Consider the following 72,089-nt stretch of genomic DNA (forward strand, 5'->3'; position numbering starts at 1 on the left):
AAAGGGAAGATAGCGGCGCACTTGTACCTATTAGTGTGTACGCGACGTTGTTCAGTTCAACGAAATTAAAAAGTGTTTTACGGTTCGAAATGCTGCCTGGTTCGTGGCGAGGTTTGCCAGGGGATAATGTTGCAAATGTAGACATGCCTTAAGACGGGGTTCATACTGAGGCGATATACCTACGATAAGCGATATATCGGTGATACGTGATAACGATACGCATTAACAGATTCTTGAAACTGAAAGGGAGGCGATAAATAAGGTTCGCAGTCGCGCGACATCGCCCGCTCCGTAGGAATATGTCGGTGCAACACATCGGCTCAGGCAGCGGCGTTCACACTGAGGTCACAGACGATAAGCGATACATGCGGTAGGCGGTAATACGATACGCGAAACGCATTAACAGATTCTTAAAATTCAAATGGAACCGATAAAACAATAACCATATTGTATTCTGTGAACATTTTTTATCGCTCACGTCGCGCCGATTTTATCTCCCGCTGTATAAACGATAAACCTACGTCGCAACATATCTCCTACTAACAATATATCGCTTATCGTCTAGCGCTCCAGTATGAACGCCGGCTTACGCCGGTCCAGACTTGTTGCGTATTCTCGTATCGTATCCCCGTGTCGTATTCTTGATACGATATGGTGCAACAGCTACATAACTCCAGATAGCACAAAGTATCCGTATCACGCCGTGTATATTTACATTCATTAATGCATTAACGAACAAGAAGAATAGAAAGCCATAGAGTTCGTTGGCAGACTTAAATTTTCAGTTTATAATATACAGGGTGTCCCTAAAAGGTCTGCACAACGCGCTACCAGGGGTTCTTGGTATCAAAATAGGACGATTTAACCCAACTTACCTCTATCCAAAAGTGCTTCGGTAAGGCGCTATCTACCGCCAAAGATTAAAAAAAATCGTTATTTTTATTTTATCGGAAAATGGTTTTGCCGATTAAAATGAAATTCGGGATGTGAATGTCTAATGTAAAAAGGGTCTTTGTGATATCATGTTTTGATTGTAGTTGCTATGTAGGTGGTAAAATACTGACCATCCACATCTGAAGAGGTCTAAAACTTTTTAACTACTATTTTGACAGTTCTGAATTTTTAGACACTGATAGACAGTTTACTTGCAAGCATTTTTTGTCTCTTGATGAATATCGCTATCTGTGATGGTTTACGAAAAAAAAAAAATTTACGCATGATGAATGGCATGCACCATACATCAAAAGATCGATGGCTGTGAAACTTCCTCAAAACCATTACATAGCAACTACAATCAAAACGGTGATATCACAAAGACCCATTTTTACATCATAGACATTCACATCCCGAATTTCATTTTAATCGGCAAAACCACATTTTCCGATAAAATAAAAATAACGATTTTTTTTTAAATCTTTGGCGGTAGATAGCGCCTTACCGAGGCACTTTTGGATAGAGGTAAGTTGGGTTAAATCGTCCTATTTTGATACCAAGAACCCCTGGTAGCGCGTTGTACAGACCTTTTAGGGACACCCTGTATAAAAACTTTACTAGGGAGATCCAACAGACTTTGAATATTTGATTAACATTTGGGCCAACAATTTCAAAAAAGGATACAACATTCAGTTAAAAACAACGTTGTTGCAACATGTAAATTTATATCTGTCCAAACTAGTGCCGTGTCATCCCTTTGATGTCTCGGCGAAAAACCGCCAACTAGGCGATCACGTCCGTTGCGTTTCATGTGTCACAGTTTTGATACGGTTCTGTGCAACGTCTCCCTGTCTACACTGGTACTGGTACGATACGGAGATACGATACGAGGATACGCAACAAGTCTGGACCGGCCTTTAGAGGCGCAAAATCGTTAGTTATTCATTGTTTTTACGTCAAAAATGTTTCCCAATGCGTTACGTTAGTCAGGTATTATAAGTTAACCAAATCGGCAAGGGTAGGGTAGCTTTAAACTACCCAGTATCCATCCCATTTATTTAATTGTTGATTAACATTATTTCCGTTGATTCAATTGAGGTAATATTTGCTTTGCCACCATCAACGTTAGTTGTGTAAAATGTATTACATATGGTTTGGAATTGCTTTTTTGACAATACAGAATGGTTTGTTGTTGATTACTTTGAAACAGAAAGTTTCCTTCGTAACGCAATAGGATTAGTAATAAAAAAAGTTAGATCAATGGCGCGCGCTCTACTAAACGGACACTTTCCCTATTGGCGAATATACGCCAATAATAATACCGCAAAAACCTAAACAGCACTACTGGCTCACAACATACTGTAATATCTCCACCAGGCAATAACCCAAGCACCCACACAAATACAACTTCTTGAACAAACAAACACAATAAATACAAGTAAAGCAACATGCAGTACAAAGACAGGTCCATGAGAGTTTCGACAAAAATATAGGGCAGTTACTCGGTATAGTATTGCCATTTTACGGAATATAGACAAATTTTTGATAGACCGGAAATAGACGTTTTCTTACAGGACCAATCCTTTACCAAAACAGCTAATATTTTCAAGTCTTGACCACTACATCAAAAATGTTCTCTTTTGCCTCAGTTTCAATCTTTTTGTTACTCGTATAACCTCTGTAACAGTTTTTGTGCCACCAAATTTGATTTAATTGACCAGAGTTTAAATGGTGTGTGCTAGATTCAGTTCTACTATAAAACTAAATCGACTCCTTGGCCTTGCACATTCAATTCATTTTTTCATTGATAACTCATGACTCGTTATTGCCCGATTTTTGACCAACAATCCATATTAGAAAGTTCCATGAGTCATTTTTTTTTATTTTGCTTAAACTAAATAATGTAGGTATCCATATTGCGAAGCCCACTTTAACAGTTCAGTTATCAGAACAAAGAAGATCAAATTACCATTTTTTGATATCAAATATTTTAAATTTAATCTCGCTTCTTTGATTTCAAGGCATTTGACACTGATTACGTTCTTGGTGTGAAAACCGCGAATTGCTCACTGTTAAACTTATGCATTATTAAGATAAGTTTTTAAGATAAATCTTTGATGTTAACAAACAACTAACAATATTTTTACCTGAGAAAAAGCAAAAGTTAGCGCTAATATACAAGTTGAAAATAAATGGCAATCGGAATTCTTGTTGACACCAAAGGTACCTAACGTGTCTTATGGCCGTTTGCGCCGACAAATTTAAGCGGCGCTTAGCGTAAGCGTATCTTAAAATCCATGGCAACCATTGTCTCAATAATCGTTGCCATAGATTTTAAGCTACGCTTAAGCTAAGCTCTACCTAAATTTGTCGATGCAAACGGCCATTAATAATGTAAGTACAAGTTCAAAAGAGGAAATAACAATTTTACGAAATAGAAAAAGACGAAATGTTATTTGAAATCAGCTAATAATTCTGCAAAACTTTAACCCCACTCCTATCCCTTTAATAACTCAGGAACTAGTAATACATACTCTCATTCACATAAAAATTTGGTTGTGTCTTTAAATTAGGTTTTATTGAGTAAAATTGTCTAAGCAATAAAAACGAAATTGAAAAGGACATTACCTATATTTATGTTAATAATGAAATTTGTCGAGAGCATTTTTAATTTAAAAAAAAAGTGTCTCTATTTTGCATAATTCCCACAATATTATAATGACATGACAGTAAAGATTTACTGAAAAATATATAGCTACCTCAAATTCAATACCTATTTATAAAGTTTTGCAAACGATTCCATTATATAGAAGTAGTCGTAATGTGTGTCAAAATTTTTAAATATTGTAGAAAAATAAGTGAGAATAACCATATTTGTATTCCCGCCGGCAATGCCACTCGGGTATCTTAGACCTTGGGTAATAAAAGTAAAATATCATAATACCCCTCGTTATCCTGCAATTAGATGTGATTAATTTTATTGTAACACAAAAAAAGATGTGGATGGGTAATTAATATGTTTGTTAACGTTTTTGGGTAGATAACCTGCACGTTAAGTTTGATGTTTCTGATACATCGGAGGGCTGAATGTGTGAAATATGTAAACTTGTTTCTATTTTGAAGAGATCTTCATTGAAATCAGAGCTGGATCCAGCTATTACAAAAAGTAATCTGTTACCAATTAGTTCTCCCGCTTTAAAAAAAACTGGGTTTTGAGAGCGCTTTTACTTTTTCGTTAAAAAGTAAGATCGATTACAAAAATGCTCGCGATTACAAAAAAAACGCGATTTTAAAAAAACCTAGCGAGCACTATAAATTTCAAGCTTTTAAAAGTAATCGTACTACGATTGCCTAACACTACTTTCGACAAGTGATCGGAATATAGTCATCGATTACTTTTGTAATTTAAAGCTGATAAGCGTATCTTTGCACTTCTGCAGGTTGAGCCTATATCTTATGCCACTCCGTCATTAAATACTTGTATAGTAACAAAAGGATCCACGCGCCACCCCCGAATGAGTTATTTTCAGGGGGGAAATTATGTCCTTAATAGTGTTGGTTAGCGTCAGTATTTCAAGACTAAACTAAAGATTGACGTTTTATTGTATTGAGTTATTGATTAGGTGGTGTTATTGATGTCCCAACATCTTTATCATGATTAAAAGTAGGAATTAAAAGTGATTGGCGTCTAAAACCGGTGGTTGAAGTTGAAGGAGGAAAGTCGCCAGGGAATTGGATATACAAGGATGCAAAGGAAATGCAGCGTACAAAACATGTTGATGTGAAATTTAATTTTGTTCATAATCTTATGCTACGAGATACTACATTCTTATGGGCGCCATATTTTTACGGAATGGAATATATCTCATCTCATAATAGAGGAACGAGGGACAAAAACGAAATGTGATATTTTCAGTTTATCGGTGATATCTCAGTTATTTTTAAAGATTTTTCAAAAATTTCAAATGTGTTTTGTTAATGACAAAAAGGGACAACTTCCGCATCTCGAATGTGAACAAAAACTGATGGATCACAAAGCATGATTAACTTCAGATTTGTTTCCTTCGCTTCTTTCGCCGGTTCAACTTCGTAGGAATTTATATGCCCTGCACACTGAGATGATGTAAATTGGAGCTACCTCGACCAGTATTTAATTCACTATGTGCTTAAACAGATATTCGTGCTCCAAATATGCTTATACAGCAAATTTCCAATTGTCAAAGTTTTATCGACCTTTCAATTTGAAAAATTTGGATTGACGGCGCTGACATTTTGAGAGAGATTATCGTTAAGTATGTGAAAGGAAATTTTTCGCCGATGGCGGAGACCCAAGATGTAAAGCAAAATACCTTGCTCACGATTAAATGGACATTGCAATTCCTGAAGTAAGTTTGTTTTTCTCTGTTCCTTCTATTGTTTTATATCCATCCGTGTAGATGAATATATCTGGGTTAGGATGTCACCTTGGCATCAAAAAAGATGCGATAGTTTTTCCCTAATTTGAATTGCCCTTCTAGGATAGGCAATAGAACAGAACTCTTTAACATTATTTTTGGGGGATAACTTGGAAACAATTTGAAAGTGACTCAAACAAATCAGAACATCTATTTTTACTCATATATTACTATTTTTCAATAAAAATAGCACGGAAAAATGCGGGGATGAGTACTACTAAACTATAGATACAACAATCCAGAAAAATTTAAATTCCTACATTTTATATGAATTGTATTTGTATCATGTATGATCTGAAGATTGTAACGGTCATAGGTACCTACGGGCTATTGTGATCCAGAGGTCAGGTACGAATTTTATTGTTTATTTGAATAATGTCTATATACCCTTTAGACACGTGCTACAACGATTGATAAGTAATTAGGTATGAATTGATGGAACCATGGACTAAGGGTTTTTTTAGTCTATGATGGAACTAATTATACCTATACTCTTACTACGTTTGAAACATTAGATGTTTTCAAGGCAAAAATTTCCGAATAAAACTTTAGCCCAAAATGTTGATATCTCATAGCAGAGTAAAAATACGCAATAAGATGTTTTTTTATGAAACGCAATTTAAGTTCCTGACTTGCCCCCTGGACATCACCCAACGTAGTTATGGCAGATAGAAAATTACACTGTACAGATTTCCTTATAATGAATGGTATTAAAACAGAACAAAAATACATCAAAAAATCTGTACATTCTGTCTTTTACTGCCGAGGTAAGGTATACCGTATAACTTTTAATCACGCTATTACTCAAAAGATAGCGCCATTTGCCGTGTTTACTTTACCCGTAATATAATTATTGTAATTAAGGATATTTGATATTTGTATTTAAAGAACTTTGCGTTGGCTTCTTTGTGAATATTTACGGCACTATACCGCTGTATGCTAATAATTCATAGATCACATCCAGCAATAAAAACAATACAAAGGCGATGTGAACTTACGTGTGAATATATTGAAAATGGTGTGTCGGAGGAAGGTACCTCCCAAGAAGCTAAACATCAATAAATCTTGCATGCTATTACCTTGTAACCCAATAATTTACTAAGATATTTCGATTTTAAAAAATGCGCTTGCACAGTTTATGTTACATTATGAAGCATTTTCATCATACGATACAGTGAACCGCGGTTTTAATGAACGTGTCAGTGAGATATTATAAAAAATTGAAAAGCTTAGAATATTTTCGAGGTTGCCAATTGCTTTGGTTCTTTATAGTGTCGTACTCTAACAATAATGTCTATGAAATGGTCGTTAACAACACCAAAAGCTTTATTTTTAGCCTTATTAAAATAGATCCTATTCTTAAATAGAAATTGCAGGGGCAAGAATTCTCAAAGAGTATTCATCTATACGGTCTCATTAAAAGCTATGTGTTACTGTATAATTTCTAGAATGGGTTCCGTCTAATTTAAATCGAGCTGAATTTAAAAACTGTAACATTTATACCTGCCTGCTGGTTAAATTCCCCGCAGATTGTTCACTTTATTAAACAAATTCATTTAACATGCCGAATCCTCAAAACGATAAAAATCGATCAATCATATATTTTGTAATATCTCGTTAACCCACATAATTCAAATAAAAATTGCATCATTCAAAACAGACAGAGGTCATGGTTTTTGGCATCTGCAAAAGTGCAACATATAGGCTTTCAACTCCTACTTACAATAACTTATAATCAGCTATCGTTCTAATTACTTAGGGACTCTTGAAAAGCGCTCTACACGTTTGTACCGCCATTGATGGAAAGTAAGGTCCTATTGTACTGTTCAAACTTTACCGATGACGTAGTCAGTGTCAGCACCAAGTGACAATTTTTTATACCAAAATGTGCGCAGGAAAGTAAGGAAAAGGGAACGGGTGTAGGAAAGCAAATGTTTTAACTCATAATTATTTCGTGTTTTAAAACCACGAAACGAAGTTTCGGGTAGATCAGGTGCCATTTTAGAATGGACATTTTTGGACGTTGTTTGAAAAATCTAATCTACAGTCCTGCACTCAAAAAACTAGTTTGACGAAACTGTCATTTGCGAAAGTATTGAAAAATGAAGTGTGTTAATTTTAACTTTTTTAGTAGTTTTATATGTACCATGGATTCAAATCTATGAAATAAGTAAAGAACGTACGAATATACTCATAATCTAATGCCCTTTATCCAACAAATTCAAGAATTTCAGCGTATGGTTTGAAACTACACTGCTAGGGTATACTTATTAGTACTATACGGAAGCGTGTAGGACCATGCACATTATTTTTTATTGATTTACAGATCTAAGTGTATAATTAATATTTGCACATTTATCTGGGATTTCAAATAGCTGCAGATCTTATTGAGAATTTACAGAGCATGCTGGGATGTTATCGAGAGCCTTTTGGACACTTTCCACAGATAGGCGCGTTTAAAAAGCACTAAAGAGAGTATAGAAAGGGAAAACGTTGAAAAAGTCTAGAAAGCTCTGACATGAGATGCGTTGATAAGGGCAGTTGTAAATCGGCACCCTGAGTACACTAGCGCATAAAAAAGAATCCATTCGTAACAAATATTTCCTCAGGTCACAAGGTTACTAGGGAATGATGAATATTCATTATACTCAATTTTCAAAAATACTCTCCCGTGCATAAGAACTGAAGAAAAAATTACGGGTCGAATGGCTCAAGAGAATAATACATTACTTTCCTCAATACAGCAATCGTAGCGAAATTTATCGATTAATCATAAGGAATTGTATCACAATTTCAAAGAATACTCGTTTATCATATTAAAATTAAAACTTTTCAGGTGCATGTTAATTAATCAGTTTTTTTGCATCTAGTAATTTGGTTATTCCCTAATTCTATAATTTCTTTCACTTCTCCATCAATTCATTTTGTCATAGTTATAATTTGAATTGTTTCATAAAAATAACTTTTAGGGCCTAGTTGATTTTTCGGTAGTCCATTTGCCTAAAATACAACATGTTTAAAAATTTTTCGACTTTAAATTCTGTTTTATTTTTTACTGGTGCTTCTAGTTTAAGAGCCTTTTCTTTTTAGTATTGATTACCCTATTTTTAGAAGCAATTGTTGTTGAGATTTTTTAAAAGTGTTATAAACAAAGATAGGTATAAAGTTGATAATCGTACGTGGCGTTGAAACCACCCTTTAGATTCCCAATTGATGAGCGAAATGTTAAGCGCATAGACATGTATAAGATGAATATTCCACTGTACAATGCATTAAACGAAGTTGTGTAGATCCAGTAGCGTGCGGTATTTACTATTTTAGAGTAGGTACCTACTCACACTACTTACTGGTCATGTCTAATTACCCTGTTAATTTTTTGATTTACCTTGCCCAGTTTCATTAGATTTCAGTTTGCCAAATGTAGGAGGTATTTATTTATTCAGTTAAATTACAACATAATGCTGTTTACCCAAAATCGTTCTGAAAGCTTCATTTTCATGCCTACTTTCTGTCAGGACATTTTAGTTATCGTAGGTAAGAAGGTTAAATTGATGCAATATTGATACTGGTGCAATCGTTGCAGCAGGTAAATTGGGGTAGTTGTTACAATACAGGTAAATACAAATCCTACTGAAGATGGAATCAAAATTCACGGGTATATAAAGGCGGTTAGAATTATCAACAAGGTGGCTAATTAATTTTTAAGTATTAACGGCTAGCATCAATTTTACAATCAACTTTTAGAATACTGAATAGTTACAACAAGGCGCTGATTGATTATTAAATCATGCAGATTAATTAAACTGTAAGCTGCACGTTACACTCGAATACAGGTAACTTTAATTAAAATATGTCATTGAATACTGCAGAAGTTTCTCACTAAAACTCAATTAAATCGTCATCCTGCACAATTCAGTGTGAAATGAAGTGGTTAACGCAAAACGATTTATAACAAAATTACCTCAAATGTGTTCTGGGCGTCGCGTCGGTCAGACTATAACATTTCCAAGGCAAAATCAACAAAGGTTGTTTTTCTTAGTTTTTGTATTAGACCCATTTTGCCCACTAACTGTTACTGTTACTGTTACATCTATTGCTATTCAACAATGACGGCAAGCAGACGAATCCTTTCTCTAGATTTGTTTACTTAAACGGTAACAACATAGAAAAGCTCTAATAGAACTTACCTGAACAATCTTTAGCAAATAGCTTTGTTTATATGACAATAACATTTCCTAAAAATATCTTACATTGTTTTGTTGATATTGCTATTAGTACCAAGTACTAATAAAGCACACATTGCAGATTTCCTAATTCCTGAACTATTTCATTGCTATTTGAAGGGAGACATCAGAGTATATTGTGACTGATTTTATTTTATTTTTATTTATATGTAACTCAAATTAATGGACAATGTTGATAAATGATACTGCACCAAATTAGACTACGTTATAATAAGAAGATGTTACATAAAAGTTTGCCTACAAACATTGATTACTTACTTACTTCGTATTATTTCCTGTACAACAATTTCGTAACAATTATAATTTAGGCATGTGCTAACATACGCATTTAAATCGACTTTTTGTCCTTTGTCACTGTCTTTGTCCACATGACATTTTTCGATGGGAGTACCAACTTTTTCTTTTAATTTATGTGATTAATAAGTTAGCACGTGCTCGACCGACCTCATTGTTAAGGTTTGATTTTGTCTGGTGTCCTCACTTAAAAGTTATAATCAGGTAACATGGCTGACCTTCGACTACAACGAGAGCCAAATTTTAATATGTCACACGTTTCATAGACAACCTCACAACCTCAATTGTAAGCAACATTAAAATAAGAAAGTATCCCAATTTTCAGTTGCATGTAGGTACTTATTTTATACAATGCAAATGAATGTTCAATTTAAGGTGTAATACTGCGAAACTGCTTTATATAGACGCTTCAGACTAATTTGCTAAAATTTGTTGCAATGGTAACAGATAACACAAGTTTATTTGATAAAGTTTGCCACACAAGAAAAATATTTTTTTAAAAATTGTTGAAAAACATACCTTATATAACTTACTCCGATTGTAAGAGCGCATTTGGTATGGGAATTAGATACCTATACCAAATCGAAGCGGAAACTATTTCCAAATAGGTAAATAACTTCCACCGAGGTCTGTATTTGTATACTATACTCATAATTTATTATCGATGATAAAGTAATAGGAGGCACATAGAGCAGATGCTTTAGTTTCTTTAGATTCTTCTATTCCGTCTTGAGAAGGATGATTCCAGTTTTTTCTGATCTAGCCCTTCCTATTCTTCAGATTGTTTTGTTTCTTTTTATATTCTTTCGATTCTTAATTTCTTGAAAACATTCATTTCTTTGTGACTCTTCCCATTTTCTTTAGGTGCCAGATCCTTCAATATTTCTAATTGTTTATAGACTCCTCATGTGCTCCGGACGCATTTACTTTTTTCCTGTGTTTAGAAACCATACTTTTGTATAATTTGGCAGATTCGCTATATTCTTCAGAGATCCTTTAGCGTATTTAGATTTTTCGGACAGTTCGATGCCTGGAATTCATCAGCTGTTCCATTTTTTTACTAGGATCCTGACACTTCTGATACTTAATATTCTTTCGTTTTGATTTTTTTCAATTTCTTTAGATTCCTCAGGTTCTTCGGATTCTTAAGTGTCTTCGGGCGATTTGGAGTTTTCCGATTTATTCAGATTCTTTGGTTTCAAATTTTCAGTACCTACTTCCAGATTATATGATTCTTCAAATTAAAAGCATTTTTAAGGCTATTCGACTTTTTGATTTTCTCAAAAAAATCGTTTGGTTCATAAAATCTTGTGTTTTCTTTATTATTCGTAAGGTCCACCAGATCTTAATAGTCTTCGAATCACATATGATCGTATGTTGCTGTTTTTGTTTCTCCGAACTCCTCAAATTCCTGGGTCCTCAGATACACAAAATTTTTCAGGTTCTGCATATTCTTCGAATTCTTCCCATTTTTCATAGTATTCGAATTCTTCATACTCTTTTGTGTTTTCGTATTGATCTAAATTTTAAGTTCCACAGACTTCATCGTGTGCTGTGGGTTCCTCCGATTTTATTATTATGACATATCTCCGTTACTAGTGTAACGATAAAGTCGAATGTGGCACCGCTGCATGAGTGTTAGAGTCATTTTCTCTTTCAGAGTACTGAGTTTTGACAGTTCGTTCTGGAGATATCCGTATTTAAAGTTTGGGCACCACCATGCGTTTTGTGAAAACCTTCACTTTGCTCTATGCAACTACACACTTCTGACACTGTTCTCTAAACTCTGTCTCTGGACAGGTTGAATGTGGAACTACTCGGACATTCTTTTTAAATTCCAAAAACGCAGGCTTCTAGGAGGTCCGAATGTTGGGATCTCAAACCCTCAGACAGATGGAATTCAGGCATTCAAGACAAATACGCTGAAAACAGTGGTACACATTTGGACTATTACGTTTAATTCGTAATTTCAATGTTCTTGTCTCTTTTTGTCAGATCAACCTTTACAAGCATTGAACTTTTTTCGGTTTTTTCCAATTTCATGGTTTTTGTTCAACTGAAAGGTAAAATTCCTAGCAGTTAGCAGTTACTGAGTCCATAAGAAATAAACGTGTAAACAAATGTAGAAAACGAGCTCCTGGGTGCAGTGGCATGTGCAAAAACAAATTTTGAACCTGGTTGTAGTTTTGCTTTTATTTAAAGGGTTATGTATGAAATATCATTTAATTATATAATAAGTAAAACACCACAAAATAGTTATTTATATAACAAGAGCGCGAAGTTCAATTTCGCGCATTGAGACTGAAGGTATTTTGACGAGGCGAATGGCGCGAAATAACTTCGCGCTAGCGTTATATACAATATTTTTTCTACAACTGAACTGATTGTTAACTAAATTTACTGTTTAAGTTTCGAAATTCGTCAGAAAATGACAGGTTTTTTTGACGGTTGTAGAAAATAGTTATTTATGCATCAAGGGCATTAAGGCGATATTTATGCCGAGGGCGGCAGAGCTCGAGGGCCTCCGGCCCGAGGAATTGTAAGTCGCCCGAGGGTTAAATATTGAGTAATGCCTGAGGTGCATACAACATTTTATTTTTCATTGTTCCAAAGAATACATTTCCCATATACAAAATATGTCATGGTTATTGTTTGCCCAACATTAAAGTGCTTCATACGAATTAAGTTGCATCTTTTTTATTACATAATATAACTCCGTCAATCAATTTGACAGGCCGTTTGAGGGTATAATGAGATGACAATCCATTATGCCCTCTCATTATGCCCTTGGGCGTAATAGACTGCTCTATATATCACATATGACAGATGTAATTGACATATAATAGGCAAATGAGAAATAAAAGATTTTTTTTAATATTTCTTAATTTATTCAATATTGCGTCTCTAAAATCCCCAACATACGCAGTGACAGAAATCAAAAGTACCCCTCAAGCTTTAAAGTAAAAATACAATTCTGCTTATTAATAATAAAAAGGGTTCTAAAATTTTGGTTTATAAAACTATCTGGTGGCATGACTAAGTACGGTAAATTTATAATTTGACATCATGTTCCAATCGCTCCAAAGAAGCAAAAAGAAATGACATGGAAAAATTGCTATTTCGATGCCCGATGAAATGCATAGAACGATATAAAAATGCAATGCCAATTTAGCTGTGTCGTATATTTTACAGTCTCCATTTCTAATAATAAAGGAACTGAATTTTAAAATTGCTCGAGCTGATTACTCACTCATTCCATATTTCATGATTGGGAGTATAAATAAAACGATTGGTTGGTCAGATCGCAGACTTTATAAGGAATAAATAATTTCATATTGTTCAAACATCGAGATTTATTGCAGATCTATTTTTTATTCAACTTACCTATTTGTAATGGCCATGCTATATGTCATATGACATTGAATTTATTACTTTACTTAGCACATTATTACTGCAATATTATTTCAGTCAACAACAAATACTCGAATCAATCATACTTTAATTTCAAAAGTTCGATGAAATTTGGAATTTGTTTCAACTTTAAGCGTTAAAGATTACATTTTTATTACTTGAGAATCGTAGAAACAACATGTATGTTGCAGTAAGAGTCTTTTAGTATTTGGTAGTTTTACAGTAGAAGTTATTCCTATCTTTTATCTGACAAATCAAACGTAATAGTGTTTGTACCAGTACCATACTTGAATATTCAATTAATGCAATGCAGTTTACCAAACATAAATATGAAAAGCTATTTATATTCAATTATACCCGTGACTTGCACCACTAGTTTCTGTATGAAGGGATGTATCAATGTAAATGTGACGAACTTATAATTATCGAATAAACTAAAATCCGGCACCGTTATACATTATGTGAAAAGTGAATTTTCCTGTACTCATTATGGACTGGTTTTTTTTGGCGGGAGGGCGGTGTTACCAACGCCACGAGGTACCCTTAAACCCTTTACTTTTGTGAAAATAGAGAGTTCGATCTACAAGGTTTCTTTAGTGTACCTACCGACGACGTATACAATAACCCTTTCATAGAATCCGTTACCTTTTTAAAAACTTTTTGACCTTCACTCAGAAGCTATAATAATCATAAAACTAGCAGCCCTTTAAAGGAGATATTTTCACCAATTTACTTTGCGTTAATACAAATTTAAACATTACAGACAAGTTCCAAATTCATCAGCATTTTTTTCCAAAGTTATCAATGATAAAAATTCTGTTGTTATAAATTTGCTCATAACATTTAAATTGCTGTCGTCCACCGCAGTTGTCTGTGTGCCCATACTACCCGATGTTTTTGGGTTAATATATTTAATTTAACAGCAAATCCTATTTAGAAAGATATTCGATATAAACATAGTCCCAAGATGCCGGTTGGAAGAGGCCAGTCTTCTTGCACAATCCGTTATTGTGGAGATTTGGACAGCACTTTACGACACGATACCTACACTGTTATTACAATGGGTGCATAGCTACTACCATTAATATAAAATCATAAACTTTTCAAATCGCTTTAACCGCTTTTAGCGTATTTTAAATCCAAAAATAAAATAGATATTAATTTAACTCTGTACTCAATAAATTGGTAATCTAATTTCCGATTCTGTCTCGTATGGTAACAAGTATAAAAATTATTTTTACGGCATTAAATCCATCTAAGCATTTGTGCCATTTTAAATAAGTTCTCATCAGTGAATGATATCGACTTTTTTCACGATCTCCTAAATGCAATAATAAATCAAATTAGATCTTAAGTCCTAATGTTTGTTCAGAGCCCCAATGCCATGTAATTGGAATTTTTATTCTGTATGGTGCCTGGTTAAACAAATAAATAAATAAATAAACCCCTAAAGCAGATCTAAAAAAGGGGCAGAGCACCTGTAACCCTATGAGGTCATTGGATTTGACCCATTTTCAATAGGCTTATTACATGTGGCATATAAGTCAACTGTGCAAAAGCGGTCCAAGCGTTTGACAGTTATCGTATTCACGGACAGACGGACACCATGGATTCCCCTATAAGGCTTGCATCGCTTTGCTCTGCCGCTTAATAATTCGTTTAAAGCTTTGCACTACCGTACAATCTATGAAAAAAAATGAATCGCCGAAATGTATGTAAGCACATACTCGTTTTAAAAAAAGTCGCGATGGACTCTTTAATGATAAGGCCATGCATATCAAATTCCCAAATATGTTCTCGTAATTGGAAAAGAGGTTCCGCCGCATCGCATGGAAGGGATGTACTCTCTAGAAACATGTGCAAAGTTAATAAGGAAATCATGGAATCAGCCTCTGCGTAGGTAGCTGCCACTCATGTGATTCCTATGTATAATAGAATTCCTGAATGAAACAGGAAAAATAAACAAGAGGTAAACGTTAAATTTACACAGCGTCTCTCTGAACAGGAAGGAACCGAGCTGATATATGTAATAAAAGAAGCTATCAGAACTGAGTGTATTAAAGAATGTCATCATGGCGGAGACCCAATAACAATATATGACGCCGGTTAATGTGATAGAATGACATCCTAGTTGAAAAATCACAATTTTTATAATTTTGTAAGCCACGCACTGGAAACATCGGTCAATTTTGAAACATTTGGTATTTTTGACATTTATCTTTTGGACCCTGATCGTGCAACTTTACGCACCAATACTTAATACAAGATGTGTGTCATGTGGCATATGTACATCATTTTTTACATACGTGCAAGACGAATATTTGAATTTTTCCAGCTAAGGTGACGATTAAATTAATAAATATTAACAACCGTATTGATAAAAATAACTATCAAAATCCAAACGAATATTATAACGAACAAGCAAAAAGTAATATAACAATTGAATATATAAGAATGGAACGCAAACTAAGCACAAGAATATAGCATAACAAAAGGCTTGTCTAAATAATATTTCTTTGGATTATGTAAGGAATCTATTTACAAACGGCGATAAGGAATCTAAGAGTGAATTACAAATGCTGAAGAAAGTTGCGGCACACCATAATAAAATATAGTTCCAATTGCCCTAGTCCAACTATGTATTGCGAATTGTATGTTATTGACTAAAATTAATGAGCACTTTATTTAAAGATTAGGGAATAATACAACAGAGCACACTATCACTAATCTAAATCCAATCGAACCTGAAAGACCGTACCGGGTCATTAATTTCAAATTAATAATATAAAGCAAATCTGATAAATGGTATTTTAGGTAATTACTGCTCATTCATTACTAAAATTGTAATTTACATATACAATGTGCATACTGAAATCTGAAGTCGATTATTGCCCTAATTATAAAGATTAGGAGAAAATTATACTTGTATTGTTCGATAATAGACAAATTTTAGATTCATTGTACCTGTTTAAGTCGACGTTATTTACATAATGGAATTAGGACCCTACTCAAGGGATTATTTTTGTTATATACCCACTTCCTAATATTCTTAGAAAAAGCGCACGATAAAGAGCAGTTTAAAGGCGAAGCCTTGTTGTACTTTATGAAATTGAAAATGCCAAACAGTTTGATAATTATAAAATCGAAAAATTATGTTTTATTTTACAGAATGAGTTGCGAATTTCTAGTTTGCACTACCTTACAACGTGAAGGTACCAAGTTCGATCTCCGTGCCGATCTTGGGCCTTTTTGCTCTTCGGGGTCGACTTTGTCCAGAAATGAGTACCTGGGGTATGAATAGGCGGCTATGGTGCGTAATGGTAGCCACGATACCTCCCTGGAATTCATTCCAGTTATGGGCGATCTAAACTAAGTAATCCATACCCACTTATCCCGCGTAAAACCTCGTTAGCTGTTCTAATGCGGTGCTATTGTCCCATCCGCATCCGGGAACAGGACATTTGGGGGAAGTGAGGCGGCGCAACCGCCGAAACCGTGCCTATGCCCCATTCGAAGTACTCGAAGTACTCTCGAAGTAGTAGTCCAAGACTCGAAGTAGTCGTCGAAGTACTCGAAGTACCTTTCGAAGCAGTAGTCGAAGTACTCGAAGTAAAGTAGTGTACATTATTTGGGGAGGTGGACCAGTCTTGAAACTACCATTATAAATTTATTCCGGTGCAAATTTTTTGGGTGCGAATTGCCTGGGAACAAAATTTACAAAATATCTATGAGGGAGCGGAATATCCTAAAAGTAAAATGTGCGGGTGCAAAATCCAGGTGCAAAATGTCCAGGGTGCGAAATATCCTGTGTGGAAAATGTTCCGATGCGAATTATTCGGGTGCGATTATTCTGCCACAAATTGTTCACACACGATTCAAACACATTCCCGAAATCCGTTTCTAATAGCTAGTAGCAGGATTGGGATTGGGTAACATTTTTTTTGTAAAATTGGAGCAAATCTTCATTTGGTATTAGTTTTGTCTCCTAGAAGTACTCTTTTTCTGGAACTTGTGAGTGATTGAAAAGCTGTCACATCTGTCTGTTTGAGAATTCGTCTCCAGTTTTAGAATATAATTATAATGTTTAGCTTGATATAGGTGTGGACCAGACCACCATGCAGATTTTAATAACTTTGATACCTACAACGCACAGTAAAGCATTTTTCATAAATATGTATACGAAAAACACATGTTGGTGTGATTCTTTGTGTGATCATTGTGATCAATAATAGTTGGGTTTTTTTAGACAAAATGAATGTTGAAGTACACTTTGGGACGCGTGTAAGTATGCCAAAACTATCAATTTTACAAATTGTAGGATATTTTCTCTAGTTTAATTTTGTATACAAATGTTTTTATCGTAGCGTGAGTTAAGTAGGAGATATAGCTACTTATCAGTCCCCATTTTTTAAATATGGCGGCGCCAGCGATAAAGATAAGTGGTCGCAAAGTTAAAATTCGGAAAGAGCACATCTAAATCTATAAACTCCCCCATTTCCAAAACTCCCTGAAAACTTTCCAGGTACCTAACCTCTTTTTTTCGAACCAAATGACTGTCCCAATAAAGAAATTAAAAGAGGTAGACTAAGATCTGCCATTCCATCAACGATTTTGAAAAAAGAAACCCTTTTCAAAGAGTTTACTGTCGTGGACCGGTATTTTTTTCTATAAATTCATGGTGGACCGTTCCACTGTTATCGCTTCTTAGTCTTTTTGCATTTCTAACAATAAACATAAATGAAACTTAATTAAACAAGGTATTTATTCTGAAACATTAAAAATACTACATAGATGCATTTAAACTTGTTTGCTTTTGTTAAAAATAAAACCGGCACCGGTCCACGGATCACCACTTTGAGAAGCGCTGCTCTAGAACCTAGAGCATGTAAAAGATGGACAATATATATTGTTATGTTATGTATGAGGGACCTACCCAAATTAAGTAATTTTGAAATTATTTATTTTTCGGACTACACTTCTCCTGACTAACAAAATGAACGTTTGTCAATCCTCACCTTATCTCAAACACAGATGCCTCAACCCTATTTAATTAATTTTTCTTTTCCACTTTTATTCACCCTCCAGCACGGCGGCGCGAGCATGACCTGATAAAAAAAAAAAAACTGACACTCAATATCTCAAGTTTGGGTTCCAACAACTTCCTTCTCCAATTAAATAAAACTTCCTCTATTCTACACTAACCCTCAATGTTCCACCATCTATGATTGTCATCAAATAAACCTTCCTAACACAATTTTTAATTAGTTCAAAATTTCTTTTCTTTTTTTTCAATTTTTTTTTAAAATTAAATTCACACAGTAAAAACGGTAATTAAAAGTACTGACCTTTATTGTCTATTCCTCCGGGTTGCATTCCGAATCCCATCCTTATTTTCTTCAATGTCCAACACACCTTTATTTAAAAAAAAAAAAACTACAGTTCACCGTGCACGGCTATTATTTTATTTTTATCTTTCCGAAGCTCGTTCTTTTTCCACCTATTAAAAATCACACACACTCTCTCTCCTTCTTCCCGACGTCCTATTGCTCTTCCTTCTCAACTCCGATTCCCCATATCCAGTCCCATCGGAACTCCGGCATGCCTCCTAATCACTCTATCCCGACCACCTTTGTCCCCTTTGTTACCAGTATCTTCACCTTGATTGCTGTCTGCCTGACTTTTATCCTTGTAGAATGTTACTCAAACTTTATGCACAAATTTTCCAAATTAAATTACACATTTTCCTTGCTTACTTACTTAATTTTTATTTTAACATTTATTTTATTTTATTTTTTTATATAGGAACACAACACAACCAACCCAAACTCTCGATAGCACAAAAAAATATGACCACAAAAAATAGTATATTGAAAGACAAGTGTTACAATGCGACCTATTGTAATACGACTATCTTGTGGCACGAATGGCGACGCGAAGCGTAGCCACGAGTGTCCGCAAGATAGGAGTATTACAATAAAGCATTGTAACACGCATTTTTCATACTATTTTTTCTATTTCGGTGCTTTAATTTAATTAAAAAAATCATTATCAGAAACTATAGGGAACATTAGAACTAACATGTTTTATGTTGGGAACACTTTTTATGCCGTTAAGTTTTAGGTTGGCAGCGTAGTAAGACTGGCATTTTGAAGTTCAAACATGGAAGTACCCAACGAAATACCTCCTTGTACTAACTAGTAACTGCCAACTTAAGAGATGAGTTACCAAAAAAAAACGACTATAATCACTGTCTTTGTACAACTGTTTTCGGCCAAAAACAGTTGTACAAAATCATCATTGTGGTGACACCGAAATAGAAAAAAATCATTCCCACCCGTACGTACTTACGAGGCGTTCCAAAAGCAAAAAAAAATTGAAATTAAAATAACACGGCAATATTTGCAAAAGATGTAATGAACCGCTCGCTTTCGATTGTTGTCCTTTATTATTAACTTAGTTGACTTGTACAATAAATAATTTTTCAGTGCACTTTTATTGTTGTCATTATTTCATTAAACATATGAAGGAAAGGTTAATATGTGTAACGCTAACAAAAGAAAGATAAGAAAAGTCAGAGAAGTCATATTAAAAATATCTATGCCGAAAATGTGTTTGCGCTTTTTCTTCCCGAAATTGAAGTGTTAAATTAAATGCGTATTTAATGGTGTTATTGGTGTCCGACACTTAACAACCAAAATTTATTACTTCCTTATCGAAGTAATGGGCATACTTTATTGGGGATCAAATTTGGCATGGTGTCACAACTTGGGATAATGAGCGATTGGTCGAAATCGCGATTTGCCCGAGTTTGAGAGGTAAACGCTTTATCCTAATCGAATGTAATCGACCGCAGTGATAAGAATAGAGTATATCTGATATTTAAAAGATAAATTTAGTCTCATTTTAGAAGTAAACTATTAATTTATTTAAAAAGCCGGTTCGGATCAGTAGAGAGGGACCACGTGTTTCGGGTTGTTAGTAATTTAGAGTTTCGACAGTGGTCGTTCTATTTCGGCTTATTAGCAGGATGTTTCCGAATAAAGGATATCGCGTCCTTTTGAAAACCGGCATCTCGGCATCGTGAGTGCGCATGAACACGCACTGAAAACCTGCGCACATGTAGGTCTTGAACATGCTGCAGGAAAACGCTCAGTTTAATACAAACAAGCAGTTAGTGTACATCTGCTTGATTAACAATAAAGCTTAATCCCAATACCAAATGTTTATATTTTTATACCGGTAAACCATTTTCATACTTCGTCGTTTTTTATGTCTTAAGAACGTTGTTGCTCTTTGAACTTGAGGCTGACAGCCTTCGTGTACTAAAATCAACGACAATCAAGTTGGTTTTTCAACGTCGTTGCAAACTGTGAACTCTGGTGTCGCTTTATTGTGCTCAGTGATGCCTGCATCTTCTTGCTTATTTACCGAAATGGATCGATCGGGGGAGGATAATATAGAAACCCGCGCTTTTCAACTTGCTTACGAGCTTTCGATGCTAAGATTCCCCGATTCGGCAGCTTCAGTGTCGGAACCTGAAAGCCCTTCCGATTTCGGCCCTCTTCTCAACCCTCTCAGCACGATTGGTCTCGAAGAAACAAGGTCCAAGAAGTCGCAAAATATGACCGAATGCGTGCCGGTTCCCAGCTCCGAACACGTGGCGGAAATCGTTGGGAGACAAGGTAGAATAAAAATTTATTTCATTCTTTAGATTATAGGTGTAATGGCCTTTTTTTGTTCGACTTAATTGTGACTACTACAAAAAACCGTATGTACGTGTCATTGGGTTTAACAAACTTCGATTGCTGTATGGGGTATTTTTATGCGTGTCGAAGTTGACTGAGCCTTGGTCCTTATTACCTTTTATCAATCTTCCTAATTGTTGTTTAAGGTCAAGGCTTGTTAATATAGTGTGTTGTATGGGTTTCAAGGAGATTTAATTAAATAAAAACTGGACTCCTCAACGAATTTTTCCACACGTATTATTTATCGCTGAGCAATTGCAAATAAAAGTGGGTTACTTTGATAAAGGCGGTCTGGCTTACAAGGCTAGCAAAAAATGCACGTGTTTTGATAATGATTTTTGAGTGGGGCCTCTTATTTGTTGAAGCTAACAAAAATTACTGGAGCGTAATTAATGTTGCAAAAAGGTATTTGACGCGCGGCCAAAAATTATTTCAAACCGGTCGTAATTGCCTCTTGTCGTAATGGCCCTATAAAAGTAGGTATATCGCGTAATGTCATGCGGTTGTGTATACAAAGACCCAGGCCTCGACAGAGATCCGACAGGAAGCAGTTGTATTTATTTACTTTACACTACTATATAAGGCAATCGGTTATGTGTAATAATAATAACGCTTGTACCATGGGAAGTACTGACAAATTCATTGTTTATAAAATCTCAATTTACAGACGTGCCATCCTATACCTTTCATCCGCAGGATGTGGCGGTTACACTTTTTTAAGGGCCTACTTTGCAGATCGCAATTCAGCAATGATTCAATAAAACGGCGCCTAATCTTCTCACTTTTCATCCAAGGTTGGAAAAAATTGAAATTATTAAAATGTATTCGCCAAACGAGTTTATTGCCTCAATTAAATTCAATTTCCGTTGAGTTTTTCATAACATAAAAGTGTCCTACCAGTACCAACTGCTAACCGAATTCTGTTGGCGGGTATAATTCGTTAGAACAGCTGTATCTGCTTGCCACTTCGACCGTTGTCAATAATTGCGTATTTATATTCAGATAATGAAATTTTTTTTATTCGTACCCTGTAGCGTGAAAGTGCGGCGTTCACGCGCCTTACAACATTCCATTCTTAAAATATGTATCATACATTTTGTTATCTCACTTTAAGATTCCGTTAAACGTTCTTTAAAAAAACCGTAATGTTTTTTATCAATCGTTTAATGAGTTCTTAGAACCGAAGCCCATTGACTACATCTGTATTACCTCCTGCGACAAAAATGCGCTGCTTTGGGGACGTCAGCCTGTCTGTTACGGCGACTTCATTTAAATATGCTATACATAAATGGAAGAAGCGTTTCAGGAATAGTAACTTCTTGTTGTTTCCAAAGTCAGTTTCAGTGTTAAACCGACCGACACGACAAATCACTAATGCCAAAGGGTTTTCACATTTGAACATTGGTATTGCGTTCTTTATTTCTACTATAGGTATTATGTGCAATCAACTACTTTCCTTAAATTTACCTGGAATTCATTGAACTAATAAGCATTGAATTGTCATTACATTCACCAATTGGAAAAGTCAAAAGCAGTAGTGAATCCCCGAAAGATCCAGGCAATCTAGTACCATAATCAAAATTTTGACGTACATTTTTACACGATAAAACTTCCTAAATTACCTGGAACCTGGGAAAGCACCTCAAATTCGCAGGTATACTCGTACATACTTCAGAAGTAGTAAGTAAACTTAGGTATCGTCGGTGTAGGGCCAATATGTGGAACATACAATTGATTTCATATGGTAATGACCTGGTAGGCAAACAAATATGTAGGTACTAAATAAAAAAATTAATGTAGGTATTCTCTTATTTAAAAAATGCAACAAAAACGTCAAAAACTAAACATCAACGCTTCAATCACTTTCGCCAACTGTATGTTTGTATTATTTTCAGAAATCTTGCAGAAATCGTGAAATATTTAAGGCTGTCTGTCTGCCTGGGCACAATAAATCTACTAAACCATTTATCAAATCAACTTCGAGCTTTCTCTCCAGTAGAGATTGCTTTTCTGTTCTATGTTGTACAATATCCTGCCTGACAAACTTTCATGGTATGATGGGTGCATGGTGGATGGCTCAGTAAAACAAAGGTTTAAAAGATAAATTTGCTTCATTGGGGATACTGACCGTATGACGGGGGTGCGCGTCTCCAATGAAGAAAATGTAACTTTTTTTATTGCAAATAAAACCTTTTTACCACTCGCATGTTAGTAAACGGAGGTATTGCATTGGGGACTTCTTTTACGAAAATACACGTTTTCAAGCAGCATCCGAATCGAACAAAATTTCGATGATGTCTGTCGGTCTGTCTGTAAGTACTCTCATTTTCCGCCAAACGGCTGAACCGATTGGAACCAGATTTGGTACACATATATTCTTAGACATAAAAGGAAGAGGATGAAAAGCTCTTTTGGGCGGAATTGCGAATGCGCAACTGTGCCAAAGTAACAAAAAAAATTGTCATTTTTTGACGTTTTTCCCCCGGTTTTTCCATATTATGGCTAAAAACTTTTGCATCAAATTGAACCAAATTTGGTACATATGTTCAATAGAGGAGGAAACCACTAAGTCAATATTGTCAAAAGTTGAGGGTAATACGAGAGGTAATACGAAGGAATTATGAAGTAGTATGAGGAAATAAGGGGAAGTCCAAAGAAATATGGGGGCGAGGTAATATGGGGAAATACGAGGCAGTATTAAAAGAATCCAAGCAATATGAAGCCATGAAGGATGTCGGGGATGGGGATCTCGGAAACCATACAACAAAGAAGATACGACGATGGTCGAATTAAGGAAAAGTTGCGCAGTTAAATACTTATTATGTATGAGGCTTTAAAGAAAACCAAAAAATTCCGATTACTTTCGAAGATATGCCAGATAAACCGAAATTAGCCGACTTCGTTTTTCTTTTTTACGTGAGCAGTTACAGAAAAATAAAAAAGACTTTCTCATTGCCACTTTTTGAACTCTAGAATACAGCGTTTAGAGATTTTTAATACGTTTCGTTTCGGAGAAATCATCATCAACTTAATTTTTTTTAGTATGGCAAACAAAGAAAAAACAAGTTGGAAACTATTGGTTTTAACAGGATGGTGCAGCCGCGCACAACGCCTTAACCGTGCGAGAATACCTATCCGACAGATTCCCTGCAAATGGAAAATTTGTCAGATATGTATTCTCGCACGACTAAGGTGTTGTGCGCGAGTGCATCATCCTGTTGAAATCACCAGTTTCCTACTTGAGGAGGCAAGTTTTTACTTGTGCCCACCCTCTTTCAGCCCTTACGAGCCGCCACTGAAAAATTGTTGATAGCACTGAAAATTTTCATCCATCTAACGCGTAAATTGATCTATGTTGGAATTTTTTCGATTTTAACTTTTATCTCCTCATAGACTGTGCTTATGGTATAGGTTTCTTCCTCGGTGTTTACCCTACTTTTGAATCATTTCAGCTTCCAATCCATTTTGATAAGAAATTTGAATGTTTGAATGAGTAATCGTTTTGCATTTATTCTCAAGAAATTGAAGCAGCAAAATAAATTTGTGGGCGCATTTTTCCGAAATGAAGTGAGTATAGACGAATTCTTGGAGAAGGACAGGTTGAAAGGATGTGATTTTGAGGAAATAAAAAAAGCATTGGGAAAGTGGTGCAATGTTAAACGTTACTTTCGTATAATATGCTTGGGAAATTTAAGGCAGCACAAGAAATTTTGATGAAATTAGGAGAACGTGCAAGCGGTAATGTTTCAACAATTAAAAACTAACTCTTCTTTTACTAGATCTCTTACTTGCGTGTTCAATATATTTTGTTGTACACAAACTATGGCTCAAAAAATAGTAGTAGATACCAAAGCAGATAGTTCTTTCGAAATTTTCCCCAAAAAGGGAATTTTTCACCGAAATGTAAATGTTACACACTATATTTTTACATTTTAAATCTGACCGTTGTTTTTGGTAATTTATCCGAGGTTGGGCAAACAATTAGTTAAAGTTTATGTATCAATCTAGGTTGCAATGAATGGACCAAAATAGGTAGCTCTTCATTGAAATCACCGAGGACTTCACATACATTAGATCATTAGACAAGTAGGTAATTTTTTCTGTTAATATATCGGTTAATCATTAAAGAATGTTGTATTGCTGTGTGTCTATCGTCCGTCTGTTCGTATGTACGATAACTTCGTTTAGGCCCGATCGCTTTGAAAAATGGCACACTTGTTCTTAAGGATATAAGAAATGTTGCTATTGTTTTTCAGCTACGTAGACGCAGTCCAAAAAGTTACAGCCCAAAAACCATCTCGAGGATCGTTCAGTATTCAGCTATCGGGTTTTTAATTATTTTTTACCAACCCCCTATACATTATGGATAACAACATATCAAGTGTAAAATTCAAAAATTGCCTGTAGAACCCAAAACTGTAAAATTATACAGGGTGTACAAATTAAATTTTAATATCCATATCGCCCATTCTATCTAAAAAAAGTTACTGGATTGAGCGTGGTTTCGTGTACACTGTATGATGGAAAATAAAGAAACGGACTTACGAAAATATTTTTGTGGTGCCTAGGCAGGGGGTTTAGTATAGGGAATCACGAGTTGGTAGCTTTTGGCAAAATCTCAGACAAGAACATTTCAGTCAAAACTGAATGGAACGACGGACGGTTTTCGGAGATTCCCATTATATAAATTTTACCCTCTCTATAGATGTTGTGAGTTTTTTAATTTTAGTAGATTTCTTTAAAGATCAATTTGTTTTTAGAATTCTGTTTCATTATACAGATAAAAAATTGGAGGCGCAGAGGAGATCCAATTTACTACTTTAATTTTTGAATCCTGGATTGATTTGGAAAAAATCTGTTTTGGTCATTACCTTACGTACAGGTACATTTTGTTCAAAAATGGGTGTAGCTAATTTAACGTGTTGTATTTTGGGTGGTTTATATAGAAAACTTGATATCATGGGTCATTGTTAATAGTATTATACAGTGCGGGGTAAGTAATCCATATATCTGTACCACACAGAGGTACCATGTTTACGGACTATTGTACTGGGTTACATAAATAAATAAATGAATCAAAAGTCGATATTGTCTTCCCCAAATATATTTCTGCTGGTGTTACAACATCGACATTTGTTGATTCATATTTCCATCGTAATTTAAGATTAGTGCTGGGGGTTGGTTACATTACAATAGTACAATGTGTCGATTTTTCACCAAAAGGCAGTGATATTATAGCCGTTATCCCCATTGATAACTCAATATTTTCGTTTTGGGCATCGTTTTGAATGGTGCCATATTAAGAAGGAACAAAGCAATCGTATGTACAGCTTTTCAATTAAATACCTTTAGAAAAACAGCCCAAGGGCCACAATCCCAAGCACCTGTATTCACCTACCGGACGTACCTTTCCCATTCCCACGAGTGTCTTGTCTTCGGTACCTTGTACAAGACCGAGGTCAACAAATGCGCACATGTTCATTCAAGAGTCCCAAAACTCTCTATCTGTCACGTTACCCAGATGTCACTAGTATCATCGACTGCATCACATTTTTCGAAAAGTAAGGATTTGGAGGTTTCGGCATCAATTCCGTCGAGATATTTCTCCACCAACCAAAGGCTAATCGCGTGCAAATACGTTCGTAAATTAAAACGACTCTATTATCAACCTTAAATGCCGATCTTTGGCATTAAAGAATTAAGCTTGAAAAATGATGACACCAAGTTGTCGGCTTTTCATAAAGTGGCACTCTTTCAAAAGTGATTATGCAATGTGCATATTTATGTATCAATTATGTATTACGAAACTGTTAATATTGGAAGGACAAAGAAATGTCTACTTTTACGGGTAATTTTGCCTACTTATTAGCAGGGATAGTTAATTAAAATCGGTTGTTTCGTGGTGTTTGTTTACACGAGCTTTAGTAATTGCGTTACATTATGTGATAGACACTACAATCGTAGTTAGCAGTATGACGTTCGGCAAATGAAAATGAATTGAATGAAAGGAATTGTAGTATGGCAAGTGACCGTGAACTCCTACTTAAAGTGCAATAGCTTGTGTTTTTTGTTGTTCCTTAAAAAAGTCGTCGTACATTCAACTTTTTGTGCGCGGTATTGAAGGTTAACATACTTTATTACTAATTGATTATTATTATGTTATAAAAATACAACAAATGAACGTATAAGGAAACGATCTTCTAAACTATTTTATCATTTAGCCTGTGAAAAAGTGGTATAAGGCACGAGAGGCACAAATGACAAAGAAACGATTTCGATATAGAACAAAATACAGTATTATTTGTGTACGCAGACATTGCTTATTATTAATTAATGAAATGTTGATTAATGGAATATTTTTGAAGTAGGTATTATGTGTCGTAAATCTGGACACCTTACCTTAACAACCTACAAAATTTACATGGCGGTATGGCTTTCAGATATCCTACAAAGATTGATATCATATAAATAAGATGAACGACTTTTAAATGAGAACAACAATAATTATTCAAAATAATTTACATAAGTTATAAACGCGTTGAGTCTATACACCGATTATGTCACCATTTTATTAGTCTACTAATTATAAAGATCTTTTTATAGAATCAAGGAGGAAAACAAGGTTTTTTTATTGTTTTTCTTGAACTCCAGACGATGATGAACTGTTGAGAACTTCAAATGCGTAGATTCCTTGACCTTCCTAGACTACTTCAGGGTCGGTGTAGTTGGTTTGTAGGCTGTACACCAAGAACCAGCTGTTTTTCTATCCGTCATCGACAATATTATGTCTTTAGGGCGAATTTTTTATCGTAAATATTATCCTTTGTACGCGTATTAGCGAACTCCCAATGTTTCCGTTGTCCCTTTGTGTGCAAAGTGGAAGTTCGTTGCGTTCGTTATAGGCAAATAATCCGGGTTCTTCTGTGTTAAACGAATCAATCGTCTGGCAAAATTGCCGTAACAAAAGCTCGTCTGACCCCACACGAGATGAAACTCGACCGCCAACAAGGGCAACCCGATCTTGAGCTCTTTTATATTATTTTGTCTATACTAAATGTGCCCAGACGCGGAAAAAAAGGAAGAATGCAGTGCCGCTGGTCTTGTACTATTCGAAGAATGTTAAATAAAAACTGGATATGAATTGTGCGAATTTTGCGATTAGTTGTCTAATTGTGCCCCCGATCGTTTAATGTTAATAAATTTCAAAAGCCGTGCGACAGTCAAATTATCTCCAGTTACGTAAAGATTTAGTAACACACACATACTCTGCCGCCTACGTGTAATGACATATTAAACCGTGAGGTGGAAAGATTGAAAATTGAATGCTTCTGATAGGGGTCGATGTAATGTAGACATTTCTGCGTTTGTGTTATTTGCAAAAATGAAACGTGTCGAGGTATTTGTATCCAGGTGATGAAGTTTCAACATCTCGTTAAGGCTGGGCAAAATCAAGCCGTAATTGGCCCAGAGTTATATATTATTTAATTGCCTCGCCCATTTTGCCGGCCGATCGATATTATTCCAATTTTTTGGAGCAGATTCGCTCATTTAGAATTATGTACTTATCTCTTTGCAATTCTAAATATATACGAATGAGGTGAATAACTTGTTCTACTTGACCAACAACGTTTTAGTATCAACATTAACTAACAACTGTTGACCTTCACAGTATGGTAATTTCTAGCAATTTTTAATTATAAATAATAATAAAAGTAGCTATAATTTTGTATAATGGTATGTGTGTTTTGTATTACTTTATCGTTTGCTGAACTTTGACGCAAACTTGCCTCTGATGATCATGTCCGGAAGCATCAAATATGCATATCTCCTTTTCTACAGTATTGACATAAAACGCTTTAGTTTATTTTTATCGTGAGAGTTTTGCAATATACAATCGCTAAGTGGTGATCATCATTTACGTCAATAGACACCGACTGCAGCAGCACCAAAATATGACGTCGTTTTTTAACAATTTTTCTGGCAATTTTTGGTTACCGCAAGTAGATGGGCCTCTTCCTGATCCAAAACCGTTACAGTTATTCAGAAACCTTTTATTGTAATATAATTTTGTATTTTGTGCAGTTTGCCATATCATAAAAACTGTATGCTTTCATCATTTTCTAGATATTCAATTTTTGTAAATTGTATTGGGCTACCAACTTTCCGCCTACGCTCGATTTGAAAAATTTTATTTTATTTTTTTCCGTATCATACCGTTTAATTTGTATTTTTTTGAGTTGATTTGCTTCACGTTGCAAAATTAGAAATCGTCTTGTACCTCAACTTTTAGCTCATTTTATGATATTTTTGTGCTATTATTATAAAAAATTTGTGTTCGTATGGTTTTCGACTCGAGAAGTTTTCGAGATATTTGATACTTCAATACTTCAATTTTGTGCTAGATATTATACAATAATATTGGAAAATTTGTGTCTTAATTTGTGTCGGATGTACAAATTATGTGCGTTTGTTTTTGTAGTGAGCTCTCCCACGGAAGGTTCGTAGACCATAATACATAGTGATTGTCCTTCTAAGCAATAAGTTCTTTACTTAGGTACCTTTGTATGTCTATCTTTATAGATAGTGGAAAAGTCCGACCCATTATGTTAGGTTAGGTTAGGTTAGGTAATGACGTGACTGCCGATGCCGCCTTTCATTTTTTTGCGAATTTTCACCATAGAAGCAAAGCGACAGCTTGACTACTATACAAAAATTGAAATTTTAAGACTTTTTGCTGCCATATATTTCTCATTGTTTTATCGATGTCTATCCACCGCCAGATGAGCTACCTTACTCCCCCCCCCCCCATTTGAGGTATAGTTACAACTTTTTATCACATTTTTAAATTTAAAATTACTCATTCTCAGGACCGAACTGGGCAAGCAAGATGTCTGGAAACTGCCTTCTTCTTCAGCCCTCCTCGCTATGTATAAGCATAAATTGACTGGTAAAAGAATTGTTTTGTGCTCTAAAAACTTTTCAAGCAATCATAAGAAGGCTTGAAACTAACAAGATGATCTAGTTTTTTAAGGTCCTTTGGAAAAAAGGTTTGATTATCTTCTTTCTGTTCATCTATTTTAAGAACCACTTTGGGCACGAAGGTTGACGGAGTACAACCAATTTTTTAATTATGTATTTTAAATATGTTATTTTCAATGTTTCAAGAAGAGCGCTGCTGATAGCTGCGTTATGGGACTTCGGTATTCACCACAGAAAAACGGCGTATGGATGGAGAGATTTTTCTTAAAAAAATCACCTTCTACGAAGGCACAATTCAGCTTATTAAGGTATTTCAATAAAATTTTAACTGCATCAGGCATCACAAGTAACGCATATTGGTCTATCAAGCCAAAGTTAAGTTGGTACATGAGGCTTTTTTAATTTATATTTGTTTAAATAGTGATTGTTTTTGATTTATTTGGATATTAGAAATAATAAATTACTCAATATTCTGTTGTATAGAAGTTTAAAAACAATATATTATGCTTGAACATAGGAATTTGTTAAAATAAAATCAGTGCGCACCTGAAAACTAGAAAAAAATCAATCTGAATGGTATAGCCTTTACTAATATCGTAACAAACCCCTTTTTCGAGATCGAGTCGATATAAAATAAGAGTTTATACCCAAGCTTAAACGGTTGGAAATGGACGGTTCCCATTAGCACTTCTATGGGCACTTTTTTCGAAGAACTTGAAATTGTTATCAGAATTTCCATAGCACGCTAGGAGAAGAAGCTAGAAACTACTTTCTAGTTATTTCATATGGGCACCATATTGGATTTTTACGAAATAAGCTAGGACTAAAAAATAAAAATAATGACATGTCGCCTGTCATACTGTTTTTTACATAACTTTACAAACAAAATTTTAAAATCAAATGGTTTACATTCATTTCTCAACAAAACATCCGCGAATAAGTAGATTAGTAGTTTTTTGTCCTCTATCTCATTCCGTAAAAATCCTCTATGGAGTCTATAAGAAATAAGAAAGTAGTAGGCTGTAGCTTTTACACCTGTAGAATTTCATTTTCTTCAGTGCACGGATCGCTCAAAAACCCAACATTTTATTTAATATGAAAAAAAACAAAATTCGTGCAAATTATTAAATTAAATCGTTTGCATTATTGTAATATCGAATAGGTATATACGCCGAAAGTTGTTGGAGTTCTATTTCAATTTCAAAATAGGAATTCAAAATTTCTATCGCATGGCGAAAATGAAGGTACAAAATATTTTCCTATTTTACAATATCGAATGAAATATCACTTTAATCAGAATGTGAAACGCAGAAAAAAAATGTGGTACTACCCCATTTTAGCACAATGGTGCGCAAGATTTCCACCGCTAGCTATTTTTCCACACGACAAAAATTGCAACTTGAAAAAGTTGCATGCGAAGAATCCTAGGCCAAGATCGCCGGCTACCTTTTGGTAAACGGGACAAGTTTGTCCCCCATCTAGCTTATTTGAATGAAATTCTATAACTTTTATAGGTACATTCTTTAGTATGCAATTAAGTTGTAAATTGCGTCTACAAGTTTTACGTGGGAGGTTGTTGTAATTGTAAAACTGCGATACTTTATTGTTAGTTTAAAATATTGAGTAATTTTATTACTTTCAATTATCAATTTAAGTAAACGTTTATTGCGTGTCTTACGTAAAAGTCATCATATAGTTCGAATGATATTGTAAGTCAGTATGCGAATGCCAAATATTTGTAGGTATCGGCAATTGCAATAAATTTGTTAAGGTGTGAGCCTTTCTTGACTTATATGCATGTTGCACATTTCTTTCGAAATGGAGGTCGTTTAGTTAGTATACTAATTGCTATGAACCACGAGGATGTGAATATGACTAAAACTGAGTGTAATAATGGGATAGAAAAATAGTTGTTGGCGAGTTACTGTAATGAGTACATCCTTTGTGTTGTGTTTGCAGTACTTGACCCGTAATTACGTGTACATTATCAATTTGTTCACCTTAGCCGAAATATTTAAACAGCGTACCACTTGCACAGCGTTGATGCAAAAATATCAAATCGCTTATGTAATGCAGCTGACCGTGTGCAGTAAATTAATAAGGGAAAGTTAAAACACTTAACTGTACGTAGGTGTCCTGTCCCGCATTGTTTTATTTTTAAGTTTGCTTAAATAACAGTTGTTCAATATTCTTTTGTCTAACGCAAAAATGCGTACGGTCAGTCTTTTGCAGTACTTGTTGGGAAATAAATTGTTGCGATGTGTACTAATAACCATAAAAACAATCGTAAATGTCGTTTTGGCCCATAAGATCCAGTCTGCGGTAGGTTCTTTAATTTAAAATATTTTTTCACAAACGAAAGCACGTAATTCGCTTAAGAAATCGATGCATGTGTACTTGAAGATTTATTGCGATTTTTATGTAGACTGAGCGGTTTCGACGCAGACTGTTAACCTTCAACGTTTTTACTGGATACCATCAGAACAATAACGCCAAGGAGGTCGCTTTAAAATTGAATCAAATGATCAAGGCCTCTCTGCAATATTTTCGTTTGAATATGCGTTTACCTGTCCCCAATTTCCGGACCCACGTTCGCTTGATGCACAAAAAATGATGGGAACTTTTTGGATCCTCCGCGGAAGTTGCCACATACTGAAACGTCGCTCTATATTAAACCATAAACCTATTTTTAGAAAATCACCAGGTGATGCGAGTACTGCTTGAAACGCGTATTATTGCGTTTAAGCAACTCATCTGTGGTTGTTTATTGGAGCATGATGCTAGGAAACTAATTAATCCCAGTTGTCCTTGTTCATAGAAAGTGTTGAACTTGGTAAAGAACAACTAAAAAGATGATTCGATAGGCAACCGCTTACAAGGCTAAAAAGTTATACTGACCTCTCGAGTCACCGGCAAAAAATGTTTCTTATCAAGGTTAGGTGTGATTATTTTTAATAAGTAAATTGGCGGAAGCAATAGTAACGAATCCTTCATGTTTGAGTATCGAAAAGTGACCGTTCCTTGCCCAATTAACCACCTTACGTGGGGATTATAAAATACAATTTCTTAGCAATGTTATTCTTCTTCCTGTTAACGCTTAGTTAGATTATCCTAGCGCAGCCATTGACCACCGGACATGCTAGTCGTTAAACTTTCCGCGGTCATGTGTCACTGACTACCTTTTACTATTTATATTAGCGTATTAAAGTCGACTACATTTAATTGTTTCTTATAATTTTCTTCTACGGAGGTGTTTGAAATTCTAACTATGTATCAATTGATTATTTTACATTTATAGAATTTAAATGAACTGCAACTTCCCAGAAGAATAAAGTACGTCGTCTGCGAGTGGTTACACCGCGCAGGCGGTGTGCAATAAAATCACTTTTTCCAATCTCGTTACCTTCAGATTTAGTTAGGGTAACGTTAATGACCTAAAAAATTGTTATATTTTCTGTGAGAAGTTCGGCAAAATGTTAATGGCCTCCTAGTATTGAGGTCAAAGTTGCCTGGCTTTGGGGTTGGTGACGGCAGCTGGCCGGAAGACCGTCATATGAAGCCGCACAAAGAGAGGCCCTTGCCCGAGGTCTGTTTCGCAGCTGCCACCCTGATGCCGTCTGGTCGGGAGACCATCAACCACCGGTTATGGTTGCTTAGCGGGTACGACGGGTACCCTGATGATACCTACTTCTGCGACCTTATTTCTATAATACAAGACAATCTTCCTTCCCTTAAAATTTATGGAAATATACTTTTCTATAGATACACTCATCAGCTGCTCTTTTTTTCATCAGGGGATCTCTCGAAATAACGTTCGTTATTGTTTACTAGTGCAGGGGAAAGTAACAATTACGCCTGAACGAGAAGATTTTACCGTAAACTTGTAAAGATAAGAAATCTGTCGCTACAACCGAACTTAGCACTGTCAAATTTGAAGGCGATACGCGTTTAAACGATCGGCTTTGTCGTAACTATTTTCGAGATCATATACCGACCGGATTCTTGTTACCATTAATTTGCAATTCTGATTTCCCAACTAGACAGCAACCCTCCCGATCGGAATGAAGTAAGGTCGTTCTCGAGAGACCGGGCATAAAAAATTATGGGATTGGGCGGCTTTTGTGGGCCGCTAGGTTGCAATTTATAATTGTGAAAGTTTCGTTCCTTAAATGAGATAATCTTTGTAATGTTGACTTAAGCGTGTAAATAGAGATAAGATAGCTTTAAGTTCTCGTATACAAATTTACCTTCGGGTTTCGACCCTTGCAAAATTCCCAATTTAAAATTAATCGGTTCATCTCCCGATGAAAAACTAGTTACTCGATTATTAATGCATGATTGACTGTTTTTATTTTTAAATCTATTCTCAAGGACTCCGCGTAACGCGAGATGAATGGATAAGTGTATTAACCCATCAATTTTTGTTGTCCTTTAGAAATTCGTTAATTGCCTGTATTCGGCGTTGTAGTTAAATCATAAAATTATGTAGATGTTCCAAATGTTGATTTTAAATAAATCACTTTTAAAAGGCATTTTACGAAAAACCCGTTTGGGTACCCATAGCTAATACTCTCAACAATTGAAGGGTCTTCATTTGGATTTCACTTTAACCCAAGGTAGGTACTTCGGTTTCGACAAAGCGAAATTGTTAAACCATAAAACTTTTTAAAACATCTTTCTATTGCTAATCCTCGTGTTATTCTTATACTGGGTTCTATTTTAACAACTCGAGGCGATGAATATTGCTTTCTAGGAATTTTCTAAAATCTACCTGGATTCCTTCTGCATTGTAAAATGTTACCTGGACCGACTAAGACAAACACAAAGAAGCTGTTTACATATTTTGTACTATTTCGTTGATCTGCTACATTTAGTTGTTGCTTTTATTCCTTTACGAACGACGAGTATGAAGTTACATCATTACATTTATGGTTTGAGTTAAGTTTTGGAGGTCCCTAAAAAGTTTTGCAGTACTTATATAATTATAATATTATAATAAATGGTAGAGATAGTTTCCACATTTAATTCACTTAAAAAATCAGGGTCCCATCAAGTAATCCTCTGTTCTAACAGTGAGAAATTGTCAAAAGATTCGTTCTTTATACTTTAGTCTCGTTAAAAATCTATGCAAAAGACAAATTGTTTTAAAATAAACATATATATTTAACTTACCGCAACATTCCTTCGTATAAAACGTTCTAAGAGAATCTTTTCGAAAAGAGGTCAGGATAAACGTGTTGAATCTATGTATTAAGTAAATTTGATCGAGGTTCAGTTCAAAGTAATATTTTGAATATCATGTATCTTGACCAGGACGTTTCGTTATACAAATTAGAAAAATATCGGAGCAAAACAAGTTTCTCAAATAAGTTTTTGCTCAGCACCTGAAGGGATAACTCATTTTCATAGAACATTGATTAGGTTCATTGATAGAGAGTTTTTCTCTTTTCGATGTCTCAACATGTTAGTACCCTTATTCAAGAAAGTATTTGAAAAAATTTTTTATTGAATAATTTAGGTAAATGCACCAATTATGGGTTTCTTAAGGACAGTAAGTCATATTTCTCTTGAATGACAATGACTATAAGGCGGCTTCTAACTAGATTAACCTTTATCTATAATAAACAACGGTTTTAACGTTAAACTGTCCTTTTGAAAGTACCAGTAGATACATGCAAAGACATCTGGCAAGCATGCACCGATAGTGGACACTCGTTATATGAAAATGATCCAAGAACGAACATCCCAATACTGAGCCCCCATTGTAATGATTTATTATATACTATTTGAGGCTCGACTTACACAAGAAGTGTTAACTTATGAGAATGTTCAATTGGCATTTTTTTCTGAAAACACGTTAATCTTCTATCAACCACTACAACTTCGGGTTGGATGACTATACCTACGACTTGATTAACGGATATCCATTTTCAGCGATAACAACTTTCATCTTTTCTGTATCTGCTGATTTCAATCGTCCCTTCCATACCATGTGCTCGAACTTTTCTACAAATACGTGTACTTCGTGGGCTTCCTTTTACCACCTATGAACTCTACCACAACATAGTTCCCTTCCTCCGTTTGTAACTCCAGCTTCTATGTTTTCATTTCCATCAGTTTCCACTTCACACGGTGAATCGCTAATGGTTTTGATGGTTCATTTACAAAATACGAAACCTAAATCTACTCAACTCAACATATTAAACAGGTCCAAATTACAATTAAGACTCTAAAAAAAACAAAAAAGACACTCCCGATGAACAGATTATTTTTGAAACGAATAAGGGCTGTACTTTTATGTGCATTTAAAGTGCGGCTTGTGGACTCTGTAAACAAAGTCACTTAACAAGGAAATAACAAATATTTTAAGCGCCATACACAGAACAGCTGTCAGAATAGAGGAATTGTTATGCGAAAGTGAGATTTTATATATAACTTGTAAAATTTTTGAATCTGAGAAGGGCCTGTGAACAATGTTAACAAAGAAAAGGAAAAACTCTCACAAATAGTAATTTAAAAGTGAGTTTTTGAAAATGATTATATATAGTGAATAATGAAGTGGATGATCCATATTCTTATACATATTTGGGAAAATAAATTTGGGAAAGACTTATTGCATTTAGGTATATTTGTATAAAAAACTATTAAACAGTATAATTAGTATTGTAGCGTATGCATATAACAATTTCATATTTGATGTGATCGATCAGAAAATCTTCAAACTACGCAATACAATAATGTCTCCATCTTATGGTCGACACTTTGTCAATAAAAATGCCCGAGATTAACTTGTTGGGCAGTGAGATGATATGTTTTTCGAAAACGAAATCGATGCATAAATAACGGTTTTGATAACATTTGGTTACTGGACGTGACAGGTAGCGTTCCGACTAATAGATTGGAATAACTTAAATAGTAAGAATTTTATGCCAGGTTTTACGCTAATTCGTTGCTTTAATCTCTAGTTTTTTATAAAAGGTGGCCGGACAACCTACAGTTAAACCATAAACAAACATGCGCTAACAAGTGCAATAAAACTGTAGAAAACAAAAGCGTTTCGACAGCGAACAAGTTGTTTTTTTTTGCGCATTTGTTTCACTTTTTGTCACATCAACAGGTACGGTTCCGGTGTTTCCTCAAGAAATTGGTTTTGTGCATACATTTCCACATGTGATTAAATATTTTAGGTACGTATTCACATAAGGATAAATGCTTGTTTTGTTGTTTTGTACCTCGTTTTTGATTTTAAATTGCGAGTTTGATTAATTAGTGAATGTTAAAAAATTAGGTAGGTACGTGCTCCACTGTTTTGAACGTGAGGAAATTGTAAACTCTATCCGCATGAATGATAGGAGTGCATTATACAATTCGGATTTTTACAAAATTGATACGTTCAAATTTGTCGGCATTTATTGATTTCTTTTTTTAGACCGTTTCTAATTACGATTGACGACGTGGATTTGTTGCGTTTACCTCAAGAAGTAGAAGTTGTATAATTGCGATTCGCCTTCGACATTGGAATTTACTGGCGCCAATGAAAATTGCAAGTGTAACGTGTACGCTGAATGCAAATATTGGGGTACCTCTTGAATCGTAGTGGGTTGAGTAGAAGATGTGGTAGTTGCTCAACTACGTTAAACCAGTTTAAGGAGAATTCCTCGACCATGTGACTTATGAAGGAATGTAACCACTATTAATATTTAATTACCGATCGAAATAATTAAAAAAACAAATTTTACCATTTATGGCACGAATGAGCGAAAAACTTTAATTAGTTGTTCACGTTAACACCGCTCGGACCATAATTCATGGATCATGAATCTCAGACGTAACCCAATGTGCAGGTTAACTGCATTCCACGGTAGTATTTATTTGTCACTTTCTAACGCAAGAAATGTTAAGTAGCTTTTGCTCGCACGTCAGTTCTACAGCGATGCAGTCGTTGACCCAGAATCCATAGCAAGTGCAACGTCACATGTTATTCTAATAAGTTACTTAATACCCTCTATACAGCAGCGTTAAGTCTTAAGCTTGGACATTTGGGAAACCATGACCTACGCTACTACTACTTCTTGTGTTCGCTGAACTCTCCGCGTGTAATTTCATCCTTTACACGCTCGCAATGTAAGACTTCAAGGGATGATACCGTTTTTTTTGTTGCCACTAACATTGACCTTTATAGCAAATTGGAAAGCTTTAGGCCCTGTCACTTCTTAAACGTCAAAATTTTTAACGAACAAAGCCAGCACAGCAGTAACCTGTTTTGTTTGGCAGTTCCAGTTTTCATTTACGATCCCGAACGATGACTAACGTGAACTTTAAAGACCCCTACAATTTTTCCACGCATAACTTTCCAGTTATCATCGTTTGGGGAAGATAAGCATTTTCACTTTCGGGTCGGTTTCCAACCAATTTTAACCGATATATTCCCCATTGACTATTTAAAGTGGGCGTCTGTTCCTAGAATTTTATTTCCATAAGGATATCCTAGTCATATGTCTCTTGAATATGTAATTATTTGGCGTCTGGTAAATATTTTTTAAATATTTATATTCGATGAAATTTTAGACTGTGGGGGAGGGGGGCCATGTACAAAGAATGAATGAAAGTGAAATGAAGGAAAAAGCTTCTGCGGCAGCGAGTGGAAGTCTTTTAGGCTGACACCGTGCGCGGATGTTGAACTAAGTTAGTCTCAAGGCCTTCTTCGCTTGAGACGACAGGAAGTATGAGAAGGACGGTTGCAGCCGCTGGAATGCTCACCCGCGAACAAAGAACCTGCAGTCACAACATACATATTACATGTTAATTCTACAGTTTTTAAATACCGATTTGAACCAAAAAATGCCGTCTACAATTGTTGCTATCAAGCGTTATAAATAGTCCCGCGCATATCGGACGTTATCACTTCGGAAAAGTGTGTCACTTCTTGATCTTGGATTCGAAGTATTGTTGTCATTTAACCTCCCACGTTAGGTTGGGACCGTGAGAACTGGCAAAAAACCGCTTTGATCCCCTTTTTTACATTGTTAATACCGCGAAAGAGTTAATAACCAGCGGTCACATTAGTCACTAATAATTATGTTAGCGAACTTGTATCGATTACCGTCTACTAATAAAGTGCTGCTCATATTTAATTTTATAAACATCCTGTTTTTATTACATTTCCGCTGTCACCTTTGTCGCTATTTTTATTATTACTGAGAATAATTTCGTCTTTGTGTATTAAGATTTTTATAGCCATTCATAATCGTAATATAACTTGCCCGATAAGATTATGGTTATTCTTAACTTAACCCACACAAGAACCTTCTAATCTAGTTTTTTTTGGGACCTAAGGTCCTGACAGTTATTTAATATGTTAAGAACATGCACATTTTTTAGCGGTACATGTACATAGTTATCTTGGCCAATTCATTTTGTACAGAAGTAATTATGTAAATCTTTTCGAAAATTACCTGAGCGATTTTTAAATTTATGTAAAATATACCCTTCCCCTTTGCAAAGTCGAATTAAATCATACTTTTTCTTTTCGATTAATATTGGTCTACTTTGAGTGACCGCTTGTCACGAGGGGCGCAAGGCCACGTGCTCTTCTTCGCGGGGAAAAAAAACGAAACCGAATAGGCGGGGCAGTCAAGATTTTCATTCAGTAGTTGCTCGAAACCCACGATTTTTGACCGTTTAAAATACCTAAATTGTTACTTTTTTAAAAATGTTACCTTGAAAATAATTCGCGATTTTTTACCAGCTTTAGCTAAAGGCAGTCGATATACTACATTGTGGTATTTAAACTTAAAACTAGGGCCGAATCATTCATGAAACTCATTTTTGTTAATTCTATTATTTTGAAGCAGTTTTGCAAATCCGACACGTGCAAATATTTCGAACTAAAGCAGTCACTTGCTGTAAGACGAGCTGGTTTATAAAAGAAGTATTGTATTTCTGGAGAACCTTTCAGACAGTCTTATTTCTACCGAAATGCGAAAATAAGTAACAAAATACTACCCTGTAACGCACTACCCTTATAGTCCGGGAGTTGGCGAAACACAAAAACGTACGTGATCAGTACATCATCGACACAATGTAAATTAAATCTTACTTAGCTGATCCTTTCGGCCATCCCACGAAATCTCGACCGAAACACAGCGGTTAATTTCCTCACTTATGATGTTAAAATTGACAACAGTACACGTTTTTCGTACTCTTATATAACTATCGAACTTATCTAGGCTCTTAACATCTCGAGAGTTTGATTCTTATCCTTTAGTTCGAATTATGACCTTATGTCGCTTTGCCCGTGTATATTTTTACCGTTCCCGCTCCCACACACATCCTTGACATATTCCATATTCCTGTTGCCTTACGTACCTGAAGATCAATAACGTTAATTTAAAATCCTTATACCCAATTTTCAAACGATTGACTGCTTACCCGTCCGAAATTATTCTTCAAAGTTGACATATTCGATTTTTAATTGCTTTCTAATGGTTTCTTGCTCCCTATTCGCTTTACTCATAAGGTTAGCCCCCGAGATTATAATTTTTTTACTTTCTCTTTTGGAATTGTTTGTTGGTTGATCTTTAATTATCAAAGTGTCAGATCGACGGGACTTCAGGGCATTTTTGTGTAGCAGATCAGTATTCTTCTGTATAAAGCCACTGTATATTCTATTAGCCAGTTTTGACTCTACCATCAGTAAGATCTTGTCGGGGACTACCACATTCACTTTGTCGGTATACCAACTTCCGACATCCCGTTCACCCGAAATTCTCGTTTGCAGTTTTGACACCACCATCAGTAAGATCTTGTCGGGGGCCAGCACATTCTCTTTGTCAGTACCCATTTCCGACGTCCCGTTCAGCCGCAATTAGCATTTTGGTGGATTTCTAAAAAGCCAAGAAACCACCATACATTTTCGACAGCTGCAGAGATCATCAATGAATAACTTACATCTATTTGTGGTTGAGATGTTCGCTGATCTTGATGACGCCAGTTTGTCAAAGTTTTGCTGTGGTCTCTTGATTTGTTGTTATAACTTTGTTAATTCAATTGCCACAAAAGTTCCAGTGCTATAACAGTTTAAAATTACAGTGATCAGGAGCCTCTAACTTATGTTGGAAGGCGCTATTATGGCCACTTTCTCCGTTCGTCCGTCCGAGGCCTGAACTACTCCTACAGTTTTCAAGATATTTAGTTCGTTCTTTTTGCATTCGATAGCGTATAGCTCGAAAATCTTGATGATTAATGTGCGCATGCAAAAACAGCGCAATATCAACTGTCTCATTTATGGAGATATTTCCTCGTATATATTTCTTTGAAATTTTAGCCACAGATGCTTCTAGTAAAGACAAGGATATTGCATATTGTAAAAACTAGAAAAGTGCGCAATGTAAACTTTCTTATTTCTGGAGATATTTTTTTCAATTGTAACCAAAGATTCTTCTAAAACATTGTCGAACAAAAATATAAATTTATTTATTTATTTTGAAATTGACATTTAAGATTTAACTGCTAAATAAATTTGTGTACTCGTCGCCTATCACAACTATCACAGTAAAAAAATCCGACAGCAAGTTTTAATTCGGTATAAATTAATAGAAATATGTAAGCCGTAATTTGTTAATAAAATTTACAGCGGTCACTTGAGCAGACTAAATAACTTATTACTATGTAGATACACAAAAGTGCAGTTTATAGTACGTGGGAGAGGAGTCAGTTTACTAATACAAAAAATATGCAAAAGACGCTGACAGTGACTATTTTAAATACGAGATCGACAAGTAGAACAGAAAATTGTTGTATTTACTAAGACCAAAGATCATACTACACCTAAGAAAGCGCCTACTTCACTTATCCTCTTTGCATAGGAACCAGCACGTAGTACATACCTAGATACCTTTAATTTCCAACTACAAAACATAATGTTTGATCTGTTTGATACTGTGCGGCTGAATAGAATCTTTTTCTGGGAAAAAATTTTGAAATTTAATTTTTATTTTTGGTCAACAATCTTCATATAAGTACTTCGGGGTACTTGCGACCCTTCCACTTTGATCCTGTTCCGTATGATACGAAATTGGCCATAAGAAACGTTTTGGAGTAAACTTTGCCGAATTTTTTATGTTTGAAGCTTAGTTCGCAATCGAATTCAACAGTGACTCTGTAAATACATACATTGCCCTAAACAACTGCTCCAACAAAAAAGTGCGTTATATACTTTCTGACTAAAGTTATGAGCCAAAAACCATTTATTTCCGAGTGGTCACTTCCGGTTAAGGCATTTCCCGGCGTCAAACATTGGTAAATTTTATTCCATCGTGTTCAGCACATTTTTTTATCCAGAACCCGCTTAGATGAATTCTATTGCAATTTGTTCTGGGTTACATGATTTTTAACATAAAATTACATCACTAATGGGATTTTATTTTAGGTACCCATTGAATTGCAGTTTCAGCATGATCTCAACCATTTTTAAGTGATTCAAGTATACACATAATTTGACATTACAGAAACATGTTTAGCGCATTTCCACAAAAATAAAAAAAAATGCGCTATTGTGGCCACTTTGTCCGTCCGTCCGCTAACTTTGCGACGCTACTAGTTCTTTATCTTAAGAGCTATTGTTCTACTTTTTTCGCTATTTGGTTCGTTATGGTGTCGAGTCTTGTACCAAGGAAGGAAATTTTTCTGTACCGCTTACAAAAAAAGTTATTGTAAAAAAAAACAAAAAACCGTTTTTTACATGTTCCATAATTTTACACTTTTGCCGTTTATTAACGATCCTAGAGATCGTTTATAATTTTGCAATGCTATCTGTCGCCTGCCGGTTGGTCTCTCCGTCTGTTCCTTTGTCTGTCTGTCCATCTATCTGTCCGTGTGAACGGTAACTTTGTTTAGAAAAGTTCGATCGCTTTTACATCTCCGTTAGTTATGAACTGAATTGCATGAAATTCAATATGGGCATAGCTTTAACCATATAATACGCAATGCCAAAAGTTGAATCGAATCGATTCAAAATTCACAGTGCCCTTTTCGCATCTCGACCATTTATAAACCGAATTGCAAATTTTTTACTTATAAAAGTATTTGAATGAAATTTGATACATAGGCACTTGGAATAAAGGAAAATCAAACGCCAATTTCAAAATTTGGTTTTGCGCATGCGCAGTGCCAACTTTTTTATTTATGGAAAAATTTAAACGAAATTTGATACATAGGCACTTGGGATAAAGGAAAATCAAACGCCAATTTCAAAATTTGGTTTTGCGCATGCGCAGTCCCAACTTTTTTATTTATGGAAGAATTTAAACGAAATTTGATACATAGGCACTTGGGATAAAGGAAAATCAAACGCCAATTTCAAAATTTGGTTTTGCGCATGCGCAGTGCCAACTTTTTTTATTTAAGGAAGAATTTAAACGAGATTTGATACATAGGCACTTGGGATAAAGGAAAATCAAACGCCAATTTCAAAATTTGGTTTTGCGCATGCGCAGTGCCAACTTTTTTATTTATGAAAGAATTTAAATGAAATGTGATACATAGGCACTTGGAATAAAGGAAAATCTAGCGCCAGTTTCAAAATTTTATTTTGCGCATGCGCAGTGCCAACTTTTTTTATCTATGGAACTATTTAAGTGAAATTTGATACTTAGGCGCTTGGAACAAAGGAAAATCTAACATTAGTTTTAAAATTTAGGTTTGCGCATGCGCAGTTCCAACTTTTTTATTTAGAAAAGCATTGAAATGAAATTCTTCTCATAAACTGAAATTGAAGTAGCACGTCAACAATGGATTGCCCATGTGCAACGCTATCTTTCATATTTGTGGGCGGATTTTTACGATTTTAACAGAAGTTGCATCTTACAAATGGGAAATGAATGCAAGTGGAAATGCGCTTTATGTAAATCGTTTACGATTACTTTTTAACTTGTTACTAAAGGTGCTATTACTTTTCCTTTTTGTCCTTTAATTATAACACACTACGATTTCGGAAATTCTTTCCATAAGATCCTTTAACCCTTAACTTGTGTACGAGAAAAAATGTTCTCTTTACCGAAATTCTGAAGAATTTTTATAATCAAAATAGCGAATGCAAGTTTCCAGTATAGAGCAAATTTCACGAGTCCTTTATCCTTTCTGTTGTCCAACTTTTTAAAGTGATTTCAAAAGGATTTCCATTGCGAGAAATCTTGATTTAATTGTTTTATCGTCTGTTTGTGATTTCTTTAATAAGCATATGTTAATGTGAATTTGTATCGAACTACGACAAATAATTATCGCCGAATGTCGCACAGTGGAACACCTATATGAAAACATCGGGACATTGTTGTATTTTACAAAATATTGTGATTTACATTGATGATTTAAATAAAAGTAGTCCTTTAATATAATATTATAATATGTATATATTTACTTACGAAAACTTCAATTCATGACAGTTAAAAATTAACAATAATAAAATATATTGTGAGGCGTATTTTTTTTTAAAAAACACCTTAGGGTGTGGCATATATATACAGGGTGTTTTCTATATTTTTCAGGTGTAGAAATTTGTTGTGCATCATTATAATAGGTTAAATATTATTTAAAACTAAAATTAACAGCATCATGGAAACATTAATAGTAGGAAAGTATATATAATATTAACTAATTTGGTAGGTTTTTTTATAATTTACATTAATTTTTCTGGGACACTAATAACTGTAAATTGCAATCTTCAGCAAAATCAGGAGGATGGAAGTTAGTTGACGCTATGTTTTATGCTCTATTAATCTTTAACCTTTGCAACTTTAGAGCGAGATTTCTCGGCAACTAAATAAAATAAAAATGTTTGTGTAAGTAATAAAACCTCTTCCAAATTATAGGCATTTAACTCTTCGGTCCATTGAAACAATTTGCGAGCAATCCCAAGCACAGAATGAAATGTATAAGAATTGACCCCTCCTCATTGATTTAAAAATCGACCGGTTTTTGGATTTTTGCGAGTTTAGGGCGTGGGGTACACATTTTCATTGTGACACCGTGTATATTAGAAAAGAAAAATATATGAACCCTTATAATGTGATTAAGGTTATGTTATCAAATTTCTTGTTTTTTTTTTAATCATAAAAGGAACGCTAATCGCAAGCGGCGTTTTCATATTTTTTAAATTCTCGTTCCTATGCCATTTTTTAATTTATCAAAACCGCCAAAGACCCCATTACACCCCCCTCCCCTCTCTTTCTCTATAAAATGCAAAATCGAAAAAAAAACTCATCACGGTATTGTGTTAGGACATTGATTGATTTCTTGATTATTTGTTTAGGGCTCACTACAAAAATGATCTCCCAACATCATAGAATAACTCAGCAGTTTTAATTCTTTTTTATATTATTTGAAATTTTATTTCGAGGTATTTCCGAATGTTTAGCAGGTTTCTTACGAATGAAAAAATGTGGTATTGTTTGCGTTTTGTCCGTCCGTCCGGATTTGAACTACTTTTAGGGGAATGGTCCTCGAGACTTAAGAATTTTTTTTGCAATAGGTAGCCTATACCATGAAGGGGTGCCTGACGTCCATCAAAATTCGTTATCTTTAGAGCCAAGTAAAACTTTTGGAAATGGGAGGGGGGGGGGTCGTTCTACTCTTCATAGTATTCTAATGAAAGGTCTCATCGAAATGAAGTCTTGTAAGAAGAAAGGTCGGCTTCCAGGCTTTTTTAGTGACAATGTACGGAAAAATAAACACCCCATCACACTATTCAGGGTGTATCACTATATTGGAAAATTATGTAAACTTAATAATGGTCACATTCAAATGATCAAACTTTGGATACTGGTCTTTTTCGAAGCATGGCACGTTCAACTTTCAGGAAGTGAAATTACACTTTCAAGACTCCTCCAGCTTCAGTCACGCGAAGTTAATCTCCAAGGTTGAGATATTTCGGAAAACCGTTTTCATTTTACATTCTGTTTTCAAGGATGTAGTAATAAGTCGTTTTATTTATTATGGCTTTAGGGGGTCTATAAAAAACCAAAAAGTGGACCCTGCTACAATAAATAGTTCTGATTAATTGCTGTAGTTCAGGAATGAGGCTATATAGGTACTTTACTTATTGAAAATATCCTGTCATAGAAACGATTGTCAACCAAAAGTAGTGAGGAAAGTAGCATCTGCTATTCGGAAATTATAATAGCTAGCAGTTTGTTAGACGTGTTTTACCCTGCATGATGTGTCAGAACAAAGTTGTATGATATCTTCTTGCTTACAATTCCTTTTTCAATACATTCTATAAATGGATTTTACCTTCTTTTGTTAAGTTGATTTATATTGTCAATAACACAGCTAAGTAATAAGCAATAAAATTTAAGGTTTCCTTTAACCTTGATTCTCGCCTTGATTATACAATAACATCACCGACATGTTTCAATTAACACCCCATATCACGTTCAGTTTATACCCACATAAATAATTCGTAAGAGCTTTTGGCAATAGATTCAGAAGTGACCCAGTGACTTACAATAATAACGTCTTACGGAAAAACAGTGACAAGGCGGCGAACTCGTACTTTTGATAATTTTCCCTCCAGTGCGCCTTTTATGACCTCAACAATGCAAAAGTAGGATGTGTGTTTTATCACCAATAGGCGTGAAAAATCTTTATGCTCTTCAGTTTGAAAGGCAAAAATTCGATGCATCTGGCTAATTACCTACGTAAAGTTCACAAACATAACTAGCACGGAACCAATCACTTGTGTTTTATTTAGCTGCGGTCATTGTCGTTATCTCTTTTATCAAACCTTAACCTTCTTCCGTAATCTAAGTCTGTTGTAACTAACGATTGTTTTAAAATTGTTGATGGCGAGTTTTAAGAAGGATAGTGTCATGCAAATCCGTTATAGAATTTCACTGACTGTTAAACTGTACTCGTGATAACACAGAAATTTAATCTTAAATTAAATTGACCTCAAACTAGTTACATTGTAATCAATGGCGTGTAATACCGATTGATCGTATAGTTTGACAATTATTTACCTCGTACTTGTTCCATTATCACACAGGTCTTTGAACTGCCGCATTTCGATTTATGTCCCAACGCAATGTGTTATTTTTTGAAGCGTGTGCCGTCGTTATATCTCTGGGCATTTCTTTTGTAAATCCCAATTTAATCTCTACATTATTGTGTTAAGTACCTAAACAACTTTTTTAAGGCGAATAAAAAGGATTAACACTATTGTCGTTAAATTTATTTCATTTTACACATGCTCAAGTGTTATACGAGAGGAAAATCGCCGCCATTCATGGATTTATTTGCTATTGTTGTAACTCAAATTATGTGCAGATGAGTATTTTTTTATTCAATGGTGAAAATTAAAAAAAAGATTTCGTCATTGAACAGATGACAAATTCGATCACGACCTGTTCAGTTCATATATTTTTTTAGCAAAAGTATTTTAAACGAAACGTGAATTTGTTGCCAAAAACTTCAGGGTTTATTTCGTTCCGTTTAAAGGTCATTTCCCTTCATTTGACGCATGGGGTCTAATCGGGGGTCTAACACACATTTTGCAAGGAAAAGTTTCTTCTCAAAGATTTAATTTTCGTCCTTCATATTTTGAGAGCGTTTCATAGAATATTATAATGAAATTTAAGGATAAACCACGCCCGTGCGTCGATAATACTTTGTTCCTACCCTGCGATACATACGCACAGGGTGAATAGCAGTATATATATCGGAAGTGGCGCAGGACGATGGCAATGACTTCTATTGAACGTGAACTACCGGGGTCGACGGCTGCGTCGCGGCGGTCGTCCGGGTTTTCGCTTGCGGTCATAGCGGGGTAAGGACGTGCTGCACCCTGTCATGTGACGTCTGCAACCCCCACTGCGTTGCACCAGTTTCTATAGCGACCACGCTTAGATACTTCCGGTTTTGAAAGCATTTCTTAATTAGCATTTAATTTCTTTTTTTATTATAAGCGAAGAAAAACGATTAACACGGTGCGTAATTCATTTTTCCAAACAGAAAAAAAATGTTTGCCTTTAAAAAAACTTTATTTAACTTAGTCTTAATTTATAACAATGAAAGGATCATTCCACAATAAATTTCTGGGTAGAGAAATACCTTCTCGACATTCGCAACTTTTAGGACCAGATTTTCTGATCGAATCTATTTCTAATTGAACAAATCTGACAAACGTATATACATTGAAAACATGTGAACAAAATTTGTAACACGGATGCCCCTGTATTTTTCACAAGGAAACCAAGAATATTTTGGGACATATTCTAATCGCGTTATTGACAATGAAAGGAAAAATTCACGTCAAAAATGCGAATAAACCATTGTTGCAATAATCAACTGCATTTGCTTAATTTAAAGTGAAATTTGAGACACGCGCGGAAAGTTCAATGTTAAATTCGAAGGAGATGTGATTTTATGATAAAGTTACCCTAACTGATTCTTTCTAATTTTTTCTTTTTGAAAATTTGGCGTCCTAATGATATTTGATCGTCCACTTTCCAAGATCTTTTATATCGAGACTGCAACTTTATGTAGTTACAAAAATGTACAAATGATTATTATTCAATTGTTAGTAAGTATTATTTATTAGTCAAAATAAAAATTATAATTATGCTAATTTCAAACGTTATTTTTACATCAGGATCAAAAAATCTGCCTGCTTATTAGTTGTACATTATTCTCGAAATACTCGTCCATTATTTCTACCAATTCAATCAATTGCCATTACTTTTATTTCCAAAATCTATTTTTGCTACACGTAGGTACCTATATTATATATTTGTTATAATGAAATTTAACAGAAGATAAACCTACCCGTTAAATAAATCTTATCAACACAGAAGACCTTGGATCTACTGCCCCTAAAATTCGATAGGGCTCTTTCTTCCTTGGACCAAGAGAAGCACATGGACGCTCCATATATTCAATTTCATTGAAGCGGCACTAATAAAGTGTAATATTCGCCTATGACAGAAGGGTTTAAGTTTTTTATCAAAAGAAAAACAGCTACATTATTCTTCGTGGATTGTCGATTGTCATATTTTTTTTGTAATTTCCTGTAAATAATTGTGTTCAACGGTGGTTGTTCTCGGCGAAAAGGGTTCCAATGTATAGGTAGTGAGTTTAATAAGCACGGGGAAAATACTGATAGGTGATTCATTAAATTATTTAGAAGAATATGTAGGGAATGACCCTTGTTTTAGTCCACCCTCTTTCGTTTTTAGGTAATCAATAATATGGATGCAGTTTACTAATTTAAACCCGTGCGCGCGTGTTTGAAGGGGTGTGTATGTATATTTAAATAGCGTGCCTATTTTTGATCATGGTAAAATTTGCATTGCAGAGTGCCTTTAAAACCGCACGTGGCACATTTTTTGATATTAGGGCACGTGTTCCCATTATTATTCCGCTTTTCGGGGGCAGTTTAACGGCGGATTTCCATTATTTTCAAAAGTGTAACAAAAAGTTTTCATTGTGCGGTTATTTAATGTAAACAACTTATCCTACTGACAAATGTTGTGCACGCATATAGAATATAAAACATGTGCACCCACACGCGGCCGTCTACCTCACGCCTGGGCATCTTTTGACATAAATGCTCAGATTTCCGGAATCTATTTTGATACATAATCTACGAGTTTATTTTAGCAGTGAGAAAAATCTTCAATTCATTTACCTGGCACTAAGCATTGCGACTTGTTTTTCTTCTGAAACTTAAATGCGTTTTGTCTATCATTGCTAAACGTTTCCTTTCAAATGCTTTGGTCGTGAAAAAAATGCACAATTACTACATTTTAATGTGTTACGTACAAACGGAAATGAGAGTGATAGTTAACCATCCAAATATCTACACACTTAATACAATTGCCTCTTCGGAGTAATTAAATGTCACGCAAAATTCGGTTTGCTCTGTCTTTCATAATTAACGTTACTATATAATCCACATTTTTAAAACTTTGTGTAGATACCTACATTTCTGCTGCGGGTTTGGACTGAGTGCTTCACTTCATCCAAAGATCATGTAGTATGATCTTTGCTTCATCACTCCCATTACCTGATGTTACAGTTACATATATGTATTTGGTTTCCACCGAATTTAGTTACAGACTATATTTGGATCCCATGGGGTGTATGTCCACCCCGTTTTTCTTTTCATTGACTTTTCGATTTTCGTACCAAGTTGTTCTTGGCTGTGTGATCATTTCGAATATGCACTTTGATATTTGGTTATTTTTGTTTCTTGGCGATAATAATATCCTTCCTTCTATAGATATTTGTGCCATTCCTAATTATTCATTTGTTGTAATTACAATAGTTTCCCTTCTGGAAGTACTTACTATTAGGATATTTCATTTGTTCATCTTACATGAACCCGCCACCCTTTGATCAAAAATGCTGTGGTATTAAAAGAACAAAATAAAAAAAACACTTTCGATCGAAAGCAACGTAACTGGTGCAAAATGGTCTGTAGAATCCAAAAATGTACCGTACTTAAGGTACACTTCAAAAAAAGGCATTTCATCCAACAGGGCGAATCTTGATACGTTTACGTATGCTGAATAAGATGGTTGGAAGTGTCGTGCAGGGTATATTAATTATGTCGTTTCGGGGCCCACACATACTGTTAAGATTGAAATTAGCGAAGGAATACTCAGAGAAAACAAAAACCTGGTAAGAGACGAATACCACTTTCATTTGGAACATAAGAGAAGACTTTTTTAGGCCCGTGAGGTCTTGGTGTTTTTAAAAAATCACCATTTTTGGGGTGGAGGGGGGAACGAAAAATTAGAGAAAATCGCCAAAAACTGAAAAAAAAACAGTTTTTACGAAAACGCCATCTGATATTCGGATTCGATAATGCGATTTGTTCCAATTGGAAAAAGTTGAAATTAATTCTTAGATTTTTAAAATTTAATATTTTTAGCGCATTTCCACAAAAATAAAAAAAGCGCTATTGTGGCCACTTTGTCCGTCCGTCCGCTAGTTGTTACTGCTTCTACTTATTCATTAATACCAAATGTATACGTACATAATGTAACACGTACTGTATTGTTCTAATAACGCGCTAGAAAGAGAGTACGTTTTCCTAATAAATCTAATCTAATTGCACTTTCCTCTTCGCCATCGGAAAAGTGATAGATAAAGAATAACATTTTATTTTCTAAGAGTTACGCCATTGACTGAACTTTTCACCTAAAGTAAAAATTGCTAAACTTTGTTGTAGCAGAATTTTTATATTTACTTGAACCTAATCTGGTTACAGCTACAAAATTGCATATGTCCGTATGTGTTTGCATTTTCTCAAATTTCATTAAATCTTCTAATGGAGCTACCGCCGCTTCTTTAATTAAATTAAACGTGCAATTAAAATACAATTGCAGAAAATAACATTGCATTCGCATTTTGTTCGGTTCATTGTAAGTTCGTCGAAGACACGCCGGTTTGAAAATGTCATTTACTTGGCCTAACTCCAGACGATACATTGCAGACATTTTATTTAGTATTAGAATTTGATGTATCAAGCGGTGGCTATGAATGCTAAATGCCATGCCGTTCTATCCTCGAGAAAATAAGAACGCGAAGTTACTGTAAAATTCCTGGACTGACCCAAGTTTATAAACTGATGTGTAACTCGATCTGGAAACGTCAGGTCCTCTTTTAGTGGTATAATGATGGAAATGGATATCAGATTAGAAACTTGTCAGAGTAGGATTGTAGGAAAGGTCGGCGATATCCACATCAAACTTCAACACGCTTTATTGTGGCCAAATTTTCTACAGTTTCCTTTAAGATCCTTCTATGGATTCATCATCATAATACATACAGAATTGATTGGAGCAGCTAGTGAGTGCAACCTTTTGAATTTGGTGGAACTACAAAAATTTGCTATAAATGACTATAATAGTTTAGGCCAAATGAAATACTTATATTTATCTAACGCAAGAGGGTTACAAGTTATATACAAATTCCATTTTGGGTATTTCTATTTCTTCATAAAAATTCAAAAGGGCTTTGCCTGCTCTCTTGCTGAACATGATTTTAGCGTGTATTTTTTAAATTAGCTTTGTAGGTAAAGAAAACGAATTATTGAAAATCTATCATCCAATTGACCTACTAAAGTCCGGGTGTCTTCTCCCTAAATTTTGTGATTGCGATTTAAAATTAAGTGGCGAAACAGCGCGTTTGCTGTTATACAGTGTAGAATGCATTTATAGAAAAATTACAAGGGCTACTGTTATTAGTAACAACTGGCAGACATACGCAGCGGAGGTCAGCCGCTGCTACTATATTTAAGTCTATTGCATTCTTCTCGTTGAGTTGTGTCATTGGCTGCAGAATCCCAGGAATAAACATACTGTCAACCTCGGTGCCTTCGCATCCGAAAAAGAAAGACTAATTAGATTTTGGAACATTTGATTAAAGTTAATTCGTCATTAATGTGACCTATTTATTTTGTTTTTTATGTAATTACGGTTAATATGATTTCAGTGGTTATGCTGTTGAGCCGCCGGTATATAAAAGTGGCGGTGTTAATTAGTCGCAAATGTACAGGATGCGTTTGATATCCTGACACATGTGGGAGAGAGGATTTGATCACGACCCTACTTGTACTCCTGCGTTATTTGCAAATTAATATTGAACTGTATATTAGTTTTGACTTTATATGGAATATTTTAATGAGTATGCACTTAACGGATAATTAACAACGTTCATTAATTAGCGGAATTATTGAATCGCATAAAACGAAATTACTTGGAGGTACAAGCCTTCCGGTATCTACTTATAAGTCGCTTATGAGTAGTTTTTAAGTAATTATTTTAGCACCTGGCGCTGTTGGTGCAAGAGACTATTTTAAAACTGGAACGTTTCGACATTCGTAACACAACCTATCGGTACGCTCGACAAAAATCACTTCGTCAAACAGCGTATTAAATGAAATGCAATGGATCAATTTAATGAAAGAGGAATACAAATTAGTTCGGATTTATAATGAAGGTTGTTTTACTTTATGTTGGCTGTAATAGTAGCGTTACGTTAACGTTTATAAAATTATGACTTTGTCTGGTTTTATTTTTGATCGCTCTACTCTGCCTGGAATCGATTCTTTGGCGACAGATATCCTACGTCTGTGCGCTCTAACGTACCTACTTCTCTTGCAAACATAAATTAATTATCAGGAAATGTTAACCAGCTGTATTTTGTATCTACCCGTCAAAATTGTCACGTGAGGGAAAAACACCCAACAGCAAAGGTGGCATCTGAAGTGATAACGTTAATGCGCTTTTACTTCTTAAACAGCGCTCCTCCACAGCCACTTCCCTATAAGAGATCAGCCCTGAGATAAATCGAAAAGCGTCTTTCGAGTTATAACCGAAAGTTTCATTTACAAATAAAATTCTCATACCATCATTTTTCGTCTGCTTTATAACACTTTCAGGTCATTTTATGACACTTTCGTTTTTATGTAGGTATATACATTTGCCTTTTTCACTACTCCATTTTGTTCCTTAAAAGCCTAGTAGTTTTAAAGAAGCCCAGCCTGCACTTAATTAATCGACTACCGACACCTTGCGTAGCTTTCACTTCCTCATTTAGTAAGAACAATCAGCTATCGTGCGTCTGTTCACCAAATGGAACTGTCGCACATTCAAAGAATGCATTAGTCAAACCATTTCGTTATCCATAAAACTACACTATAATGTTATAAAAAAATCCTAGCGTTTCGTCAGTCTGTAATGGTTTTTGCAGTTTCCATTACGAGCATGAGACCACTATGGCTGTCAGACGATCTTGATTTGACTTGGTTATGTTTAGTGTTCGGCTTCTTTACGCTTTTGCCACCATTTAATAAAAAAAATGCTGACCCTAATAAGAGTTTTAATCATGTCTCAATCTTCAACTGACCAGCCTTTTCCGCAATAATGTATTGCATCAATTTCATCCGATATCTTCCAAATTACTGCACTTATTTTCATTTCATTTCATAACTTCTTAATAATTGAATGTTGCTTTCTTTATTAGACAATGGTCTAAGCCTAAGCAATTCGCCACTCGGTTACAGAGAGATTGAACGAAATATCTTATCTATAACAGGAACTTTACAGCAAGAATATCGCAGAAGTGCGATCGGAAACGATACTTATCATATTACTGCTTCATCCAAATTTTCTGTAACAGAACACAAATTTAAAAAAAAAGTGCTATACAGAGACCTTGTAGGTGTCGGTGTGTATAAACCATTTATTGTATTTCCGCTATGTTTTATTACCAAGCCACGATTTCCTAAATTTAGAAATTTGAGTTAGACATACTAATTTATTGCAACTTATTGAGCTGGAGCCTAGGCTGATGTGTTAAATGACACACAAAAACCTATCATCCATCATGATAAAAATATCTTAAATTATTACCTTTTGTATTGTAATTATTGTTTGTGCATAAATCAGAGCAATACCAGCAGCAAATACACCCCATCAGCACCACCATTTAAATTGACACTAATTTCATACAACTTTTCGTTCTTATCTACATTCCATATTGCGATAAATCACTTGTTCTTGCATTCGTTCATGAGATTTTTTAGGTAATCTTCCTCAATAGGACTTGATGTGGGAATGGAAGGTATGATAATAGACGACGAAAAGTAAATCATTTATATGTATTATCAATTCATTAACGGTAACTTTTAAATATTAATATCTGAACAAAAATTCTGATTTCGACTTAGTAATCTTTTCCTCGATCTTTTCCTGAATAATGTCGTAATGTCCAGCGATTACTAAGAAAAGGCAAACGCGAAATTTTGCAGGAACTCTTAAATACGGTTTTTGAAATCATTGTTCATTAAAGCGCAGTTAAGGATTGAAGACTACAGAAACGTTCTACCCTTACCCTAATGAGTACCGTTAGATGTTAAAAATGTTGGGAACCAATAATTTGAAAGGGACAAACAGTATACGGTTCTTTTAATATTAGTAACCTCCAATGGTTCACAAGGATTCTTTTATAATGTGTAGGAAACCGACACTAATAAATTCCCAGGTAACTTGCTAGCCGTTGCGTTGTTGCGATTCTACTTTTCCGAACCAAGGTTAGCTGCTGCATATACCTGGCCATCGCACCCGCGGCCTCTTATTTATTAAGTTCTGGAACATGTATACAAATAAAGGAATAGAAGCGAGCCAACATATTTTATATTACTAATTCGACCTTTAATTTCTTTCCACCCATAACTTCTGTCTATCGCGTGAATAACAATCGGTTAGATAAAAACTTGAACCGCCGTCGAAGAATGGCCAAAAGCCAGCCCTATTGCATCGGTCTCGCATGCAGTCAGTTCGCCAATTTATCGCCCGCGCACAAGGTAAATGTAAGTGACCTGTCGGCAGGTTGAAGGGCGTAACTGCAATAGCCGACGGCGATGCATAGTCTGGCGAAGACCGCCAATTTTGTCAGTTGACCTATTTGGATCGGAATTAATTATTTTTAATAACTTTATCTTAAAATGTCCACTAACGTAATGTTTTTTTGTTACAGGTTGCAAGATCAAAGCGCTTCGAGCAAAGACCAACACTTACATCAAAACACCTGTACGCGGAGAAGAGCCAGTTTTCGTGGTCACTGGACGCAAAGAAGATGTTGCGAAGGCAAAACGTGAGATACTATCCGCCGCCGAACATTTTTCCCAAATTCGTGCATCGCGTAAAAGTAATTTAATAGGTGGTTTAAATGGTGCACCACCCGGTCCACCCGCCAACGTGCCGGGCCAAATAACCATCCAAGTGCGTGTGCCGTATCGCGTTGTTGGTTTAGTAGTTGGACCTAAAGGAGCAACTATTAAACGCATTCAACATCAAACGCACACATACATTGTGACGCCAAGTCGTGACAAAGAACCAGTATTTGAGGTAACAGGTATGCCAGAAAATGTTGAAAACGCGCGAAGGGAAATTGAGGCTCACATTGCACTACGTACGGGAAATGGAGCATCCGTAAATGGGCTTAATGGTTTGGGAAACTTAGATGAGTCGACAGATATATTAGCTTCGCTTTATAAGACTGGACTAAACTCAATTTTTAATTATATTGAACCTTCTAGTAACGATGCCTTTAGTAACATGACATCTTCCACTGGTAGCTCTGGTGCATTTTCAAGTTCCGGGTCGTGTTCGAGTAGTTCTTCGAGCTCGGGCGGTCGTGCCGATTTAGGAGCAATCTGGGGTTCAAACGATCGCGATGAAGGGCTGGGCGACTCGCCAAGTTTTGATAGTTCAACCGCCCTATCAAACATATGGTCATATCAACCAGCACCTACCCGCCCCTCACCACCAAATAGCACCAGTCCTGCAGATTCTCTATTAAGTTCGGCTAAGTGCTTAGTGTGTAGTGAAGCAAAAGTTACCCACGCGTTAGTACCTTGTGGTCATAATTTCTTTTGTATGGACTGTGCCAATCGTATAATATGCCGCGAAGGTACCGATGGTCACTGTCCAGTCTGTTCATTACGGGCTCAGCAGACCATTCGTATATACTCGCTTAATCCCTAAGGTGTTGTAACTTCATCACTATTCGATCGATCTCCCTCGAATATACTATATTATCCTCATTGCGCCGCCATCCACATTCCCCGGAGACCGCGCGCTGTGTTCTTCATACACGGTTCGTGTCGTGCCGTTTGGTCACATGGTCCACAACGAATACCTACTAGAATTACGAAGTATATTTTTGTTGTTTCATTCATTGTTTAGAATGTTTATTTTTAATGTTAGAAATGTGCGATTCGGACGGCGCGAGACGTACCAGTGGCGTAGTCGTCATTTTGCCAGTTTGCATGTTACTTTTGTTAATCGTAACCTTATTCTTTTTATTACTATTATAGTATTAGATTCGCAATCGAGTTTACTTTGTATTTTTATGTGTATGCGCTTACGGTAGAATCGTCTTCATATAAATAAACCCATAAAAGACATAATGTGACACATTAGGTTAATATTGTTTTATAAGAATAAACCGTTACATATTTTCGTTACTTTTATATTTTTGTAAATTCATCACGTTATTGTCATGGTGTTATAAAGTCTGAATCTGATTATAATTTAAGTAATTTAAGATAAATTATTAATATTATTAATCGAAAGTGGTTGGAAATGCACAGTTCTATGTGCATTTCCAGCTTTCAAAACCTTACACTGAAATGCAGATTCAACATTTTTCCCTCTGATATAGTCACAGTCGAGTTATGCCAGGTGTATATGTGTTCAAAATTTGCATGAAAACTGTTTCATGTGAACTAGAATTAATTTGAAATTATTTAAACACGAGTATAATGCGATTGTTAGTATTTTGGTAGGCTTTAAAAACTTATGCTTTTGCGGTAGTCCGGTGTCACTTCTTAGGGCAATATTAATTAAGAGGCATACATTTTAGTAGGGGATGACTATATCTCGGCTGTGATTACTACTGCCACAGGCCACTGCTATGCTGACTGATGTATATACAAGTAACTATACATATCCCTTATTGTTAGTCGAATGTGAGACCACTCATTGTTGCTATTGTTCTGTTGTGTCGTGTGATGTGATAATATATAATTTTTATATTTCTTATAGCGTATAAGTTAAGAAAATATAAAATTATTTATATGTAATTTTATATCCTTCAGTCAGCATTAAAGAGCTTTTGCAATTCTTACTTTTACGTTCACAGCCACAGCATGCGCTGCTACTTTTAAATAAAAACTCAGTATTTACATCTACATAACAGCATACTTCTCAAAAATTATTTTTTCCATTTCCTAAGCACCATTAGGCTTTAGTTCTCTGCATTTTTATCATTAATCATGCACATTTAGTACACTGTAGTACTTTCGGCTGACATAGACCGTTTGTTAGTACTACTTACTACTAACTATATTGATATTAGGTATTATTAGTAATATTACTTTGGTATACTGTGTTTACCTAGAGATATTGTATGATTTCGTTTTTGTTTCTAATGTGCTAGGAAAAGAAGTAGCTATTTATTTACAACGTGCGATATAAACAAAATGCTTAGTGTTATGAAACTATTTGTTGCTAGTTTTTTATTTAAATTAGGCACCCACAGTATACACACACTTATAAAAAAAAGAGAAATATTTTATTTATTTTTTTTATTATAACGTTAGTGTTATAAATTAAATTAATATATTATGACTGCATACATATAGAAAAGGCAAACGGAATTTGTCAGTCGTTTATTGCGGGTCTCCCCTCCCGATGACTTAGTTTGTTTATACGTATACTGTAAATAGGTTGTTGTTTTATATAGCTATTAATAACATATTAATTATTATTTTATTTTTTTACCTATTTTTGTGAAGATATTTAATAATGAATGTTAGTACAATGCGTGCAGTCAGTATGTGTTCACAGTTTGTGTGTGCATGACTGTTTGAAATACATAGTTTAATTAGAGTTTTTGATTAATTATTATATATTTATATTGATATTTTACTTATAAACAAATCTTGTGGTGATTTCTTTTTGTAATTTTGTATTTTTTTATTCGTTTTTGACGATTAAATATATAAGTACGTTTTCGATTAGAAATTTTAAAAATTAACATCAAGTTGCTAGGTTTGGTCAACGCTTACTTCTACATAGACCAACAGAGTCGTGCGTCACGATATATATGTGATATTAATTTATGTAGTGATTGACCATATATAAGACTTATTCACATATATATCTGGAACACGTTACGAAATTACATAGTAAATAATAATTAAGATATTAATGACTCTTATAAATTAATTTACCAAATATGCGAATAAATTTTTTTTGATTTATATAATTTTTGTTTATTTTCCTTTTTTTTCACTAGGTATCAAACGCCTTTCGTTGTGTCCCGCATGAGATGTGTTTTAATTTTTTTTGTCGTTTGATGTCAAGCATTTTCATCTGCATGTTCGATGGCTACCGTAGACTTAAGTAGCGCACAAAAGCACGTCATGTATTTGTAGGAAAATCGCGTTTTATATTTTAATAATAAGAATTATAATCATATAATCGCGTGATGTAGGTGTAGCTACTACTAAATAATAATTAATCAGGTGAACTTTAGCGTTTTCTGCTCAAAATGGCCAATAATGGCTGCTTGTGAGATCCAGAATGGTGTTATTTTAGTAGGCAATAAGATATACGAAAGAAAATTCAAATTCTTCCGTGTTTCTATCTACCTCAACCTAAGGGATTTTTGCATTTAATTCAAAAATTACAGACACCGTTTTATAAAGGAGAGCTTTTTTAGTTCATTTTCGAAAAATTAATCGCCGAAACATTTTAAGAATGACTTTATTTACGAAAGAAGTTCCGATTCCCGTTTGCGGAGGTAGAAAGAAAGAAAATGTTGACCATTTCTTTCGCGAATGACTGAACGTTAACACCATTCCTAAAGGGCACGACTTTGAGGAGGTGCTGTGGCAACCGATTTATTAATAAAGTCTTCCTGCCCGGAAATCACGCAACGTTTTATATAACAAAATTTGGTTAAACAATGTTAACATTTATATAAGCGAATTTTAATAATCTAAATTTAGATAGTTAAATTGACATTTTCTCCTGTGTGTTTTTTGATGTGTATTGTGTCTATTTAAATTTGGAACAGTTTGCTTGGAAAGAATTGGTTCTAAATATGAATGATTTATTGAACCTTATATTTCCAAACAAAATATAATGCTGCAATAATACGTTACATAGAATTTCACTGCATTGGAACGCTGCTGTGAGGCAGCTTCATTGTTCACAAATTGACTGCGACACACATTGCAAATCACTCTGTATATTATTATATTTTTAAACACGTAATATACAGGCCTAACTATGATACTTAAGTAATAACTAATCTATATTTCATATTTAATATATACAAGAGTAATTTTTGAAATAGTCTAACAAGATACATATAGATGTTACTAGGAAAAGCACTGTATATTATGATGTAAATGAAGAATTTATGATAAGATATATTATATCTTTTTGTAGCCTCCTATAAGACAGTTGCTTAGGGTCGTAAGATCCACTGTTACGTGATTTCAACGGGTTGTAGCCACCACATAGTAGGAGAACGAGATACTACGATATATCGTATGGTTCGAATTGCTTGTTAAAAACGGCCCTTTGAATTTCAAACGATTTATGACACTTTGTCTTAACGTAACTGAAAGCAATAAAATAACGAATAAATTTCAATATAATAATTGTAGCGTTATCTATTTATCTACTATGGGTAATACAAGTAGAGTAGAATAACTCGTATTATTACAAGAAAAAAAGGCGTAACAGGAGGTTACTTTCGACTCAGGCTAGTCACCCGCTCAGCATTTATAAATTAAATAGTTAGCTGTAAAATGTTGAAAGTATTTCTATATTATTATTACTATTAAATGTGTGCGAGTTGTCTGGACGTACTATATATATTATGGTTAGAATTTGTCATTTTGTAAGAACTGTGTTAAACAAATGCTTTATCGCTGTTGGACATTACTAATAATTATCATCGAATGATATAAAAATTATTTTCTCCTTTGTGACTGTTTAAAGAATTTCTAAGAGGAATTGATGTATATAATTATTCTTTAAATATATTGTGTTACAAACCCCACATTCCATATTGCATATAAACCATGAAAATCCGCCGCAAAATAACGACACTGCGGCAATGTGAAAAATAGTAACTTAGCACAATAATTGATCATATCAAATTTTCACTGTGATTCGTAAGACTGACTTAAGTGTTATTTTGGAAAGGAAACGTTGACACAAATTCCCCTCTCCTTATAATAAGAGTTGTTTATTTATAAATTTTTTCCTATTAACTTAGTTTGTTATGTACCAACAGCTGTAAAGTGAAAAGAAAAAAAACAAAAAAAAAAGATTATAAAAACCTATTTAAGTGTGCATATTTTTACAATTTTTCAAGAAATGGAAAATGAATCAATAAATATATATAAAAAAAACCTATATGAATAATACGTATACTATTTAAATATTGTAGAAAAAAGCCAAAGCTATTATGCTTTTGTATAAGTTGTACTTAATCATGTTGCTTTTTTTAAATTATGAATTTTTATACGCATTAGTTTATAAAAGTTGCACATTGACAGTTGGACAGAATGTAATATGAACAACGTATATTAGTTTATTATTGTAAGTTTTAGTAAAATTAGCGAATTGGCTCTAAATCATTTGCAAGAAGATGACAAAACCTTTAGATAATGTATTTTTATAACACATATCGTCCTCAAATGGGTGAAATAAAGTAATATACGCACTGTTCATAAAAAAGAGATTCTGTTCAATTTCATACACTTTAAGTAATTCGTAGTAAATTGGGGATCATTCGCATCGTACATCGATAAATTAGTCATTCTAAAAAGTTGCATTATTACTAATATTCTGGTGCCAAAATATAAAGTTACTAACTATGCCAGGTAACACGTAATACAGGGTGCAGTTTTAACAGCATTAGCTAATATTTTTCATTAAATCGCATTTTTGCATCTAAGTAAAGAATCGTTCCATTAGGTAGTGCTGAATAAAATTTAACCTTCCCGAACGTGTTCCTTACCAATTTATAAAATAACTGGTGACCAATAATTAAACTTTTATTCTTATTTCATCCTCAGTATACCTGCATCGTATTTGTAGCATAATTAAAGTGAAATAATTATACTACCGATTAGGTGTAACAATTTCACTTACAGCATTTTCTATTTTATAATATATTTAAATAGTTAGTGATAAAACGTAAGAGTTGTTACCTACTTTATTTTGAATAAGTTAGAAATAATGCGCACCATGTTATCACACCAATTACTTAAAATTTTAATGGTCCTACGCTATCTTGAAGTGAAATTCGTATATTTTCGTATTATTCAATGTTTTAATGTGCGTCACGATAATCTACAGGTACTAGAAATTATCATAATTCATTCGGTTCGTGAAAAAAATTGATGAAAAAGTAGTTTGTTGTTATGATTTTTGACTCGAAAAACATGATGTACAGTTTTGAAGATTATGTTACAGTTTAAAAAAATTTGCTTACGTATACCTAATCGAAATCAATATTTTTACAGAAAATATTTTTATTATTCGATATACTTATTTTCGTACGATATTCAGAGTTCCACTGAACGTGTTCTCGATGTGAAATATTTATATGAGTGTTCATGGTGTGTATATTCTTATAAAAAAAATAAATGACAGTACCGAAATATTTCGAAAGACCTATCCGGTAAAGTTAAGGGTAAAATGGATAGTAAAAGCGTTCGAAATAGTTTGCGTACATTTATAGATTGTTAATTGTGAGGATGTCGATAAGATTTAAAAGTGAATGCAGTGTACGAGCATTATACTAATCGAGTTAACCTCCCCATATAATATTTTAATGATTGACACATATACGTAGCGTATGTTTATGTAGCAGTATTTTGTACGAGTACACGTTTTTCGGAAATATATATTCTCTACTTGATATTATTATCTTTCTAATAACTAAATACATATAATAAATGTTGCTATACCATATTATTACTTAATTTATTTTATCATACACCCATATAAATATATATTATAGGAATATTCTATATATATCTAGTGGAATATATTAAATATAAATAAAGACGTATTTGTATTGGATGTACTTATTTTTCTATCATTCCTTTTAAATATAGTATGCATACCTCCGGTCGAAGTCGCCGTTAACTTGCGAGTTGTGGTTAGTTTTCATCGAAAATACAACATTTTGCAGATTTACACGAAAAAATGGACCGCATACACGTCTTACTTGAAGCTGATGGAAGTGTTATGAGAAATCCAGAAAACAATCTTGTTACTTGTATCTGCAAGAAATAAAACAAGTAATAGTTATGTACATACACATTGTTCTTCTGTGGTACGTCAAATAGCATGTGATTTAAATTGCTAATTATAATAAATAGGTATTATTGCTTTGCAAGATTGACGATATTATGTTGTGATTATCCCCCGCACTTTCAACTAATTCCGGAATAATTATTTCATATTAGGTGGTTAAGATGGGGGAAGTTCTAGTCCAGTCGGCATAAAAGGGGGTAAGCCAAGATTAAAGACCCTTATTTTATAAATTTAATATATTTCGGTTGACGTTGCAAACTTCATCAGAAAAATTGATATGTATATTGGTCCGAGTCCACCTTTTATGCCGACTACTGGACTAGGACTTCCCCTCGGACTTCCCCCATCTTAACCCCCCACCTATATCAGTTACCAGTACCTAGTGCTGAGAAGGATAATTGCTTCAGACATAATGGGATGTTTAGCTATGCTATGTTAGCTCAGCTGCTAAGTTTAGCTAACTTCCTTGAACGTACGCATTATTTCTCTGAAAAACAAACGACTGTGCGTAGAAACTACCCACGACAGTACGGGAGCGCTGAAGCTACAGTCTACTTTGATTTTTATCACAAACGTATGAGATAAAAAGTCAAACGTTTGAAATACGAAGAGGGGGATTTGAGGATACAAATTAAGTTACAAGCGTATCCAAGTCACATTCTCAATTTGGTTGATTCAGTACAGTACGGTGCGAGCATTAATTGAAGTGCTTTACGTACCTATTCAGTGTCGTGTCACAAGAGTATGGAGAATAGAGACGATGCGATCATTGATTTGTGTCGTTCAGGACTCAAACAAGCCGAAATGCTACTCTTGCTAATGAATCAGGGTTTTAATTTAAGTAAGTGAGTAAGTCTTCGTTGAAACAGCGTATTTAAATTTGCATCGGCGCAGAAACTATACACCCATCAACGACGTTGTAAACTTTCTGGAGTCACAGCTTCTACTGTCCACAAGGTTGCACGGGTATACAAGTGGATGCATTTGAAATGCTTAGGTACTACACGTTAAGCAAACAACCATCCGGCTCGTTATGAACATAATACATAATTGATTCACATGGAGTATCTTTAAGGTAAAAAAGGAAATTGGATCGAAGACAATACTTCAATAAAAGACCTAATTATTTGTGGCATATAGATGAATATGATAAACTTAAGCCATACGGAATATCTATTAGCGGTTGTGTAGATGGATTTTCTCGGAAAATTGACTAAAAATGTCACTAACAACAACCCGAACTTCCACCCTTCACATCTATGACGATACCAGTCACTGTGTGGCCGAGAACATAACCTTCGCTCACGAACTTCCACCCTTCATCTATGGATCCAGTCACAGTAACCAAAGAATCGAATCTTGGTGGTGTATATTAAGAAAGCACTATAGTCAGTATTGGATAAATTTGTTCTCGGAGCTCAAAGAGTCAAAGATGAGTCAAAGTTTCTCACAGGGAACTTCATAGACAAGTCTATTCTACAATACTGTTTTATGGACATCATCCAAGTAAGTAAGTACGAACACAGGCGTGGTCGTTATTTTATATTTTTTAATGCCACGTTGGATAACATATTAATTAGCTTCAAATAGGAAAAAATAATTCCGTTATATATATTATAACGGGCGATCAAAAATGAGTTGCTTTCGAGTCGCCTTTGGAAGTTCAAGTTAAGTACGATTTCCCATGTAAACAAAAATTCCAAAGGTGACTCGAAAGCAGCTCATTTTTGATCGCATAGTATATTCAATCTACGACGGTGTCATTATGACAGATTTAGCATGGCCAATTGGATGTCATTATGGCTTTCATCATTTTATTTACTTATTTTCATTATGACGTTCATAAACGAACTTGTATCATTAATAGCTATTTGCAAATTTTTATTTCATTCCCTTATGTCTCTCTCTTTGCAAGATGAATGGGTTATTTATATAATTAGTTCATACATGTTTTGGATTGGATTCTCATCGCAAAGGGAGAGCTTTTTGAATCTTTTATACATTTAATTTTCCAATCTTAGTTCTTGGTATATTTTACGCTACTTATTACAGCGTAGTAAAGCACTGAAATTTTCAGTTTTTAGCGCATTTTTGGTAACAAAAAGGAGCTTATCATTTCACTTTGTCCGGCTGGCTGGCTGGCTGGCTGGCTGGGCGGATTGAAAAACTTTTGATCTAGACATCGTAGAGAGGTCCGGTTTTTTGCATTATCTCCGTCTTGTCGAGTTATTGGCGCAATGGACATTCATTAAGCCCGTAGTGGTTGCGTTTAATTAGAATTTGCGAAATAACTAACGCCGCTTGAAAACTTGTCCGTGCGTATATCGATTTTAAGCCGATCCGATTGACGTAGAGGAATGGCTTTTTTATAAAATATACTTTTGGCATTGCCTAACTACGGTCACTAATATGACTTATCTAGGATAACTACTTCAAGGTGAAAACTAATCAAAATCATAACACGGTGATGAGTTTTACAGTTTGTGGTATAATTTTGGTTAAAAATATCGTATCCAGGTCTGAGCGGTTTTTAGCGTAACACAACGAAGTTGAGGTAACGCTTATGTGCTCGTGTTTCCGTCTGTCCGTCCGCCCGTCCGTCCGTCCGTTCCATCGAGATCTCGGCCCCTGGGACACCTAGAGACTTCGGGTTTTCGCTAATTGATAGCTGCTATGGTCTATATTTGCCCATTTCAGACAGTTTTATTGCACTCTCTATTTTGCGCAGACTGCGCATTGCCAACTTTCTTATTTATGGAGATATTTCTTTGAAATTTTAACCACAGATGCTTCTAGTAAAGGCAAACATTTCACACATAGTAAAAATTATGTAGACATGCGCAGTGACTGCGCAATGCGAACTTTCCTATTTACTGAGATTTTTCTTTGAAATTTTAACCACAGATGCTTCTAGTAAGGGCAAACATTGCGCACATACTAAAAATTATGTGTGCGCATGCGCAGTCCCTGCGCAATGCCAACTTTCCTATTTATGGAGATATTTCTTTGAAATTGGAACCACAGATGCTTCTAGTAAAGGCAAACATTTCGCAAATAGTAAAAATTATGTGTAGGCATGCGCAGTGACTGCGCAATGCCAACTTTCTTATTTATGGAGATATTTCTTTGAAATTTTAACCACAGATGCTTCTAGTAAAGGCAAACATTTCACACATAGTAAAAATTATGTAGACATGCGCAGTGACTGCGCAATGCGAACTTTCCTATTTACTGAGATTTTTCTTTGAAATTTTAACCACACATGCTTCTAGTAAAGGCAAACATTGCGCACATACTAAAAATTATGTGTGCGCATGCGCAATCCCTGCGCAATGCCAACTTTCCTATTTATGGAGATATTTCTTTGAAATTGGAACCACAGATGCTTCTAGTAAAGGCAAACATTTCGCAAATAGTAAAAATTATGTGTAGACATGCGCAGTGACTGCGCAATGCCAACTTTCTTATTTATGGAGATATTTCTTTGAAATTTTAACCACAGATGCTTCTAGTAAAGGCAAACATTTTACACATAGTAAAAATTATGTAGACATGCGCAGTGACTGCGCAATGCGAACTTTCCTATTTACTGAGATTTTTCTTTAAAATTTTAACCACAGATGCTTCTAGTAAAGGCAAACATTGCGCACATACTAAAAATTATGTGTGCGCATGCGCAGTCCCTGCGCAATGCCAACTTTCCTATTTATGGAGATATTTCTTTGAAATTGGAACCACAGATGCTTCTAGTAAAGGTAAACATTTCGCAAATAGTAAAAATTATGTGTAGGCATGCGCAGTGACTGCGCAATGCCAACTTTCTTATTTATGGAGATATTTCTTTGAAATTTGAACCACTGATGCTCCTAGTAAAGGCAACAACTTGTTGATTGCAGCGTTATCGGAGATCGGGGATTTCATTGAGGCAACTGAAGACGTCTTGATTATGGGAGACTTTAATTTCCCATTAACTGTCGGAAATCGGGTAGAGAAATTTCTTCAAGAGAAATTCAATATAGTGATCATCTCTCCCCGAACAGTGACAACGAATGGCGGAACAATAATTGACGGAGTTTTTGGCAAAATGGTCAACTACACTGTTGATTGTTCGGTTTACGAGTCGTACTGTTCATACCATCGTCCAATTATTATTAGAGTTCGTGAAAATTAATAAAGAAATATATGTTTGCATAAACCTTATTTTATAATTAAAATTTTCTGATAAAATACTGATTGCTAATGCAATACTGATCCGTCACGCCAAAAATGCGCTGAAGTCTCATCGATGCACATACGAGGACTTTTGTAATTTTTTAAAAACCTTGGTTTGCCTTTTAGTTAACGTTATCAGATAGATTTTTATAAACTATGATAGGAATATCAAAGATAGATAGTGTCCACTGTCGGTATAACCGTAAGTCCGCCATTGAGGAAAATATTTTAGAAAGATAGATCACAAGGAACAAGACGGTGTACCAAATTCTGTATTATCTGAGAAACTTCTAATGATCCACTAAAAAAGTAACGCTGAATAACCTATTAATTTAAAGTGCCAACAGGGAGACTTAGAGAAAGAAATAGAATAGAAATCTAAAAAAAACTAGGAACATTTATTTGCAGTAGGTATTTCAAACTAAATTACGGCTATCCAACACTATGTCCTATTTAAGGATCACCCTAATGTACAATTCCCGTGTACATACCTACTTATGTTGTACATTGTATTTCTTTTTAGAGCGAATTAAACAGGTTGGTTCTGGAGTAGAACACTCATCTAATAAGAACTCTTTAAACCCTCCTGGACGACAAGGCGTTATTTTTAAGTTCCCCGAAATATATTGTAACGTGTTTTATTAAATTCGGGTTCGATTTATATCAATATTTATTAAACAGAACTAAAACACTATAAAATCCGTACAATTTATATCGATTATTTATATCACTCACACTTCGCAATTTATATCAGATTTTCGCGCTCGATGTTTACGTACTCGTTCGGTAGTAGACTGCCGCGATGTTCGGTCCGCAACCATTTATACACGCAAGCAATGTAAGTCCAGTACATTCTCGAATAATCGCGCGCGTAGAAAATTCCAGAGCGCCAAAGGCGACGTCATGTCTGGAGCATTTCCGTTACAATATTATTCCAACAATTATGGAATAGAGGTACCTACAGGATCAATATTTACAGAATTGTGAACTAGAGTTGTAGAGCGCGCCTTTTTGGATCGCCCTTGTACCGACCACGACGCGACGTATAGGATTTGGGTGAAATTTTAACACTTGAATTTAACATCAATACACCAGTTGACCAAGCAGATGCAACTGCTCTATATGTATATTGCGTAGGGATATTTTGACATTACTGTATATTAAAAAAAAACATACTTAATATACCGAAATATTTAAATTTTTATGTATGTAAAACGTAACAAAATATTCTGAATAGAAAAAAGGTAAAAGATGTAACTTTTCATTTCATAATGCACTATATGACAATTGATAAATGTAATAATACTTGATGACTTGAAAGGAACATAGGCAAATCCAAAACTGTTGCAGTTCCCTGTTCCCAATGTCAAAGTTCCTGTGTGCCTTGAAATTTGGTGTAGCAATTTTTTATTCAATGGTGTAGCTTAAATGATTAATCGGCAAAAATGAGGATATCATTCAGGATCTCAAACGTTTGTGATAAAAATCAAAGTAGACTGACCCTTCAGCGCATCCGTAGAATACGTAATATAATTAACAAAACTCGATATTTATTAGAAACCGCGTAAAGCTTGATTTGTTTAGTAAATGAAAATTAAAGTTACAGCATTAGGGTAGGGGTGGTCGGTGGATTACCTTTTATCGTCGTTGGGGACTTAGGTATATTACTAATTTGTTGTTCTTTTTGGCCTATACTATTTCTCATGGTTTACACATTTTTGCACATTTAAGTTCACAACGCAAATCGAATGGTAGAATGTTATTGTAAATTTTATCCTCTACAAATTAATATGAAAAATGAACCAGTCCACAGCCTCGGATTTTTAAAAATTTGCTTTTTCAGTTTAGAAATTGAAGGAGACATTCAACATTTTAATAGGGAAATATCTCTCATTGGACAAGCGAATTTCGAAGTGCAACACCTGAAAGATTTTTTCGTGTGCCTTTTTGGCACGGTGGAAGTTAGATAGAGGTATGTAAACTCTCATTTGATTCAATTGGCACACCAAGCAGCATCTTAAAAATCGTGTATTGCTTTATTACATTCCAATAGTTTTTCTGGCCCAATACTTCCAATAATTAGTTCACAAAATTAGATTTCGCAATCTATGCAACCATCGGAATCATTGGAAATGATAACCGTATAACGCCATATGTAAAACACAAATAAGCCTTATTCACCCGGGATCACTTGCTCCACTCGCTAGCAAGCTCGCTCGTGTCGCAAACGTACGACATACAACACGACAATCAAAGACATGCAAGATGACAAACGGTCTCAAAATTTCAGAAGTATTTTCATCGAAAAATTAAAAAGCAGAATATTGTTGGAATACGCTTGGTACAAAGGAAAGAATACCATGGGAAATTTTGAGTCAAGGTGGGGCACACGCAAGGTTCTTTGTACTCTAAGGGACGATGAAAGAATTACCTATATGGAGTGTCAATTTTTAAAACTGATGCCTATATAATGTGATGTATCTGTGATATTATAGCAATCCTAAAGTATATGGCATTGTGTAAGAAAACCTATTGATATAATAAATATAATAATAATAATATGGTCATTTAGCGACTTCTTCCTTTGGGGGTATGTTTCGGTACCCGCACAGTCAAGAACACTTTGACAAACATAGGAGACGCATCAGTGCTGCTTTGGTAATAACAAACTCAAACATGGAAAGTTATTACTCTCGCCAGGAAAGATTGCCGGTCACAGCACACCATATGTCGATTTACAATCTATGTTTTTCTTAAGATGCGAGCGCCTTCCGGAATAGGATCGTGCCAATGTTGAAGGAAAAATCTGTTGGTTCAACATTGACACGATACTATCCCGGAAGTCGCTGAAAAACATAGATTGTAGACCAGAATCAGGTGTTCTGTGACCCCAGTCTTTCCAGGCGAGAGGTTTACAAAATATGTGGTCTGGGATAGATTAACCTTTGGATGTGTGTCGTGTGACAAATGGGACACACATCGAACATTTGTAATTGGGGAGTAAAGTTGGAGAGTTTCTGCTTCGTTTGATATATCGATGGTTATTCAAAGTGCAATACTTTAGCAAATATAACATTTTGAAACCCAATGTATCATTTATAATAACCCTGTATTATACCTTCCTGAACAACCCCTTTCTTAATAAACTAATTATAATGTACAACATAAGCTATTAGTAATTGTTATGCACATTACACCTATCACCGTCCATTATTTTACTTCACATGGTTAAATAAACAATTACCAATCTTTACCAATTGTTGATGATGCAAATGATATTTTGAAACAACAAAACAATGTAACTAAATGCCATAAACTACATAATTTAATTGCGCCAACCGAGAAGTCTAATGTGATGCAGACAGTAACGGTGCGTGCCATAGTAGGGTCGATCGATTTTATTAATCAGTTCTACGATCTGTGCTTTTACCCAAATTTGCTGGTTGAAAATCAGGTAACGTGATTTCGTGCAATACGTCAATAAATTACGTGATTATCCACGGAGGCAGCACGTGTTTGTAAACGAGCAATGGCTGTAACAATCGACCTCTCATATTATATATTCACGTAAAATATTCCGGAAAACATTCCATGCAAATGAAAACAATAGGGGTAACTAAAATGTTTTGCGTTCAGGCCGGTAATAATCGGCAAGGGAATGACGGTTGTTCCCTTGTAGAAAACTTTTAGGTAGGTATTGAATGGGCTGCATCTGTTGACATGGTAACGTTAGTCTCGCCGGTGGTTGTTCTCAAAGTTTTGAATTGAAAATGAATTGGCAGGAACGACATGGGAACGAAGGTGATTGCAACGAAGTATAAACAAAAAAGTTGTATACATACTCCACTAATTATCTTGAGAAAGTTATAGAATTACTTATTGCGGCGTTGAGAGGGTTGTATCTATAACAAAAAGACAGAAACAACCCACTTGATTTCGCAGCATGCTAAAACAGGGAGTACAGAACTACAGGGGGTTCAAAACGGTCGGCTTAATTAGGTACTTTATTATTCTTATCATTACCCACATCTGTATTGTTAGTTGAACGGCAAAATTTTTTGTGAAATACTTCGGTCGTTATGCAACTAGCTTTATATTTCTTTTCGATTTAGACATTGAATTCTTCAGTTTACCAGTGAACCATAATTGTGCAATCTGTTAACATAAGTACTCGCAAAGTAAGTCTAATTGCAAGCAAACAAAAATGTTAAAAATAAACGAGAGCTGTTCATTGAATTTGTTAGTATTATGTATTAGAGGTGGTGACAATATTTAGCTTAAATATTTGTAGTGCATTTCAAATGCTTGTCATTTACTATAGAATGATGTTAGCAATTTTCTAAACACGACAGCCTTTCCCTTTCTAATGGTATGGATTTGGTCACTTCACTTGTCTCTTCTTCTAGAAAATTGTTGTGAAGCGCTAGACAGAAAAGCTGGATGGCCTTCAGCTTAAACGACGAGGCCAACGAAAAAGGTTTTCTGAGCCTGGAAATATTAGCACGAAATGTGTTTCAAAAATTCAAATGCTACTTTTTGACAACGCGGTCGCATACACGGCTACACTTTTGCTATGCCGCCACGAATTATGCATTTAAACTCAGAATTTCCCAAACATTATGTAATTTGGACTGGAAATTTACATAGGTGCGGGATGGTTCAAATTCGTGGCTCGCCATTGGGATCCCCGCATACCGTACAGGTTAAATGGGGCCAAAGTTGTCTCTTTTTATGACTAAAAAAAGCTTTTGAAATTATTGAAAAATCTAAAACGGTAAAACACGCTACTTTAATACTGAAAAATCAACAAGTTTATTACCTACACAAAATTTTAATTTAACTCTTCATTTTCTATGATCTCAAGTTTGTAGATTAATATTGCTTTCAAACATCCAT

At 34.9% G+C, this 72,089-nt stretch overlaps 1 protein-coding gene across 1 annotated transcript; it reads left to right on the forward strand.

Moving 5' to 3' along the window:
- The first annotated feature begins 20,502 nt into the window (after nucleotides 1–20,502).
- LOC116165094 (RNA-binding protein MEX3B) lies at nucleotides 20,503–58,896 on the forward strand. The gene is made up of 2 exons (XM_031479390.1): nucleotides 20,503–21,018; nucleotides 55,603–58,896. The coding sequence occupies exons 1-2, from the start codon at nucleotides 20,739–20,741 to the stop codon at nucleotides 56,610–56,612; spliced, it is 1,290 nt and encodes a 429-aa protein (XP_031335250.1). The 5' UTR covers nucleotides 20,503–20,738; the 3' UTR covers nucleotides 56,613–58,896.
- The last annotated feature ends 13,193 nt before the right edge of the window (nucleotides 58,897–72,089 follow it).

This window comes from Photinus pyralis, unplaced genomic scaffold (assembly GCF_008802855.1).
Source record: "Photinus pyralis isolate 1611_PpyrPB1 unplaced genomic scaffold, Ppyr1.3 Ppyr1.4_LG2, whole genome shotgun sequence".
NCBI lineage: Eukaryota > Metazoa > Arthropoda > Insecta > Coleoptera > Lampyridae > Photinus > Photinus pyralis.

Excerpts from the sequence above, each read along its gene's own strand:
- LOC116165094 (XM_031479390.1), top strand. The coding sequence starts at position 20,739 with ATGCCTGCATCTTCTTGCTTATTTACCGAAATGGATCGATCGGGGGAG. Across the intron at positions 21,019-55,602 it reads GGAAATCGTTGGGAGACAAG|GTTGCAAGATCAAAGCGCTT; the intron begins GTAGAATAAAAA and ends TTTTTGTTACAG.